Source organism: Leptidea sinapis, chromosome 9 (assembly GCF_905404315.1).
Source record: "Leptidea sinapis chromosome 9, ilLepSina1.1, whole genome shotgun sequence".
NCBI lineage: Eukaryota > Metazoa > Arthropoda > Insecta > Lepidoptera > Pieridae > Leptidea > Leptidea sinapis.
The window spans coordinates 1484396-1556484 of record NC_066273.1 but is presented as its reverse complement, the minus strand read 5'-3'; the positions used below and the strand labels follow the sequence as shown (position 1 = coordinate 1556484).

The 72089-nt window shown below is 36.5% G+C and overlaps 2 protein-coding genes across 2 annotated transcripts in view; one reads left to right on the top strand and one right to left on the bottom strand.

Moving 5' to 3' along the window:
• The first annotated feature begins 12686 nt into the window (after window positions 1–12686).
• Window positions 12687–64116, top strand: LOC126966072 (maternal protein pumilio). Its single transcript, XM_050809948.1, has 9 exons — window positions 12687–12943; window positions 47510–47981; window positions 50952–51297; window positions 54304–54404; window positions 56289–56463; window positions 57035–57203; window positions 58384–58542; window positions 59513–59913; window positions 62930–64116. Exons 1-9 carry the CDS (start codon window positions 12740–12742, stop codon window positions 63156–63158), a joined length of 2256 nt encoding a protein of 751 aa, XP_050665905.1. The 5' UTR covers window positions 12687–12739; the 3' UTR covers window positions 63159–64116.
• Window positions 64117–70574: 6458 nt separating this feature from the next.
• Window positions 70575–72089, bottom strand: part of LOC126965854 (pre-mRNA 3'-end-processing factor FIP1) — a 19789-nt gene continuing 18274 nt past the window's right edge. The window contains exon 9 of the mRNA XM_050809617.1: window positions 70575–70781. Within this exon, the coding sequence (XP_050665574.1) occupies window positions 70640–70781 (142 nt within the window). The 3' untranslated portion in view covers window positions 70575–70639. The remainder of the gene's footprint in view (window positions 70782–72089) is intronic.

Here is a 72089-nt window from a genome sequence, read left to right as displayed (position 1 = left end):
CATGTAGTTATGCACACAAAGCTAATTCACATTTAAAGTAATTGAAAGCTTTTAAAAATATTAATAAATAACTGTAATACAAATATTTATTCAATTTATTTCGCAAATAGTACAAAGTCATTTTGAGAACTTGCAAATAATGGCCTGTTCTGGCGAATCAGACAAAAATAGACATGCTCTTTTAATGTAATCAAGAAAACATACGCGTGCGTAGTTTAACTGTTAGGAAAAAAAACAAGTATCTCTTGTCCATTGATTCTATGTTCGCTGTAACACTGTTCATGTGTAGCTCCGACCGCTTTTCTGTATACCTTACGCTCCATTGACTTATTGTGAGTGGTGATTGACTCTTGGACTGTTACATAGCTGCGCACCTATCTAGATGATAGAATTTGTATATGCCTTAGTAACCGTAATGATTAAAAGGTGGAGGAAATAGCACAAAGATCACGTTACTGTTATTTATTTATTGAATGGGTTATTTATCCGCAGCTTCCCGTAGGACCTCTCATTTGACCGTTGTAGTCATAAATATATCTCGATAAAATAATAAACTAATAAGCCGTTGCGAGTACCTATTTAATTCTTGCTATTAAGGTCGATTATAACTTATTTTGTTATAAATAGTTATGTTTGAAACCGGCGAGAGATTTGTAGGCAGTAGTGCGAACCGCAGCTGAAGGTTGAATCCCGCGGGCCTGCCTGCTTGTAATTGAGAGCTCCAACGGGCCGATAATTGAAGCAGCCAGCGCTACGTCGGCCCGAGGCCCCGCGCCGCTAAATCATGCCCGTTACTCTCCATTACTTCTTAATACCAAATTGACTTGCGAGGATTTTTCCACTTTCGCGCTGATTCCCGCCTGACTAGCTTAATACCTAACTCACGTTAGTTGGGTTTTTAACTGATCTATATATAATTTTTTCTATTTATCACTTTTTCCTGGTTCTTCACATGTACAAGTATTACAGCAAGAGTTACTTGGGAGTGCAAAATAGTTAAAATATAAATGCAAATTTTAGAAAATTTAATATGTCGTCGCGCGAGCGTGCGTAGTATCATCATCTTGTGATGGCTGAAGAGCACGATCGCTGTTATAGCGCCGCGGCTTTGTTCATTTATGAGAAGAAGTGACGAGACGAAAAAAACGTTCACCTGATGCTAAATGATACGCCCAGTACGGCATTTCTGTTAAATAACTGCAACTGCAGTGGCACGCTTGTCATTTGAGTCTTGCACGTGCACTTGCAGTGCAGTGCTAGTTGACGTATTCCACTAATCTTCACTGCACTGCTACTCCACGCTCCACTAATAAAGCTGCTACAATTAATGCCAAGAATAATGAGAAAGCGTATATAAAAACTTTTTTTAACACACATTTTGGTGATAATTGCTATTGCGCTATGTGGGGATGTTTATATTTCTTACATTGCGTCTAAGATATACGTAATCTTAAAACATCTTTATCTACTTAAAATATGTACCTATTTAAAACAATTTAAAATGTGGTTATTCCATTGTGATACAGGTTTTGAAAATATTACTTGATAATATTTAAGATTTAATATTAGTTTTATATTTCATTATTTACTTTTAAAATTGGTTCTAATTCATTAAAATTAGCGTATTATCTATCAGTATATCAATAATCCAAACATTTGAATTAATTAAATCTTCCCAAAATTACAGTGCAAAAGTTGATTAAGATCTACTATTCAAAGATAACTGCTGTCATTATAGTTCAAATGTCAAAATAATTTACAGTATACGATTATTGTGTAGTAAGTGTGCAGTTGTGGTTCAGTTTTATTAGCGGAATAGCTATTCCTCCACTTTAGCGTTCCTGCAAAATAGGCCTGCTTAGTGGAATACTGATATATTCAGTTGCAGTTTTTTAGTGGAATAGCTCTGCTGCTCATAACAATTCCCCGGCTTTCACGATTATTGAAAATTCTGAGCGGCTTCGCAAATGCGCTTGTCATTTTGAGACTATTTCAGTAGCTGCGGTACCCTTCAAACCGTAACACAATAATGTTTGCGCATTACTATCTCATGACGGAAAAAGTTTCCCACTAAGCTGGCATCTGTTAAGGAGCCACTCCACTGATATAAATCTGCATAACTGCATCATACTTACTTCAATGGTGAAATTTACATGTTGCATACCCCAAATTCAATTATATTCCATGCCTGCCAGGAAAAAATGATTTATTTAATTATTTTTCTACTAGCTACTATTGACCGACATTAATAATTCGGTTTTAAAATATTCAAGCTCAATTTATTTGTCACCAATAGTTACCGCAGTGCACGTCTATGATGACTATGAGGCATTCGATCGCTCCGACCAGAACATTCTAAATTGCCCAAACCATTTGTTATTTATTTATTAAAAAGCATTGTCAATATAGTGTTACCGATCTTACAACTTTTGAATGACTGGAATGATGTAGAAATACGATCCAGTCCTGCCTTGACTGTATTAACTCGCTGGATTACTAGACTGGAGCTAATATCATGTTTTCATTACTTCTTCTTAATATTAATCCGAAATTTTAAATTGAATCTATTCGGTAGTTTTTGCGTTTTGTACGGACATTCATAGACACACAGATAAGTAGACAAGTAAAGCTTTTTAAGATTTCATTAAATGTGTAGTTTTAAGTAGGTTATAATATAGACTCTATATATAGAATTGAAGCACACAGAGTAAGTTTACCCGAATTTTGATACACAAATTTCACTTGAACCAGTTTACCGGAATTCTCGTAACTAATTTCAATTAATTCCATTGCACCTACCGTAATCTCGCTGACAGCCTTAAGTCTAAGACTTAGGTCTCATCAGTCTCCGTTTGCACGTCAACAAATCCGCCTCTGCTTCACATCTCGTACCTACTACAAGTGTCAGTCGAACAAACAGCATTTCATTCCGAAGCCATTTGTTACATTTTTAGCGGAGATATTTTGATCGGAGCTTTAAAGTTGTTACCGACGATCCATACTCCGACTTAAAACCCATAAACGATGGGTGTTGAAGTCAACGTGTAGGTAATACACGTTATTTTCTGCATATTGTATGTTGTGAATCAGTGAAATTCATCACATTCTTGTTACACTAGAAACTTTTTGCCTCGCACGGCCACTTGGTGTAACCATCTGCCGACATGTAGTCCCGACCCGATACGACATAAGGATCTTTAAGTCGCACACTCCGATCTAAATTTCAGCAACGCATCGCTTAGACTACTAGTATTGCTGATTTCTTGGGAGGTTTTTTTTTTCACTTTCCATCACACTGTTTGACATTGATGTATTTGCTCGTGATAGAAAAAAGTATTAAAGGTTGGAAGCTAAATTAAATTTATTGGACTAAAAATTAATTCTATAACTGAATTTTTTGTTTAGATTTATGGAAAAAAATTATTCCATATGTGGTAGCTTGTTATTGGCCTTAAGTAAATAAACTACTTAAGAGTATTGTACTGAATCTATAGTAACATAATAATGATTGAAAGATTTTATGTTTTTCAAATATAAAATGGTTTGGTTATAAATAAATTAAATGGAAAATAATTTACATAATATGCAGATTATTATTAACAAAATGTTAAAAGTACCTATCGCTTGTCAAATATTTTACAAAATGTTATGTTTATTATTGTAACACGAATGCCGTCGAACTGGTTGTAGACGTCACAAAAGCTATAACGTTCCACAACTTGAAGAGCTTTTTATAAATGTTTGGTTTATCGCGATTTACACACTATATAGCTCGACAGAGGCGTCTATTGTGCGGGGAGACATGCAAGGTTTTTTAACCAGCTTGTATCTTTTAAAGAAAAAGGTGTACGATGAACGATCGCGTGACGAGGGCTATTCCTTTATAGCTTCAGTTAATACCTTGATTAGGCTAAAACATTCACTTTTAGTATTCCGCACTCATGTAGATACCCCACTGATTAATTGTGTCATTTGAGTACGTTTATCACCACTGGTTTGGTTTTTTTTATTATACCATATTTACATACCTTTATCTTTAATTGGTTTAATAAATCAACATTCTTAAGAAGTTTTGATGTTCCAATCTCAATCTAAAGGTTTCTAGCTATTGTAAGCGTTACACTAGTTCAAGATACCTTGGTTACCGCTTCAAGAGTTTATCTTGAATAAGAAATATATACAAAAAAGTTTTATTTTCTTAGACTGTTTTGTCTATATGTTTTGAGTTTATAGAGCAAATGAAAGTTTTAAACTCGGTATATGCGTACCGAATACAATGTTTGTTGATTAGGATTATGTCGTGCTTATAGAGGCAGGTAGAAAGAGTGACGTCACTGCAGAACGTTACCGTAGTAGAGGCATGTAGATCGCAAAACTAGATTGCATGTTATCAGATAGGGTACGGGTTCTTCGCTAGCGTTTAATACTGATGTCGGACTGAGCACGCGATGTTGACGGCAGATCACCCGGCCCCAGCCAGCGTGGTAATTACCGAGGGCCGTGCGGAGCGGCGACGTCGCCGAACACTGACGAATAAATACACCTTCCTAATTACATAGCACACGTAGTCCTGAGCTGAGCTCGGTACTAGAATAAACTGATAATTATAAGTATAACTTACGTATATATGAACCGTCGAAATATTTGACAATCGTTTCATGTAGCGGCCATGTCAATGAAAATAAACAATAGCAGATTAGGAATATATTTACCACATCAAATACAAAGGAAAGCATTTCAGTTGTTCATATAGAATACGTTTTAATGGGTTAAAACAAGGTCGTGTTAAAAATTTTATATCTATCAATTCACATATGATGTAACGCACGTTTTAAAAACCTATTTTTGAACTCTATTAAACCCTTTCAAATTTATTTATTTGTGTGTTACTCGCGTTAATCATTCAGTTAGGAGTCTCTATGGGTCAGCGACCGGCACCGTATATTATAACTAAGCAAAATTGTAGCAATAGTCTCGCTATCATTTCCAACCGTGCGAGGTTACAAACAGTTAAGAAAAATAATAATTTATGTGCATAATTAAAAGGCAAGTGAGAAATGAAAACCAAAATTGACGAGAAACTCGTTTCTTTTGTCCATTAGTTGAAGTGTTGATGTTGCGACATGGAATTGGAAGAGGTTTGTTTAATGGTTTGTGGAGGAGGCAGAGAGGGGTGGCTTCTCCCGCGAAGCCCGTAATTTGATTGGGGCAGAATGGACTGCGAGGCCGCGGCCGGTAAGAATCGCGTCTCGTTCGAGTTGCACTAATTGCCTCGCGCAATATAGAAAACAATGACAAAACTTGGAGCCGTTTCGGTCGTAGCGTTGTTCGACCCCGACCGTTTTTATTTAAAATTCGTTTACCCGACTCGCAGATTGTTATCCAGCCCGAGAGTTCGCTACTACTTCGTACGGCTATAAAACATGGATAAACTTAATTATAAATCCTATTTAAGTGAAGTCTTTCGTCAATTATGAGCTTCTCTGATTATTTTTGTTCTATATAATGTTGTTGAGTTCAAATTTATTTCTTCTCTTTAAATAATAACAAAATTAATTTATTTTCATGCGTATTTTTAGTGGAATAATCCAATGACACCATTAAAGCTTACGCTAAACTGTAACAAAATACTTGTTCTTAATTAAATTCCTATGACACATGAATCCCTCTATTACGGCCGTTCCCAATATACTATCTACAGGTAGAGATAAATTACTATCTTCTACGGTCAGTAATTAGCTGTCAATAATCTGAAGCTGAAATAATAATCCCAATATACCCCATAAGTCATTCTTATCGCCTTATATTGGGGCGCGTGAATTGCATTTTACATACAAACTTCTATCGCTGGTAAGCTATACATCCTCCCATTCACAGACAGCGTGTACGGATAAGGTGAGTTACTGTCGAAAAGTTTATTGGGACAGAAAAGTCAACGATACTTACGATTTTTATCTCAAGTAAGAGATATTGGGAACGGCCGTAAGTAACCAGCATGAAAGCTAACGTATCGAGTGTTGTATTGTTGTGAAATAGACAGTTTAATCATTTCGGTGTTTGTGTGTGAGGGTAGTGTAGAGCTGTGCCGGCGACAAGCTCGCCAGGGTAATTGATAGTGACATGTGATGGACGCCCACCAAGTGTATATTGCACTCGGGACTAGTGGATATCTGTGTATATATAACATAACATACATATATTGAAAATATGTTAGTTTTGATGCTTTTATGTCTATAAAAAGAAGATGATATATGTAAACGATGAGATGTGTGTAGTATGGATTTTTATAGTTCATTTTTCAGACGTGACATCAATCAGTCATTAAAATATAACTTGTTTGAATAGTAGTGAACAATGAAACAACGTGTAAAAAGTTAGTTCAAGTCTTTGTTAAAAGTTACAATAATAATATTGATCACTTCATTCGCCAATTACATTTTAGTTAAGTCAAAATACATTTCAGTCAAAACAAGTACAGCAGTGTGTCCAACCCAAAAATAAGTTAGTTTATATACAGTAGTTCATTGTTAATATGGCAAACTAAACTAACATAACCTTTTCAGCTTCTCGAGAAACCTGTACAAACCGCAAAAGTTTAAAGGCCTTGCCTAATAAAGCAAACGATTTTGGGGTCTCCCTTTGTTTACCTTCTTGTTTTACTAAGGTGATTTGATGATTATGACTAATTCCGCTAAGTTTTGTTGACCGGGCTCTCCGTGTTGCCGTTCAATTCAGCACTTTGTTAATTATTACTAACTGGTATTTAAATTTATTACATTTTGCGAATTGAGTAATCTTCAGCTTGCTACTAAATTTTTTAATAATTGTTGCAATACGGAATATACAATAGGAGCGGAGATGATGAGTGAAAATGCATTTTTACCACGGCTAGTTCTATTAATATAGAACGGATAGTGAAACTAGGTTTCTCTCGAGAAAGCTAATCTCTCATAGTCATCGCTGTGACAAACACTTTTACAGTTTTATTTATTTCTATTTACAATTGTAAATTGTTTATGAAGATGAAAGATACGAAGCTACCTAGGGTCGTTACAGTGGCTACACATAAAGTTGTAATAACCGTCATATATGAGAGGACGAGCCACGACACACGTACGTTATTGCTAAGAGGTATCGATTGGCACTCTAAGGTGTGCGAGTGCGAGGCGAAACACGTTTTTATTGGAGTGTTGCTCCAAACACGTCTCCGAGCAGCGAGCGACGATGTGACGTTCTCCCGTGGGACACTAGCCACACTTCCCAATCGAGATATTTATAGCCGCTCCAGAAGACGCCCGTTACCTCGTGTTACGTTTTATGTGAGCCCTTATTACGGTCCTCGCTCCACATCGACGCACTGCTAAGCTACTCCTCCAGGCTTTCCCGCTCGAATACGACTCCTCGTATTGAAACAGCCGCCAATGTGAATTTTAGCAACGGAGTTCCTCTGGCGATGGTCACCAGTGGCTCGCAAAAACGCCACATGGAAGATATTCTTTGCGGCAGTCGTAAATTGGTCTTGTCCCCAGGGGGACCCGCATAGGATCCGCTACAGATACACTAAAACCCGAACATTGTAGATGGCTCGGTCGGCGCGGCAACTAGTATTGGGAGCGTGCATTTTATAAACAACTACATAACACAATGCTACGTATTATTTTATAAGCATTTGTTAGTGACTAAAACTTATACAAAGTAATTAGTAATATTAATATTTCAAAAGCCAAGCTCAAATCGTCATCATGAGCGCTCACTCGGAATAGTAAAGTCTACGATTCAGTGTAATCTAATCACATCAGTAGTATAAACGGATTTGGTATTCTGTATTGTATCGCTAATAGGCTCGCTTGCAGACTTTCTTACACTGTGTGTTTCGGCTGCGCGTCCTAATGGCCGCGGAAAAGCCTCTTTTGTTACGCTTGCTATTTGTTATATCTCACCGAGCTTTTGCGAGATACCTTCTTTTGACGCGCGTAATTGTTGTTTCAAATCGCCGGTTTTGTTATGTTCAATATGCTTTGTCACATTAATCTGCTTAAAGCATTCATTATAAATTCAGCCCTATTGATAGATTAACGAAGATTTATCGCACCAGCTTAAACCTGAACAAGCAAAACACACCTCTCTAGGTAACATTTAAAATTATATTCAACGAAAACTTACACAGAATAGTTTTAAAATTGTATTTATTCCGAAAGTAACGGTAAGTGAAGGCATAATAATGAGTGCAATAAATGTTGTGGAGTAAGAAGCCGCGTGGAACATCGTCGGTCGTCGCGGATACGCTCTGATGATTCCACCGGGCGGGCCGTTCAACTCGCAATACTTTACTCATTTCTGCTTCCTGTGTGTTATATCGTGGTGCTGTGATATAAGAAGACGAATAATTAGTAACCAATTGATTGAATTGCTAGTTTATGTAACTTATAATGTTAAGCGACCAATTCTAGGAAATCTTACACATCTACACTTCATGTACCTCACGATTTTGATGAAATATTTGAGGGTGAAAAAGTTATCTAGCTAACTTTTCATCTCTAAGGAAAAGCATTTAAATTTTCTATTGTTTTCACGTTCGTCGTCTTCAGGTATGGAATGTTCAGCAAATCGTAATGATCTTTCAGCATAACCACTAATTAAAAGGTCTATCTAGCAGAGCTCGCCTGGTGTTAATAATATTGCATAAATTATCATATTTCTATCTACATATGTAGTGTATATTATTTTAATATATTGAAAATGTAGAAATGAAACTGGTTCTACTGCTAAGGTAGGAAATTATTGAGGGTCAAGTTGCTAAAAATTTTTAATGTCGGGAGGTCGTTTCGCTAGATATTGATATCAGTTATTTTGTTCAGAAACACGACGGTGTATTGCGGCTCGAGATCCGGTACGATAGATACGTAGAACTAATGATACAATCCGTAGCACAGTTTACTTTGTGTCAATTTTAGCGTAAGGGGCTACTCGGGAACCGTCAACGACTTGGTTCCTCGTTATTGTCTCCCTGCCTGCCTCACCTGACACTAAACTAACGCGCTGCTTGTCGTCACTAATGATCCCGCGGACGTGTCGGGTGACGTGTCCGTGAGATGCCGAGTGCCGACACAGACGTTTTGTTACTTATGTGTTCATTGTGGCTCAGAATTAGCGAAGCCTAGGTTCATTTCCTTCATTGTCTTAAAAGTGGATGAATTCGTGATTTTTTCCATTGTTGCTTAAAATATGCACATGATGTAAATAGACTTTTTTACTTTGCGCCGCGCCATTCATCTAGATTCATTGTTCTTCGAAATTGCTCCATGCCGGGCGCAGAGCACACTATGGCTTTTGCCTCTATTATTATTGTACAGCTAACCGAACGGGCTTTGCCAATCTCTGGAAGTATTTTTTTTTTCAGTTTTCTATCCCCTGCCTATTCATATCAATAGTTAGCAATACATTTCTTATGTTATCTGAACTTCGCATAACCTTGTTGACCTTACTTTTCACAAATGAATATTTCCGACACTACCCAGGCATTATTGTTATAAATCTTAGATTCAAGTCTTATCACACATCGTCTATACGATCATATAATAATTAAGCCTTTGTAATTTAGATGAAAAAAGCAATCATTCAATTAGCTATTGACAATCACATCAAACGGACTAATAGATATTGTTAACATTCCTTTAACTCTGGTGTTTTATTAATCTATTAAAGTGCTCGAACATAAGTTAATCCATTTATCTGTACCGCAAATAACTAGATTGGCAATAAAATGTTGGTTTGTCAGAGGCCGGTACTGTTTGCCCGCTGTCGGTCGCGGTGGTGCGAGCTGACTGTAAAAGGTTTGCGACTCCCTCGCGGCCAGCACTTGTTTTTATCTCGTTATTTACTTTTAATTTGGCAGCCGGCTGCCTGATGCGCTAGCCGCCCAATGCGCTGAATAATTAACCCGGCGCTCAACCCATGGATGTAATATGAATCTTATTTGAAGTCCTCACACGTTGATACCATAATACGTATTATTATACTAGCCCGGAATTTTAATGTTTTTCCCATAACATAATAAAGACTAATTAGTCCGCAAAACTTAAAAACTCATTTATTTTCTGTAACGCTCTTGACTCAATCTCATGAAAATAAAAACATTTCCATTTCGTGTATGTAACAGAAGACACCAGAATTTTTACGTGTAGCAATTTTGAAACTTATAGGATTCAACAAATTCTTGAAAATTAGTTGAATATTGCAATTTGCAATTGATGAATTTAATATTATTAGACGATAATTATTGTTGTTATCTAATTTGTGTTAAACTCTGCAGTAATAATAATAATACCTGTTGACACTTGTTGTACTACCAAAGTTAATGTGGCATTAACACACAAATCAGGCGCAATTGTATCGAATACTGCTCCGTCGATTTAACAAAGTATTTGAAGAAATTAATTATTTATCATTTGCTAATTTAAATGTCTACCAATGTAAATAATTAAGTAAATACGTGCGAGGAAAGGTAGTTTGATCCGGAGTTGTTTAGTATTCTTGTGAAAATACAGACGTAGAGTAAGATTTGTTTGTTAGGAAGTCGTTTCAATTTGTTGTTTTGTAGTAGAGTAGGAAGACGTTGACATTGTTCTTTAATGAGAAAAAGTGACAAGACGAGCAGGACGCCATCTGGTGGTAAGTGATACACCCTGTCGCTTACAATGCAGTACCGCTTTGGATTCTTGATTCAACCCAAGATTCAGACCGGCATCGTAATTGTGTTCGTAACTTTTAGATGATGTTAATCCCCTAAACACGTGGTCGGATTTGGTACTTCCCGTACTGGGTACGGTTCGGAAGGTAATAATAATAATCTTGTGCGACGGACAATGCGGTATAATATCATCGAATATAGTATCATTATCGTTTAGGTAGTCGTATTAGGTTCATTATTAGTCCAGTAATTTCACAAGCTTCGTATGGCGCCCTTGAAACCTAAACACAACACAAACAGTGCTTGCATATTACAGATTTACTACTACTACGGCTACTCATCCTGCACTTTTATTTTTCACTTATAATTATTCGCTTTAAAAATTAGCATCTGTCAAATCTGAAAGCTCACCAATGACGTTTCGGTACGTGCTAATTAGGTTTGGTTTTAATAAAAAGACGACTTTATAACGATACATGATTCTATTTATTATGATTGGTTATGTAAGAGAACATAAACATAACAGGTTAAGGCATCTTCAAAGTAGTTAATTTATGTAGTATAAGGCCAACTACTATTGTACTACTACTACTACGACTATTATGTGCGTGCCACTTCTGAATCAAGTCGTCACAGTTATAATACAATTTTTTTAACACTCCTACAGTAACAAGTTGAAATATCGGTAAACTAATTCTAGAAAGATCTAAGTATGAGGTGATGTTGTATCCTTAGATCATTTATATGCCCAGATAGACTAGACAGCTGTGAATACGTCGAATAAAAATGAGGTTGACTGTTAACCTCTATTTTGAGCAATGCATGCACACTAAAGGTGTCACAAATCGCGAGTGTAAGACGTAGCTTGTCACGCACACTAAAGTATTAAGCCTACCTTGTTTTTATTGGCATCTACATGTCTAGGAGCAGGAAACTATCTAGACGTATAAATTATCTAAGGTTTTAATCTTCTGCGGTACAATAAATAAAAACCACGAATCTGATCCAACTAAAGCAAAATAATAAAGTATGCTTAAAAACTTTTTGTTGTAGGTGTTTTATATACGACTTTGATTGAAAAATAGAACTCATGCCGCATAACACCCCGTGAATCTGCCCGTCCGGGGCTTGCGTGTTCCGAAACATTACGTCGGTGACTTGAAAACTTGTGGGGGATGGCTTATTGTCTCGCCTCGCCGCTCACAACTATAATACGTTTTAAGCCGAATTCATTTTCACTATAATAATCTTTCAATTATTATGTTTAGTCGACATGAACCTATTACTGACGACAAACACTGTTACTTATAAGGCTCTTATCAACGCGATGATGACGGTATGAAAAGTTGGTACAAAGTCAGGTGCAGAGAGTCAATATTATAAATTAAACGTTTTCAAAGCGATCACTTGATATTGTTTTACGGATCTTTGTATTGTTTTTTGCTTTCCATATTGTTATTACTTTTATCTCAAGTTTGGTCTGTTCTTGTCCTATGTCTCTCAAGGGAGTATTGACAAAAATTGGATTTAACTTGGCACGCAAACTTTTTGTTGGATGTGATTTTGCTTCATTTTTGTTGTCCTAAAAAATCTTACTCTTCGTTTGGATCATATGATAGGTGATGCTTAGGTCGTCAAAGTGTGGAGAATTTGAATAGAATGGTCGAAAATGGACAAACAGCATAAGAAGCAATGAAGTGTATTATATTATCAGGATCAACGAGGCTTATTTTGTTGTTAATGTAGTCGAAGAGAAGGTAAATACATTGAAAGCGTGTTTCAGTCGGACGTCGGATCGGAATAGTTGAACTTGATTAGTTGGATGGTCTCGTTTGTGGTCGTGAAAGTGGGACGAAAGTGGTTACCGGCTCGAGTGGATGCAGGTCCGCCGCTGCGGCCGCTCGTCGTGTTGTGTCGTGTTGTGTTGTGTTGTGTGTGCGGTGAGAGGAGCGGGGCGGCGCGGGCCAGGTGCGCGGCGCCAGTCTCGCGGGCGGAGTGGCGCGCGCCAGACATGAGCAGTGGCAAGTGACACAGTGAGTGACTCGCAACATGGTGGTGCTGGAAGGAGGCGGCGCTCTGTTGGAGCCCGCGCTGGCCCTCGACGGCGCCGCGGCGGCCTGCCTCGAGCGAGCCTACGCTCAGTCCGACGTGTCCCTCAAGCTGCTGCCCAAGAGGTACATCAACCTGCACCAGTGGCTGTCGCCGGTCACCACCTCGGTCGCCGCCGCCGGGAAAGATCTCAAATTACAAATTGTAAGTTGTCATGAAGTGGTGCAACAGTGCAAAGTGATCACGATTTGTGTAGAATGTCGTCGAAAGCAGTTAAATTGTTACGGCATTCCAGTCACGAAAATTATGTATTGGTAAACAAAAAAAAAATATACAAAGCGAAAACAAATTCGTCCGATACTATATATTTTATAGTTATAGCGGAATAACTTGTTTCATGGAGAAACTAGTATTATAAGGTGTAACTTTATAAACTTAAAGGTCGAAACAAAGTTTGTATCAATGCCATATAAACACTTGCCGTGACAGTTACGATGTGATGATCTGTTTCTCCGTTTTAACCTTAACTTTGGAATTAATCAACTGTTATTTGTTAATTGAGTTTCAAAAACTTCTTCCAATTATACAATTTAAATAACGTTTTCAATGTAGGTAATAGGTACAAGCGTAACGAACGAATTATCATCTAACTCGAAATTAGTATTTTATACAATCGATATTTTTGATTTAATTTTTAGGCCATGTGCAGATTGTCTTAATTCTTTAATTGGACAGAGTTTGAGATGCTGAATAACAGAATTTGAAAAATTTCAAGAGAATGTCGCATATTCAAGTGTTTTGCCTCTGAAATAAAAATACTAAAAGATTATTAACTTGGTCTTACTTGTAATGTCTAATAAAATATTTTTTATGTAATTTAACTAAAAATCTTAATTGGTGCAATTTTAAATTTTGGGTAGAGAAGAAACAAGTCCTCTTCAGACAATTGTGTGTGACAGACATTAGGCGATCAAATCATATTGATAATGTTTCATTAACTAGATAGCAATCAATCTAGTCTTGGGCTGTGTGATATGCCCAGTATTTGTTAGTTAAATCAGCGTGAACGCTTTCTAAAAGGCCGACAACGCTCCTATTATTCCTCTGGTGGTGCAGGACAATGTGGTGGTGTTGATGACATCTGGTGACCAGTCAGCTCGTATGTCGCCCTCTTCCATTAATATTTAAATTACGATAACAATCGTTATAAATCTAAAGTAATATTATAAAAAATGGAAACAATTGTTTTTGTATGTAATAATTGTAATGTTTTCACACAAAAACTAATGTACCGATTTTAAAAATTCTTTTACCATTAGAAAGCTGCATCTTCACTGAGTGACATAGGTTATATTATATTTCCATTTCCAATAATATAACCAAGCTGTTAAAGAATTAATCATAAAACATCTGTGATCGCGTGCGCTGCGGAAACTATTGATGATAGAACAAAAGTATTATAGAACGTATCAATTTCTACAAACAAGTCCGCGATTACTATCAAGTTGTTCAAGTACTCCAGTTATGCCACTATAGATAACTACTTTTTTAGTTTTTAAAAGATGTTAAAAGTGCCAACAATAATCAAACTATATTATTCATACGTCTGTGTTAATACAGACGTTCTCAAATGATATTTTTTATTAAAGACCGTTTCAACGTTTTTATTAGAAATCCCTAATTTTTTTTGAGATGCAGCTTTGTAATGGTAAAATAATTTTTAAATTATTGACCCCGGGCATATCATTCAAAAGATATAATTACGTAAAGAATTTAAAAATGCCGATCTAAAAAATAGTAAAATGAAATAAAACTTATCTTATGTTAACAGACATAAATCTATAGTCCGACTTTGTAGACTTTCCAATACCACGAGATCGGATCCACGCTTATGAAATCGCAGGGCTTTGCTAGTATTAAATAAAATAAAATAAACCACCTATAATAAATTTAATATAAGCATCAGTTCTGACTTCAAAAAATCTAAATAATTATGAACTCGTAATCAAATACAGCATTAAATAAGAAAGTAGGCGGAGAGCAGCCTTGGCGCATGGTATGGACCGTCCACCATCCCATGTATCGCACAGCCCGATCTTGCCTCTATACAGACCGCGCTCCTGAAAACGACCAAAATGAAAAGATTCACCTCACAGTTCACAAACAGACTCACCTAGGGCTTTTGATACCCCGTTCCGTCGAAAAGTTACATTATACAGATTAAGTTCGCCTTTTGTGTTTCGTTTCCAGACGAATTTTCCATACAAGTTGGTTTATTTTGACGAGCTAAATTTTGTGCATGATACATTCATATCAAACACTCACATTATTGTGAATGAAGAAAGTTATAGAAGACATTTTTATGGATCATTTATAATATGAAATACATTGGATTAATTTAAAACAATGTTTTTTGATCTGACAAAAGTTGCCCATCAGATTTTCGGATTGTCTAAGAGACAACACATACATAATATTGAGCATGTTTGATCTTGAAGGTTATAAACTGTGACCCGAGTTCAACTAATTGAATATATTGGACTTTAACAAAATCGGTGATACAATAAAACATTGGTGACAAGAAGTTTTTTTTAATTATTGAAACTTTTAAATTACATTGTTTCAAATAATATTGGTGGAATATAATTGTGATGGAATGTTTGATAGGTACCGTAGATTCTGTCGTATGAATTGCAAAGTGTCTTTTTCTTTTGGATGGTTATGTCTAAATTTTTTCAGTAAATACTAAGTAAAAATATTGTATATATCTATGAAATTATTGACAAAAAGTGAGGTTTGGAAAAAATTAAAACTAATGATATTTACTAAATAAAACATGAGTCGATCGTTGAAACGGTAATATAACGCCAGTAAAATGCAATCTATTACACGCATTTACTTTTCTGTGTTAACTTTATTATTGGAACAACTTAAAACGTGACCCGGCCATTATCATTCATTTTATATTCACTTATGTTTTTGTGTATCCATGTAACAAAAAAAATTATGCTTAAATCTATTCCTATCGTTAAAAATGCCAGGAGACAATTAGTGTCAGAAAAGGGTCCGATAAAAATAAAACTATGGGAAAGACTTGCCCAATGTTACAGATTAAATAAAACTATATGGACGTTTCGTTATCGTATTGCTATAACATTAGTTAAATATTAGTATCAAAATTATACAATATAGCACTAAAATGAGCAGTGTTGTAGTATAAATCGCACCCAGCTATATAAACGCAGCCCTCATTTATGTTATGCTCCTTTTGTTATGCGCCGTCGACTCTACCTTGTTTGAAAAATTGTGAGCGTACCCGGCTTTGTGGATGCGCCTTTCTGCAAGCACACTTATTTATCAACTTAGCCAGTGTAGCATTTTATTTTATCAACCGCAGGCTCACGTCATATGGCTTCAACTTCCAATTTTTAAACTATATTTGTCTTAGCTTTGTGTTTGTTGACACGCAGTCGTGTCATGTTGCGTTGTCCGTGACCAATTAACATATCACAAAGCATTATGTAGTAGGTACACATCAAAATACAAATGGAGGAAGAAAGGTGAGGTGGAACATACGAGCTGTAGAATACATTAGCTGCCACTAACAGTGTTGGCGTCGGTCCGGCGTAATATATTTCTCCGGCGGTCATTTTCGACAATTAACCACATAAAATAAGTGAAATTATGCATGCGGTCGACGACGACGTATATCACGTCCAGTTACGGGGCACGATACCTACTCCTACCCTGTACGTACCCACCTCTATATTCATTATTCAAAGAAATGTTTCGCTCGGCCATGCCGCCGGAAGTGCTGCCTCTGTTCGTGTGATTGATGGTGAACTCTTTGCTTTTTATTGTTTTCATTTTGCGCCATTTGCGCACTTCTTCCATTCTTATAATATCTATTCACCTACCTGCTTCTTTTTAATATATTTTTACCATTCTATAATGTATGCCAGTTGCTAAGTCATTATAATTTAATGTATATTTAAAGCCTAAATGCTTTTCCCGAGTAAGCCTTCGCTTTTAGCGGATCTCTCAAACCGTCGGGATTCATTTTCTCTTGCAATTTCCTACAATTTCCGGGCAGCGTTTGGTACACTGACGTGTTGAAAAATCATTTACTCAATGCGCTAAGCTACACCCAGGGCAATACAGCACCTTCCAACGAGTCGGTGCTTGTATATGAATAACTAATTACACTCTCAGGAAGGATTTTTCAACTCTGTGTTTACTTGACAGATGAGTTAAATTCCCGGGTGATAACTTAAATTGCAATGTCAAGCGCGAGATCAATGTCCCGTCAGTATCGTGTAAACTGAAAGCAATGCGTACCCAGTCATATAATATTCACAGTGCATACTCACGCATTGCACGCACTAATGCACGTTGCCATCGATCATCACCAGACAATGACTAAACAATTTCTTCCGATCTGCAATCATACTCCAAATCGCCACTTTATTTTGTCCTTGCGAATATTATTATAAATGCGAATGTGGGTTTGCATGTAACGCTTTCACGCTTTAACTGCTTGACCGATCATTATAAAGTTTTACACTCGTCAAGAAAATAAATAGGGTACATACTATTATTCCAAAGTTACATGCTACCGATGGAGTGCGGTATTAAGGTCGAGTCCACATTATAATGAATGAAGGCGATAGAAAGCTATCCGCATAATTGTATTCGTAAAGGTACATCTACCGAAGGAGTTTGATACTAATTAACGGGCAAAAGCAAGTAACGTAACATAAAGGTAGATCCATATTATGTATTGGTCAATTCCAACGCAGAGCTCGGAATACTAAGTGTTAAAATATTTTTTTATATATTTTTTAAAAACCTCTGTGTCTGAAGGCCAAGGTTTTGAACCAGTGTGTGTTGCCAGTGATGACATACTGAACGCAGACGTGGTCGCTAACTATGGGCTTTATGAGCCGTTAGGGCAGTAAAGTCCTTGAATAGCGACCACGTACCGGAAGACGGAGAGTTACTAGACCCCCACACAAGATGGACCGACGATCTGGTCTTCCTCGTCCAACGTATTCTTAATCGCCAGAATAGGTTGGATGAGGTAGCGATAATTTTAGCTAGTCTTTTATCAGATTTCGAATTTTATCGTAACATTCTGATAAATTTGTTAGAATTACACTATTGTTCTAGTAAAGTGCTTTCGCTCGCTAAAAAGCAAATAAAAGGTTAATTTCTGGTATATCTCCATCTAGCTGAAGTCATATCTTGTACTCCTCAGCAGGCCCGCTAGCGAACTGTGTAATATGGTTTCTGGTCCACGGGTATAGCTATTTACTCTTCTGTTTAGCCGGGTTTACCGGTTACACTCGTAACTTCAAGACAAGCTGAACATGCATAAAGATGTAGATACTCCGTGAAATTGAGGTTTTCGAGCTTTTAAGCTGCACAATCCGAACTATGTATCGCTATACTCGCTAAAATACAGTTATCGAGCTACTTAAATTTTACCTTTGAGTCAGGAAGCATTGACTGCAATCGTCCTCAAATAACTGAATTATTTTGCGAACTTTTTTTTTTCAATCGTTTTTGAGATCAAAAGTTGATTTTTTTTACAACACCACGGCGAATAAAATTTAAAAAAAACAAAACCTGGTAATAAATATCAAGTACCTAAGTTGTTTTTGAAATGCAGATTAATCTATTTACTTTGTTTATACACTTCGACACGTTTGTGTCAGTTTACGTAGCTTGTAATAATCTTGTAACTATAAACATAATATGCTTAGTAAAATCCGTCATGTGTTTGTTGGTCAAATGTTTGTTTGTTGTTTCAAGGGATCTTGGGTATCATGGTCAGTTAACTTGATGTTACTACACTTGTTATCCTCATAAGCAACTTTAAGATATGCCAGTATTTCCGCACCTCTATTCATTGGACAGTAGACCGAGTCACCGAGTGAGCACGTTACATTTACCTTGAGGAGAGTGATTCAGCAGACAGCGCGCTCACCGGTGCCGCGGCCGGCGACGATTCAAGAATAGAGCGATCTATTTAGAAGTTATCTGCGTTTGTTTGTCGTGCTCCGTGCCCCGTGCCAGCTATATGTGTCATTGTTAACTAATATAAGTAACACCCTCTGCCAGCGATTACGACATTCAATATGCGAACACCCCACAAGGACAGCTCGATGCATTATTATATTAAACTGACGTCATACCATTCGGAATGTCTCTCTTTATTACCCAAATTCTTTAAATAAGGGTCGGACTTGTAGGTCTAATGTACTGGAAGGTTACGAGCATATTGATTCACGACGCCTTAAAGCAGTAAATTTGTGTCTTTTTTTATTGCCGAGTCTTCTATTTAGCCTGTATAAGAGAAGGGCCTCCGGTATACTCGAAGCGCCGTCTCTCTCTCTACTATAATTTACCGGGCTTGTTTGATTTAATTAGCAATTTATATGCTTTTATAATTACGGTGTTGAGCAGTGGGCTGACAATAATAATGGACATTTTAAATATTAAGTGAGGTTGTTCGCGTTGATAAATACTTTATTAATTAATACGTAACGTTGTGACGTTGCCACGACCGATCACCGGGGACATTACAACTGGAGAGTAACGTAAACATCACAATGTAAAACACAACACGACGTTTAGCCAAGCTAATTAATTGCCGACAGTCGAGATTGTTGTGGCCACAGCAATCCACAGTCTGCTGAGCTCAGCTTTCGCGGAGAGACCTCTAAGGTAGGCATGCAGCTTGCTAGGGTTGCCAAAGCACGCCTTATTCTACATTCATTATTTTGCTATTATAAAAATCATTGCTTCGTATTCCTACCAACTACTTTGTGCCAGTCTCGTTACGTTATAATGATTTAATGTTAAGGATTTGTGCATCAGAAATTAAGAAGGCAGAAATTGTTTTCATAATTAAAATCGGTAGAAGTTCTATCGTCATGAACGATCATAACTCACCTAATGAATACGTAATTGATCAATAAATACATAAAAAAATAAACTAATAGGAGCTAAACGCCTCTCCAAGAATTAAGTGCAAATATCAATGGGCAGGCGTTATTCATTTAATATGAGATGAACAGTTTTCCCACTTGCCCTTTCTAATAAAAAATAAATAATTGTAAAATTGATCAACCCTGGTGCTCGGGGCTCGTTACGGAAGTAATGAATACGAAGCTTGCAACAATCACTGTAGAAGTCGTTAGTTGTTCCTCGGTTGTATCCGCATCGCGACCGCCCGCCAACTCCCGTTACTTATTTGTTGTTAAACGATACGAATCGAAACGGTACATTAATTAGACATTGATCGTCTATTGCCCCTTATCCACACAAGTTTGCCTCCCGACTAGACGAAACCTTTTGCTCACTTACTACATCAGCATGAAACTACATGACATACGACTTGTACACGGAGCGTGAGTGTGCATACTTTGATCCTTATTACAGTTAACTTATTGCATACAGGCAAGTGAATACGTGGACCGGCCACGTGTATAAGACAGATACCTATTATGATAAATTGATTGTTGCTGGACCAGAGAGCGGGACTGTGACAGAATTAATGTTTTAATAAAATATAATTTGGATGTTCGACTTTACCGAGACATTCACCTAGTATTCGATGTGATTTAATTATAATTAGAATGTAGGGGCATAGATTTGTTCACGGGTTTATGTGAGGGTCGTGTGATGGAAGCTGGGACTGGAGGAGACGTGTCTCTTGATTTAATTAAGAGACGCTTTAACCCGCACCGTGTCTGACGCCGCACACGATAGCGGGGTTAATTTCCAACGGTCTCATTTACTACAAGATTTATTTCAATATTAAACCCATCAAGAAAGCCTTTCTCGTATCACATTTTCACCTGTTTAATTTGTCGTATGCGTACCATACTCTTTTGTAGAGTTGTATTTCCTCAAAGAAATCTGACGTTAGTGATTGCGCAACTTAGACAAAATGTGTTCTCGTTTTTCACTTGTAGCTCAGCTGGTTAACGCGATAGCTTTGAAATCATACAATATTATATGAAACTCCTTTGGGTGTTGTTGTAAAACAAACTCGAGTAATGTGTTATTGTAATATTTTGGTAGTATTATGTTGTTCTGTGTGAGATTCAGGGTATAGTTTTCTTGTCATTATGTATACAATATAATAATACTCTCTGTATATATTACATATATCAATATTAATATATGAGAGTTCTAAACTATTTATAATTGACTGTCAAATGTAGGTTGAGGATATTAAATTGCTAATCATATGCCTTACTATAATTTTAACTTTTAAATGCAATAATATACATTACTAGCTGACCAGGCAAACGTTGTTTTGCCATATAAAGTATAATTCACGCGATAGTTTTATAAGTAATAAAATATTGCCTATATTATAGCCTGTACATCATTTTGTTCTATTGTCAATAGTTTTTGCATCGCACGCAAAAATAGGTTTTCGATTTTACACCTTGTGTTACAAAATAGCAATTTTATTACGGATCCCTAATTTTGAAACATAGCCTATAGCCTTCCTCGATAAATGGACTACCCAACACTGAAAGAATCATTCAAATCGGACCAGTAGTACCAGAGATTAGCGCGTTCAAACAAACAAACAAACAGCTTTATAATATTAGTATAGATGAATGACCTTAAGTAAATAGACTAAGCGGTGGAAAAAGAAGTTCTTCTTTCTTAACAAATTACTTTTTTTTTGTAGTTTCTCTAATTATGTGTATGTATGAGTGTATATGTACTTATTGAATGTACTGATGTTTTGAATTGTCAGAAACATCAACCGTTATAGAGATTTGTTGTTTTTAAAGTGATAACCCTCACTTCTAGGATTAATACACAAATAATATTTGAAAATTTTATTTGTTATAGAGATTGATTGAAATAAATACCTTGTTTTGCTCATACTCAATTGTAGCTTAATTATTTTAGTAGAAGTCAAGACAGTACTTGTGGCATTTCTGCCTCGGACGATCAATGCTCACTGTAGGTCCGTCTAGACTCTAGAATCTCCCTTATTTGATATTTTGCTCAAATTATTATTTATGAAATATACCTTATAAAAGTTTGTTCTATTTATATCCTATTTGAATAAAAGTTTTCCAAGACCGAAGAAAATAGAATAATTAGGAAGAAAATTTACGAATTTTGTGTGCCGGCATAATGGGCTACTCTTGTCGGCCGTCATCGCGCGTCTCTCGTCTCGCGTCGTTTGGAAGTTTGTTATTAATTCATTGTTGCTCAGCTCGACTTTGGCGCGGATCTAACTTGTGCAAATATCTTCATGTCTACGTAACGCTACTCTGTATGTTTCTCCTCCGGCCGTCCAGATATTTCTAACAAAATTAAAAAATATTGTTGACAAGAAATAGGATCTGTATTTACATGTGAGAGCTCGAAGTCGCGTTATTTTACTGGAAGAATAAGTAAATAAGGTTTATTGATTGCATCGGTTGGTATCCTTTATTTTTTGTTGCGTTTTATTCTATCAAAAACTAGCTATCAATGATGATATAAATGTCTAGAGATTATTAGGTGGTCGTTATTAGTGTGTTCCAATAGAACCAAATTCACGTGGCTTTTATAATTATTATGAGGCGTCACAATCGGCAATCACACGTGGCCAAAAAGCGTCCACGCGTGCTTGATTGTGACATTGTGTGATAAAAGGCAGCTTCGGATAGCCGCGGCCACGAGCACCTGCGGCGCCGCATTTGTGATGCAAATTGTTGCGCCGCACCGGAGACCCGACGCGTTCACGCCTTGCCTGCTTTGCCCGACATAATTGTCGGGAAAAATATTCATTCCTCTGCATTTACGTCGCCGCGGAACACCTCTACAGAGAGATGACTGTAATTTGATAAAACTCGAACGTTTTATCTTTATTGTGTCGAGTTTCACCACAAACTAAGCGTGATTTCTTATACCGAGTAAGTCTACACCACCTAGCTTCGGTTCCGCCCATTGTTGTGACAGTCAGCTTTGAGACCGTGTGAGAAGTTCGACTCTGAGAGCGCACGTAAACGTTATCATATTTCAAACGATTTCGTAAAACAAATATAAGAAAGACGGCAAGAAGCGTGCGGTGAAACTGATTCAGAGCGTGGGTATTAGAAACGCTCCGATTACCACGCTATCGAGTCAAAGAACTGCATTTGAGTTCGATTGGCCTTTGTGATACTTTTTGCGTTGTTTTATTGATTTTCAATGTAATTAGAATGGCAAAGTAGAAAGTGTGAAGCTCTGCTTGCAACACTAACGGGAGTAACAGGTTGACGAGCCTACTAATGCTTATCGTGGCAACAGATAGTGGGCTCATTTAAGGGACTTTTGCTTCTACAGCGACTAGTTAATCAGGTGAAGGTTGTGGAATCAGTAGTAGATGTGCTGCTTGGACGGGTTGACCGCGATCCGCTAACGGTACCGCGATCGGTACCCACTCAGAAGTATTTCTCCGGCGTGTGGCACACTTCGTGCGTACATTCACCTCTTTAGTTTCGGTCTCAAAATCCACAAAACTTTCTCTTAAACCGCTCATTTGTGAAATTTTAAATACAATTTAATTAAAAGGAAGATAAAATATAAAATTTGGGCAGTTTACATCTTAAGTTACAGTAAAAATATTAAAATGAGACTAAAGCGCCGTTAGATAGAGAGGTCGATGTACTGGAATCCACAGTTAAGTAAAAGCTAACAGTGTATAAAACTACTGTTAGTCAGAGTCAACTTATTGCATGAGTTGCAATATCTAATAAAATAAGATGTTTTTACTGATGTTTTTTGTGTAATTCTCAACAAGATTTACTTGTTCATTTAAATGATTCTATATTATTGTCAGCGATATTATGAATAGAGAGTTCATCGTCCTGTTGTGAAGTTAGAAACAATAAAGTTACGACCTACCCTGATCCTTTAAAAAGCCATCACTAAGTTGGTTAGACGAGTGTAAATATAGTGTTAATATTATACATTCGAGCATTGAATGGTGCCATTTGAATACTGGTATTAGATAGAGATTTCATCAATGTTCAACAAATTGTTAATGTAACGTTATAATAACCACAGTATCAGATAAACTGCGGATGAAAGTTGAAACGTCTTCCTATCCTTTACCATTGCTTAGTTCATAATTAAATTCCTGTTTGCTTGTTTCTTTCGTCCATTATAAAGGTTTAACCGTGTATTTAATTTATTTCATCGCCAACATTCAACCAACAGTTAATGCAATCGCTGTATCAAAGTTCCTCTCCCGTTCAATATTCGTGTCTTCTTTGTGTATATTATCTCCTTTATTTTTGTTATGTTTTTCATAGTAATCGTAAAAGTTATTTGTGTATATTATAAGAATACCGTTTTATGCTGTAATGAACGCGATATAGATTTTTAGTAAATGTAATGTTAATAGTATGTGTTGCCAATGTCCAACTAGGATATAGGATAGTTTATATTTTTAATCGACTTCAAAAAAGAAGGAGGTTCTCAATTCGTCGGTATTTATATTTATTACCTGAGAGCTTTCGACTGGGTAAACTGATTTTTATAATTCTTTTTTTTTTATTTGAAAGCTAGTGCTTCCCGTGTTGGTCCCATTTCTTCAAATTTGGGCCAGATCTGATAATGGCATCCATGAGACAACCATAAAAGTCTTAAATTTACTATAAGCATGTGCGCGAGAAATGTACGAATAACCCAATATCGCGCCCACCAAGATCGATTTTTTATACTTAAAAGGTAGTTTGGTGAGAGTTTGATTACGGGATCCATGACAAAGTAACGGAACTCTTAAATTCTTAGGAGCAAATTAACGATACTTGGCCGAATCTTTTTTATGCTATCCGGATATTTGAATCACCTACCGTAACGTTTTTTTTTTTGTTAATAAGGGACGAGACGAGTAGGACGTTCACCTCATGGTTACCGCTCAGGATTCTTGAAAAACCCAAAAATTCTTAGCGCCAATACAATTGCGCTCGTCACCATTAGACAATAGATGTTAAGTCCTATTTGCCCAGTATTTTCACTAGCTACAGCGCCTCGCAGTCCGAAACACAATAATTTACGGCAAAAATAGGCGCCGATGTGGTACACATATTCTAGCCGGAATCCTGCGCAAAGGAGCCTCCCATTGGTAATTGATAATTTTTTTAAATTCTTAATTATTATTAAAGTAATAACTTATTTGAGTGACACTGTTTTCACATTCGTATATGTAATCCTCGTTCGGGTTACACTATGTGAACTCGACTAGTCTTAGCAAGGTAAATTATCAGAGTAATTTATACAAAATTATAATTATTGTAAATGTTATTACTTTATGAATATAATACGAAAGAAATAGTTTTATAAGTATCTATTATGAAACTCGCCTTAATTAGGTTTTCACTTCTGACGCATGGTGTTAAGTATTTTTGTTTTCATTAAGTTTTTATTAATGTGTTGAATTTGAGAGGAAATGTGTCAGTTACTCTCAATAATATCTAACAAGTAGGTAGTGAACGACAGTGGCTGAAAATTCTGGGAGGGCAACTTGTGGGTAGGCTTACAATAAAGTTCTGTTTGACGAGTCGATGCTGATATTGATTTCTTAATTATTAACAGGCATATTTCACTTTGCGTAGGAACAGGAATTCAATGATGAAATCATATGTAGCCGGTTGTCAATCGTTCACCGCGACCGTCGTGCTACTTTTGCCATTGGGTACAAATTATATATTTGTTTACTTATTAGGATCTAAAGACCGCTAAAACATGGAGAAGCATATAAAGTTTAAATAAACTAAAAAAAATATAAGACCTAGGTACCTAATTAGGCAAAGTATGTAGGTAATTTTGTACTCTGTAGTTTAGGCTTTATCAGATCCTCGTTTGGTTCTTTATCTTACTGCCTTTAATCTAACAATGTTACCTACATTAAACAACTATGTAATTAGTGTGAAAATGGTCCCTGACTGCCTTGTTTGCTCGAGTAGGTTCCCAAGAAATAGGTAAGGTACGAGTAGATCGTAGTGTAGTGAGCTGGTTTTTATTTAAAATGAATGTTAATTAGCAAGTGTAGTATAAGTATAGCAGTAGGTAGGTCCTTATAAGGTAACTAAGTGAAACTTCTGTAATATTCCTCTTTATTCTGTGTTTTTATAAAGGAAAAGGTGACATGCACAAAAAGCAACATAATGTACATTTTTGATAGTGGCGGGGCAGTTAGTAAGTTACTTAATAAAATGTAAAAATGAACATTGTATTGTATTTATTGTAAAAATAAATCCGCGAAAATAGTAAGCCATTTAATATTATCAATTCTGTTCATATTTAATTTGTGGTGTTACAATATTATGTGTGTGCAAGTGAATATGAAGGAGCCGAGCTCGATGTATTACGGACCCAGTTAACAGGAAATTGAAGCGAGAGAAGTTGTGAGCCCGAGGCCTCGTGTGCCACTTCATTACACCACCTTGTTACCATCTCGTTACCGTAAACGACTCATCATCCTCACACATCGCCGCCTCCACACTCACAGTACACCAATTATTTACGAAAGTTTAGTTTTTGTAAACGGATCTAGGCGTTGTTCGGAAGTGAGCAACACTACCGCTGCGAAATTAATATTTTTCAGCACGTTATCCGTTTCCTAATAGGTTGAAATTAATGTGTATGTGTATGAATTATTGGCTCCACAAATAACATTAATATACCGATGCAGAGCGTAGAGCCCGCTCTCTCGCGTGCGTATGATTACTTCACCCGTATCGCTGCCCTAATATATTCATATTATCACCACCTTTCTATTCTTTATGAATTTTCTTTTTATGTTCTTAAATATGAACGTTACTAATGCGAGATGGCGTTGTTTACAAATTCATTCAACGGGTTTTTCCTAGATTATAGATATAAAATTTAAAGAAAATTGTAATATAACAAATATTTGCTTTTCGCAATAATTGCCACTTACAACAACATATTTTTGATTTATTTTAGTGTATGGTTAAATTAGCTACATCTGTATACATAAAGATTTCGTGTCACATTGTTTGTCCGCGAAAAACTCCCTAAACTACTGAACCAATTTTAATAAAATTTTGCATAATGCTAGCTGTTTGATCCAACTTGAGAGATTATTTTTTATTTCGAATCGTGACACTTAATATTTTTAAATTTCTAATTTTATTTTTGTAAGAATAATTTTGAGATGAACTTTTGACGCACAGTTTGACAATGAAGCTGTAACATTACCTATTTCATTAAAAGAACGTGGAGGAATGAAATAAAAATTGCAATTTGTTATGATTGAATATCTAAAAAATTTGTTGTTAAGAAAAAAATATTTTAATGGAATATGAAATTTTGTATGTTATGCATTTGTTTAGGTGAAGTGAAGCGTGCCGGTCACCAGCTAGTATTTAATAAATCGGAAATTTGTGGCAGACCATATTTTCTGTATTACATTCCATTGCTTTTGTTATTGTGTACCTACTTATAAACAATTTGTTTAATTATTTTTCTACTATACGCGTCTACAACTAAATTGCATGATGGTCGAAATCATATTTTTTATTTCGCAGGGCACATGTTTTTCTCTCTGCTTTGCATTACGTTTCGTCATTTGATCGTTCCAGTTAGCAACTTGCATACAGATAGCCGCAAATAACTGTATGCGCGCTTGGCCGTATTGTAAACTGATGTATTAACAACCATTAACATTCTAAACATTTACTGCAGGCTGAGAAAACAGTTACCCGAACGTACTACGAAAGTTTATAAATGCACACTGTGCTCAAACTATTGCATTATTATATTTTTTCTTATTACACTATCAACTACACACTTATACAGTGAAGGGCTTATATCGGACAGCTCGCTTGATCTGCATAAGCCGTGCGCTGCTCCACCGAATCTCCAAATATAACGGCACGCGGTATTATGCCTCCTTACTATTCTGTGTTGTCTTTGACAGAAGCCACTTAAATCTCAACGGACTGTTGTCTATCCCGCGTAATGTCTGTGAGGATTACCGTTACGAATGTCATCGTAACATTGTAACAATACCCAGTGTATATTTAGTGTGAGAGCGAGGGTGCGACATGCGAGTGAAGGTGCGGCTATGAAGTCGTCGACGCGCTGATGCCGCGGTGGTTTACGACGGAGCAGGGTGCGCCACCCCGGCTAATTTAGATAAAAGCATCGTCCGGCCGCACCCGCAACCACTGGCTCTACTCGCTTGCTTCCTTGGCGTCTACACTCTATTTTTATTTGTTGTTTTTACGGCCGGATTAATAATTCCATCTATCAATTATTTGAAATATCATGAAACAATCGTAATTTTTTACGTAAATAATTATTTTCCAAAAAATCTTTAATGAGGGCATAAAAAGCATTTATTTTCTCAATATTGATACATTTAGAATTGTTTTTGATGTCAATAACACCGCTTGGGAAACAAATGGCGCTCGGAGAGAGAAGAAACTGCCAAGAAACTTTTCCCTCATTCTTTTTTGCGCTCTTTTTAAGAAAATACTTTTACAATATTGTACTGTCATTGTTATTCGAACGAAATAATCATAATTAAGTCCCAGACTGTCCGATCACTTATATATTCAGCTGTGGAGTAGTAGGATTTACGATTCAGACATTTTTTTAATAAAACTTAAATTTATTTATAGATAATGCCTGAACAGTGACTTTATTAAAAAGGTGTATACAAGTAGTAGGGATTCGCCGGTTCTGGCTCACAGTAGTAGGGATTCGCCGGTTCTGGCTCCTCGATTCTGGCTCACTTGCTCGTGATGCCTACAAAAAAAAAAAAAAAAGAAGTTTGGTGTCAAACTGGGGGTTTTGATGTATTTCCGAGCGATTGCGCTGATCCGTTTTTCGATATCTCTTATAGTTTCAAAGTTAGCATTTTAAATTAAACAGATCCATAATCATTAATAATCACTGGTCATTTAGCTAATGATTGGTGAGCGACTCAATGTCTAAATTTCCATGAACGTGATACAGGTAATTTACTAATTACCTCTATCACATTCGTTACTACGATTAAAAAGACAGTTTCTGTATTTATTATTTATTTTTAAAACATGATTTAAATAAAGTATATAATAAAACATCATTGCAGATTGTATCATTTTCAAAATATTTGATGAAATCATTCAAACTCTTCTTATTAAACTTAAAGTATAGATACATTATGCAGTACTCGCCACACACTGCGGTATATTCATTCTGTACTCTTGCAGTATTGTAGTTATACATTCTGCAATTCCTTTGTAAAAACATCAGCTGGAATCCCTGAGGTGGACGACCATATGAATCGAAGTATTGTCCAATACCCTGCTCATCAATGTGTATTGCAACCCAGTGAGTGCCTGGCTTATTATCACTATCTAAATTGCTGACAATATAACAGGGCGTTACAACATATATCGGCAATCGGTTTGCCGCATAAACATTATTTTTAATACTGGGATCGATTTTGTTCAAATAATTCTGTATCTCGATTGTATTCATATTAGTTGAGAACAGGGTCTTGTCAGTTGCGAGGATTGAATAGTTATGTGGATCATAATAACATAAGCACTCAATAAATAAGGCTTTAATGTATCTTATTCATGTATTTAAAACTTATATGGTTACAATAAAACAAAATATCATTACAAGCGATTCAAATATAAATCTATGAACATTTGATGAAATTATATTTTCATCAATAATTTTAATTAAAATAATTATAATATAAAAGCTGATTGAAAACGAACTTTGTACCTACATACTTACGTAGTCATTAGTACAATCTGGAAATGTTGACTCCATTAAACTATCAATAATTGAACTTATCATTTAAGTGCCATTATGTTTCACCACAATATTTAAAAACCAGTACTAATCATAAACAAATTTACTTTTACGATATTTTAGTATAAAATGCTAGAACTGTTCAGAAAAATAATCATTGAAGTGGCGTATTCAGTCAAATTATTATATATTTTGTGTGTTGTGTAATTGTTGAGTGATTTGCTGCAATGGAGGTAAGTTTTATCTATTATTCACTTTGAAATTAAAAAGTAATATCATTTGTTATATTAAGATATGTATGTATAATACTATTCTAAAGCAGTCTTATTGTTGTTGTAGAATGCATTCACCCCAACAATGGAAGAAACTACATATAAAACATTTTACTATCCATTATCTGAAGATAGTCAGGATTCATTAAAAGTTCCTCAACTTAAATCCTTGAAGAGGGCCAGCTCAAATGAAAATATAGATGCATTATTCGAAGTGAAAAAAACAAAACAAAAGAAAATATCATCATCAATATCCAGAGCACATGAGAATGGAAGTATTTACATTACAACTAATGCAGATGACGGAAGAAATGCATCACATTTGGTGAAAATAGAAATCTATGATCTCAATAAAATAAAAAACACGCCTGCACAAGAACAATGGAAATACGCTGATTATAGATTAAAATATTATACAATCGACAATAATGAAAGTTATAAGGACATAGAAAAGATTTTATACAATGTTACGAAGAAAATTTTAGAAACAGAAAATTATAAGAAATATAATTTTAACAATAAGTAGGTAGCTATGAAGAAATACATAAATATTAGTTCAGTTTAGTTATTAGTTTATTTATTCTCTTATACAAATAATATTATTATATTCTCATCATTTGGAAAATTAAACATAACGATATGGAACTCTGCTTTGTATGTAATGAGGTTGAAAAAATGATCAAGTGAGTTATTTTCTTTGTAAATTATTTAGTATTATATTATTGATGAAATGTGGCTAATATCATTCACTTATGTTGTAGTCAACCTGTTCTACAAAGTGGAGGAGGTTTTAAGAGAAGAAGTGCAGTATTACAAGGCAGTGAAGACAATGATACAAGTACAAAGAGAGGACGACAAGGGGAACCATCCACATCATCGGGGCTCACCAGTGTGATAGATGAAATGGTGAACTGTTCTTTATGTCAAATCTTAATACGGAAAAGATATTATGCAAATCATCTTAGAAGTAACCTCCATAAGAATAACGTAATGCAATTACATAGTACTTTAAAAAATGTCACAGTACACGAATCGGCTTTTGGTAATAGAATTATCTCATATAAAATTAAGAGTAAATCCAACCAATTACAAACATTCGAAACACCAGAAATGTTTTTGAATTCTATTAAAAATGAAATTATTTCACTATTTGAGGAATCTGTTCGATTGCTTACAATTTTTAAAGTTAATTTTATTCTGCACGCTAATTTTGTTCAAGAAACAAAAAATATTTCTAATGAATTTGAATTTCAAACATGTAGTTATACTATAATGCAGGGTGAGGATTTAAATTTTTTCTTTTCGTCCTTATGTGATATGTTGATGACTAAAATTAGCACATTTGAGAAAAAAGATAGTGGTTGGAGTCTTAAGAAAATAAATGCATTAGACATGAATATAAACAAATTCAATCCATTACGTGGAAAATCATATATTGAATTACCTAAAGAAATCAAATTAAAAAAAAAGTGTTATAAATGTACAAAACTCGGATGATTTATGCTTTAAATGGGCTTTGCTTTCTGCATTATATCCAGTTACTAAGAACTCTCAGAGAGTTTCATCTTACAGTAAATATTCAAATAAATTAAATTTTGACGGAGTTACGTTTCCTGTTAAAATGACAGATATACAGAAAGTAGAAAGGTTAAATAATTTAAGTGTAAATGTTTTTGGTCTTGAATACAATTGTAAAAAGAAAGTACATGAATTAGTTGGTCCATTGTATTTAACAAAATCACGGAAAATTGTTCATATCAATTTATTATTTATTTCGCACGGAACAATTAATCATTTTTGCTACATTAAAAACCTATCGCGTTTAGTAAGTGGTCAAATTTCAAACCATGAACATGCAATCTACATCTGTGACGGTTGTCTTTTACACTTCTCAACAAATGATAAGTTATCAGCTCATCAATTGAATGATTGTTGTCATATTAAAGTGGAATTGCCTAATACAGAAAAAACTTTAAAAGATTGGTTTGAACAACCAATTTCAAACAATGTCTTAAAATTTGATAAATTTAATAAGATGTTACAAATACCCTTTGTTATATACGCGGATTTTGAAGCTTTCCTTAATCCAATTCAGACATGCTTTAACGATCCATCAAAACCTTATACAACTAATGTTCACAAACACGAAGTTTATAGTTTTGGGTACTATATTAAATGTTCATATGATGATAGTTTATCAAAATATGAAACATATAGTGGTCCTCATTGTACTCATGTCTTTATGAATCAGTTGTATAAAGATTTAGAAGTGATTTGCACAAAAAATTATTTTGTCATAAGTCCAAAACCTTTGACTTCCAATGATAATGAAATTATTTCACAATGTAAAGACTGCTTTATATGTCAATCTAATTTAAATGGTGAATGTGCATTATACTTTGACTCGCATACAGGAAATTTTAGAGGAGTTGCACACGAAGTATGTAAGACAAAGTTTAGAATCCCCTATCACATTCCAGTTTTTTTACACAATCTTAGTCAATATGACTCTCATTTTATTGTTCATGCATTAAATTCTATTGAAGGGGAAATTGATATTATTCCACAAACGAAAGAAAAGTACATTTCTTTCACAAAAACGATAAAATTAAATAATCATAAAATTCAATTGAGATTCGTTGATTCGTTTAAATTTTTACCTTGTAGTTTAGACAAACTTGTTCAAAATTTGAAGGAAGAACAATTTCAAACATTAAAATATAATTTTCCAAATAATAATGATTTTTTACGTCTTAGAAAAAAAGGAATTTATCCATATGAATTTATGTCATCACATGATTCCTTAAAACTTTCAGCACTACCTAGTCGCGATAAATTTTACAATACATTAACCGACACACATATTTCCGATGAAGATTATGAACATGCCAAGGATGTTTGGCAACACTTTCATTGTCAAAATATGTCAGATTATTCTGATTTATATCTTAAAACCGATGTTTTACTTTTAACAGATGTGTTTGAAAATTTCCGAGCCTTATGTTTGCAAACATATGGTCTAGATCCAGCTCATTATTATACAGCACCTGGGTTAAGTTGGGATGCTATGTTAAAATGCACAAAAATTAAATTAGAATTACTTCAAGACTTTGAACAAATAGCTTTTATTAGATCGGGCATTCGAGGAGGTGTATCTCAATGTAGCAATCGTTATGCCAAAGCTAATAACAAATATATGCGAGAATATGATAAAGACACACCAAACTCATTTTTAACTTATCTTGATGCTAATAACCTTTACGGATGGGCCATGTCTCAATTCCTTCCTACAGGAGGTTTTGAGTGGGTAGATGTCACAACTAATTTTGATGTCCCTGATGATTATGAATATGGTTTTATTTTGGAAGTAGATCTAGAATATCCTATTGAACTGCATGATTTACATTCTGACCTACCCTTATGTCCCGAGAATATATGTATTGGTAATACAAAAGACATAAAATTAGTTCCAAACCTTCGTAATAAAATTAAATATGTGATTCACTACAGAAATTTAAAGCAATGTCTGACAATGGGTTTAAAATTACAAAAAATTCATAGAATTTTAAAATTCAAACAATGCGCATGGTTACAATATTATATAGATTTAAATACAAGCATGCGTAAACTAGCCACATCTGATTTCGAAAAAGATTTTTATAAATTAATGAATAACTCAGTGTTTGGAAAAACAATGGAAAATATCGAAAAAAGAGTAAATGTAAAATTATTGAGTCATTGGGAAAATCAGGGTAAAATTCTAGGCGCACAAGATTTAATTGCTAAGCCAGAATTCCATAGTTTATCTATTTTTAATGAAAATTTGGTTGCAGTTCAATTACGAAAGACGAAATTGTTCCATAATAAACCTATTTATTTGGGATTTTGTATATTGGATATTTCTAAAACTCTAATGTACGACTTTCACTATAACTATATGTTTAAAAAGTTTCAAAACAAATTAAAATTATTGTACACAGATACTGATAGTTTAATATATCAAATTTTTACAGATGATTTTTACAGAGATATAAAACCTGATTTACATTTGCGTTTCGATACCTCGGACTATACAGAAAAAAATATATTTGGCTATCCAAAACTCAATAAAAAGAAGTTAGGCTACTTTAAAGATGAAAACAATGGTAACATATTTAATGAATTTGTAGGACTTAGATCTAAAATGTATGCATTAGATGTTGAGGGAAAATTCACAGCTAAAGCTAAGGGGGTTAATAAAAGTGTTACTAAGAATATGAAAATGGAAAATTATAAGACTTGCTTATTTGAAAATAAGAACGAATATTGTTCAATGCTTAGATTTAAGTCAATAAAGCATAATATTTTTACTCAAAGAATAAATAAATCTAGTCTGTCATTTAATGATACCAAACGGTACATTTTACCAAATAATATTGATACCTTAGCTTGGGGTCATCATAAAATAGAATAAATATTATATTAAATTTTAAGAATAAATTATTATAGTTTTAAAAAACCAAATGAGAGATTATTGTATTTAGATGTATAAGTTGCGGAGTAAAACATGATGTACTGTATATTGTTTCAATTATAGATTTTTCTGTTTAAATAAATGGTGGTTTAATAACAGATTGTTTCATTACTATACTAAACCTTAACACACATAGACGTAGTAGATAATGCATCATTTCAATCATCCATTCACTGCAATAGTTGCTGGTCCAAGTGGATGTGGAAAATCAGTTTTCGTAAATAATTTTATAAAATTTTTGAATGATATCTGTGATGCAAATTTTACCTGCACTCTGCAATGATCACCTGGTGCTTTGATGAAATGCAGCCTTTATATAATCTCAACCACATTAATTATCTTCAAGGTTTACCTGATTTATCTATGTTTGACGGAAAAAATCCTCAACTTGTAATAATTGATGACCTGATGAGGGAATCAGATGGTCGTATTGTTGATATATTCACGAAAGGAAGTCATCATAGAAACTTAAGTGTGTTTTATTTATCTCAAAATTTGTTTCATCAAGGTAAAGGACAAAGAGATATATCACTCAACTCAAGTTATATAATATATTTCAAAAATCCTCGAGATAAAACCCAAATTCGATACTTATCTCGTCAAGTATTCCCTGAAAATCCGAAATATTTGGAAGATTCTTACAGAGATGCTACCAATGAAGCTCATGGTTATTTAATGATTGATTTGAAACAAGAAACAAATGAATTGTGTCGCGTTAAGACAAAGATATTTCCATCCGATGGATATTGCACTGTTTATGTACCCACAAAAGGGTTTAAATATGGTAAGAATCAAGAAATTTCGATCATTTATAAATGATGCATAGACGTTTAAAGACGCATAAAGATTTGTTAATTGCTCTACATAAACTGAAGCCAAAATATCAAAAAGCTTTATTAAAATCATGTAACAAAACAGAAATAAATTACATTTGTGAATGTATTCATAACGTACTGCGGGGTAACGTTGAATTGGCCGAGAAAGAAAAATCTAAATTAAAGAAATATAAAAATATTCTTCGAAAATTGGTAAGAAAAGGTACGAATAAAATTAGAAAAAATATAATTGTACAAAAAGGAGGTTCATTTCTACCGATAATATTGGGTTCTATTCTAAGTGGGTTGATTAATTCATTTATTTAAGAAAATGGATAATGCTAAAAAAATGTTACTTATTGAACCATCATTATTGGAGAAGTTAAAACAACACAAAGAAAATGATACGCCAAGATCTCGATTAGATACTGATATGCAAAATATCTTAAGCAGTGACATAGAAGATCGAAAGAAATGTATTTTATATTTGCAAACCCTTCAAAGATATCTAAACTTCGTCAAAGAGGATCGACAACCATACCACATACCACTTATAAATGATAATGATTCATATATTGGTTTTAATCAAGGTCATAATGAAATCGATACTGATTATATAAATCATGATGTGAATAAAATAAATGTAGTTCCTTCTCAAACATCAGTGGAGGTTAACAAAAATATTGGGGAAATATACACGAGCTCTGAAATACTGAAACTAATACCGAAAACATATGCTAAAAAAGGTGAACTTTTACTAAATTTGATTTCCTTGAATAAAAATAAAATAAGCTGGGATGAATCTGGTACCGTGATTATAGATAATGAAAAAATACCTGGGAGTAATATTGTGGACTTGGTGAGTGATACCTTGAGAGCTCTTCAGAAAAGTGAACCTATAGGTTGGGAAAAATTCGCAACAACTTTGAAGGAAATAAAAGTACCACTCACTTATATCGGGAACCCAAAGCGAGTGGATTTTATAAACCATTTGCAATTAAAAGAGGTTGAATCTAAATCAGTACCTGACGAAGAATTTTCTACACCAACAAGTAATAAGTACACAGGGAAACTAAAAAAAAGATCGGACTGGGAAAAATGGACCCCATATTAGAAATAAATAAAATTTATTATGATGCATCACATCCTGCTGGCTACAGCACTATTGATAAATTGTCAAAAGCAATGAAGGGTAAAATGGACAGAAATAGTGTCTTAAAGTGGTTACAATCACAAGAAACATATACATTACATAAACCTGTTCAAAGAAAATTTTCTCGTAACAGATATATTTTGTCTAATATTAATGAGTTATGGCAGGCCGATTTAAGTGATATGAGATCTTATTCTGAATATAATGATGGTTTCAAATACATACTTTGTGTTATTGATGTCTTTAGTAAATATGCGTATGTTCGAGCAATGAAAAAGAAAAACTCTGAAACAGTTAAGGAATGCTTTGAAAGTATTTTTGCTGAAGCTAATACTACACCTACACATATACAGTCTGACAAAGGAACTGAATTTGTTTCCAAATATGTACAAAAATATTTTAAATTAAAAAACATAAATTATTATACAACCAATAATCTAGATATTAAAGCAAGTATTGTCGAAAGATTTCAGAGAACTCTTAAAACGAAAATGTGGCGCTATTTTACACACAAAAATACTCATAAATACATTGATGTTTTACAAGATCTAGTGCATTCATATAATCATAGTTTTCATTCTAGTATAAAAATGTGTCCATGTGATGTTAATAATACAAATATAATGAGTGTATGGCAAAATTTATATGATAGAGAAAGTAAGATAAAAACATCAATTAGTATGGTGAATCCAAGAATTCACGTTGGAGATTATGTTAGAATAACAAAACATAAACATATTTTCCAAAAAGGATATGAATCAAATTGGAGTGACGAAATATTCATCGTATCTACCATAATACACCGATCTCCGTTTGTAGTATTTACTTTAAAGGATTTAGAAGGCGAAGAGATAGTTGGTACTTTTTATGAAAAAGAGTTACAAAAAATCATATTCGACCCCACTACTAAATACAAAATAGATAAAATAATACGCTCTCGATATACCGGTAACAGAAAAGAATTGTTGGTGAAGTGGAGAGGTTATCCAAATAAATTTAATAGCTGGATATTAGCTTCTACTTTGAAAAAAATATGAATAAAGATAGTTTTTATTTAACTTTACTAAGCAATAGTTCTATGGATTATTTTCCTGATAATACAACAACATTATTTTCTACGAAACTGCCAAAACCAACAATACTAGAAGGTGAATGGAGGGTTGGAGTAGTAGAATTTCAGTACCCATGCACTATGTTCACCGTTCAAGAACATGAAAACATTATTTATATAACAAAGTTGATGCAAGTACCCAATGAAAGTAAACCGTCATATGTTTATTACAAGACACATATTCCAGCCACAAATTACGATAACATAAATCATATTTTGATGGCACTGAATAACACTCGAGAAAAAATTAAATTTAAGTGCGATGAGGTTTCAAGGATTGTAGTTGCTACGATAACGGATGAATCCATAAAATCTGTAACTCTATCACCTAAATTATGTCTTCAACTAGGGTTCGAACCAAACAGGAACCTCGTTGAAAAAAATTTTGGAAAGTGTCCAGCTAATTTGCATTTGGGTTTACCGTCTCAATTATTTGTTTATTGTGACATAGTGGAGCCTCAAATCGTTGGAGATGTTATGACACCCCTTTTACGAATAATACCATTGGATCCCTCAAAATACATATATGGAGCGTACAAAATGCACGTTTTCTCTCCTCCCCATTACCTACCTGTGATGCGTAGAGAATTTGATACAATTGAAATAGATATAAGAACAAGCACCGGTCAAAAGATACCATTCCAATTTGGAACAGTGTGCATTAAACTCCACTTTCAAAAATTATAATGTACGGCAAACGTGATAATATTTCATGTCCATATGAACACTATTATACTCACCAGGCCGGATCAGGTATCGGAGTTATTTATAAAGGAGCACCGTATCAAAGAGGTCATGGAATCGGAAGTTTTCTTGGGGGGCTGTTTAGATCTATTTTACCACTACTGTCTAGTGGTGTTCGAACTATTGGTAAAGAAGCATTAAGTACCGGTGTAGGTATATTATCAGATATGGTTAATGCACGCCCCATGGAAGATTCAATAAAAACTCGTCTAAAAGAAGTCAGCTCAAATTTGAAACGAAAAGCTGATGCCAAAATAGATAATATCAACATGTTTGGATCTGGGTATATAACAAAACGAAAACGTCGTTCTGCGATCATTCCATCATTGACTGCGAAAGCGAAAGCTATTAAAAAATTAAAATTGAATCAAAAACAAATCAAAGATATATTTACTGATTAAATATGTCATTTTTACATAGTCAGTCTTGTGAATGCATTAAGTCCGAATTGGATTTATTTGCATTACCATCAACTCAAACTAGCATTGAAAGTGGACTATGGATTCATTATAAGCCCATTTCATCACTTGCTGTTGATGGACCAATAGAATTTCAAGTACCTGGGGCAGGTGATGACTATGTGGATTTATCCCATACTTTACTCCATATAAAAGCTAAAGTTTTGAATCAAGATTATACAAAACTGACAGTACCGACAGTTGTGGCCCCAGTTAATAATTGGTTACATACACTTTTCAGTCAACTTGATGTATATTTAAATCAAAAACTTGTATCGCCACCGAATAATACATATGCATATCGAGCTTATATTGAAACTCTATTGAATTATGCACCTGCTGCAAAAGAATCTCATCTCACTTGTGGTCTATGGTATGAAGATACAGCTGGAAAAATGGATGCAACTGATGAACAAAATAAAGGATTTATTAAAAGACAAGAATTGGCTAGTGAAAGCAAAGAAATAGAAATGATAGGACATTTACATGGAGATTTATTCAACCAAGAAAAATTTTTGATTAATGGCGTTGACATGTGCGTAAAGTTAGTTCGTTCTAGAGATAATTTCAATCTCATGGCTTCATCAACTGACCATAAATTTAAAGTGTCTATTACAGATGCAACTCTTATTATTCGAAGAGCACGAATCAACCCAACTGTGCTACTTGCACATCAAAAAGTTTTATCATCTACCACAGCAAAATATCCAATCACGCGAGCAGAAGTCAAAGTTTTAACTATACCATCAGGCATTCAGGGGAAAACCCTTGATAACATATTCCTTGGCCAAATACCCAAAAGGTGTATAGTCGGTTTTGTGAATAATGCATCCTTTAATGGTAGTCTCACAAAAAACCCATTCAATTTCGAAAATTATGATATTAATACATTTTGTTTATACATAGATGGACAACAGATACCTTCAAAAGCCTTACAGCCATCGTTTGACAATAATATTTTTACTACGGTCTATCATACGTTATTCTCAGGAACAGGTATACATTTCCTAAATGAAGGCAATGGAGTATCAAGAGAGCAATATGCCAAAGGGTTTTGCTTGCTAGCCTTCGACTTAACACCCGATTTATCAGCAAATTCTTCAAGTCATTGGAATCTTATAAAACATGGTAGTGTAAGATTAGAAGTTCGTTTTGAATCAGCTCTTACACAAACAATTAACTGTATTGTTTATGCGGAATTCGATAATGTTATTGAAATTGATAAAAATCGTAATATTTCTGTAGATTACAGCAGTTAGAATATAATAATTAATGTTTGAATCGTTTGTATCCTTGTGTATTTTTTATGTTGATTAAATACTAGATTACCTTATAAATTTATATAATAAAAATATGTATATAAAATGATATTTTGTTTTATTATGGTGAAACATAATGGCACTTAAATGATAAGTTCAATTATTGATAGTTTAATGGAGTCAACATTTCCAGATTGTACTAATGACTACGTAAGTATGTAGGTACAAAGTTCGTTTTCAATCAGCTTTTATATTATAATTATTTTAATTAAAATTATTGATGAAAATATAATTTCATCAAATGTTCATAGATTTATATTTGAATCGCTTGTAATGATATTTTGTTTTATTGTAACCATATAAGTTTTAAATACATGAATAAGATACATTAAAGCCTTATTTATTGAGTGCTTATGTTATTATGATCCACATAACTATTCAATCCTCGCAACTGACAAGACCCTGTTCTCAACTAATATGAATACAATCGAGATACAGAATTATTTGAACAAAATCGATCCCAGTATTAAAAATAATGTTTATGCGGCAAACCGATTGCCGATATATGTTGTAACGCCCTGTTATATTGTCAGCAATTTAGATAGTGATAATAAGCCAGGCACTCACTGGGTTGCAATACACATTGATGAGCAGGGTATTGGACAATACTTCGATTCATATGGTCGTCCACCTCAGGGATTCCAGCTGATGTTTTTACAAAGGAATTGCAGAATGTATAACTACAATACTGCAAGAGTACAGAATGAATATACCGCAGTGTGTGGCGAGTACTGCATAATGTATCTATACTTTAAGTTTAATAAGAAGAGTTTGAATGATTTCATCAAATATTTTGAAAATGATACAATCTGCAATGATGTTTTATTATATACTTTATTTAAATCATGTTTTAAAAATAAATAATAAATACAGAAACTGTCTTTTTAATCGTAGTAACGAATGTGATAGAGGTAATTAGTAAATTACCTGTATCACGTTCATGGAAATTTAGACATTGAGTCGCTCACCAATCATTAGCTAAATGACCAGTGATTATTAATGATTATGGATCTGTTTAATTTAAAATGCTAACTTTGAAACTATAAGAGATATCGAAAAACGGATCAGCGCAATCGCTCGGAAATACATCAAAACCCCCAGTTTGACACCAAACTTCTTTTTTTTTTTTTTTTGTAGGCATCACGAGCAAGTGAGCCAGAATCGAGGAGCCAGAACCGGCGAATCCCTACTACTGTGAGCCAGAACCGGCGAATCCCTACTACTTATACATTAATTAACCCTTAAAACTACTATATATATGTTATACGTGTAACAAAATGTATGTAATGTCAAAAAATGTTTTTTTTTAATTTTGTCGGTATGTTTGTTGATGTGCGCACGTTTGTCTCAGAATCAGTTAAATCGTTTTGGATGCTGTTTTCGACTAAGTTTGATTTAATTAGAGATCCGCAGAAGTATTTATCTTATTTTCATAGTTTGTACTTGTGTTTGTATCACTTTAACGCAACTACTATTCAAAGTGTAGTCAACTTAAATCAATCACTGTCGATAGTATGTATCTACTACTGTTTATATATTTTACTAGCGATATTTGGTTAACTAAGAATTAGGAATAGTTCACGTTGTCGTTGTTGTAAAATAATACAGTAACTGTCATTCCAATACACCATGTTTAGTTAGTAATTAAACATGGATATTGTGAAGTATTCAATAGTTAGGTATTACATATTATAAAAGTTGTAGATTGTTTTAATTCAGGCAGGGCGTGGACGACGTAGGCGTGGCTACGCTCCGCCCAGCCTGAAACACGCCCTCGACCTTTTCGTGAAGATATACAAGATTTCTAATTTTATAGTTAACAAGAGGTGCGAATAGGGCACAATTACATTACCCAATCGGCGTACTATTTTTTACTCACCTTAGCTAATAGATAATTGTTTAATACTTATTTATAGGAAGCCTGTAGATAGCCATAAGTATGCTCTTCAGTAAGGTATTGGTGTTTCCACATAGCCCCTAGGACCTGGTGAGAAATAAAGGAATGATTGATTTATACTGTCTTGGTATTATAAAAACGACCACAAAGAAGGTCAGGAAATGATATAGCGTCTCTTCAAAAATAATGTGGTCCTAAGTGATTGTATTTAGCGTTTGATAAGATAGGAGACGAGAGTTGGTGCGCTGCCTGCGGGCCACATAAACTTGTTAGAGGCGGCCGTGGCCCGCCAGCCGCCCGGATCCCTCTAATCTCGTTTTGGCTTCCGCTCTGCCGTCAACATCGATTTGATACAAATTAGCTTTTGTCCTCGACTCGATCAACAAATTTCATTTCAGCCATCTAAAATGTTTTCTCCTTGATTCCGTTTCGCGAACAAATACTTTTACAGCGACGCGGGCTTCCTCCGCACGTAGCTGCGCCATCCCAGCGCTACCGTTAAAAGGCTCTTGTTGACGTTACGTTTCATTCGAGAGCACGGCTACGTTGTAATTGATTGCTTTGTCGCGTAATTTGTTTGTCGACGCGACGCCTAGGAAGTGGTGTGGTGTTCTCGCGGGACCTCGGCATCGGGCTCCTACATAATAGATGTGTCCCGCCCGCCTAACATCTAACACCTGCCACCTGCACCTTCCATGTCCGACCACAGACACTTAATTACATCTCTAGTCATGATTCATTGTCGCTCTCCCAATGTGCTTTATTATTTGCAATGTCATTCGTCTACAGAGACCACAAAACTTGCTCTGTATCTTTTCTTTGTGTTGTTTCATTTATTATGTGTTACTCACAAATATTATAAAACAAATAATATCGATTAATTTGAGAGATCCAAAGTAGTAGAGAATATTTAATGATCCAATATTAAAACCAAAGATAAGACATCGTTTCTAGGTTGTTTCAGAAGTCAGAACAATATGTAGGGTGGGGCTCACAACAAACGTCTACAAAGCAGTAAATCGAATGTCCTGCAAGCAAAGCCGCGCACGCCTTCCCACACTAATAACCCTGTAATTGGTATCGAAGCTCGTCGCAGCCGGATTACAGGACGTCTAATTGAATGCGAGACGATCGCGCTGCGGTCAAGACGTCACGTGCCCGCTCCGCAGTGATTACAACGCAACCTGATAAATTAAATTGGCACGTGGCGCCCGCACTCCGCGAGATCAAACGCGACACCTCGGCCGAGTGAGGCTTACGACTTACCCGTCGACGACGCTAGATTACATTCATCCCGTGTCAATTAGCTAATGAAATATAAAATCGACACTCGGAAATGTACAAGATTTGTAATTTACATTACGAGGACGCTCTCTTGCCATCTGCCCGCAAATTAATAAAGTAGAGTGTACATTTCAAAAATTAGCATGAGCTATTAATGGGCCCTCAATTAAAATTGAATAAACGCCACAGTAATTGAGACTTATGGTCTGTTCTGCTTCCTGTAGAAAGATAGGTATGTACTTTCAATACTATTCGAAACATTTGACGTACGGATATTAAACTCACAGAAGAAAAGCATTATTACTCCAAAATTGTTATCGTAGTAATGATTTGTCACTTAATTGTTTTGTCTTATTGCAATAAAAATCAGTTACCAATACGATTACGATTTACTCATTTATGATTGCTATTATGCCAATTTTCAGTATGAATACAAAACTATATTAAATAGTAGAAACTAAGCAGAGCCGCCAAATGAGCGGGAATAAACAGATCGCGGGGTAGACAATATTACGAGCGATAGTTGTGGAATGGTATCTGTTGATAAGTGAAGTGAGCACGTGGGCGCGGACGCGGGCAGGTGCTGGTGCGGTGCGGTGCGAGCTGGAGCCGCGCCAAGCGTTGTCTGCTCAACAGGTACACTGTCGAGTACCGGCTGACATCACGCTCTCAATTAATACTATACTCAACGCACTGATTCACATCTTGTTCCCATTACTACACTAGGTGCATCTGCCAATATCTCTTGTAGTGATGACTCATTACATACTGACACATTTCTATATTACTAAATGTTAGGTTCCGTCACAAGCCATAATAGATGGTGTGATGTAACTGGATGTTATACAGATGGAAAACTGAACAACCCTCAGCAATTAATACATAATTGTATAAGTAGGAAAAAGCATAGGTCATTATCTGATCATATCACCGTACTTATTGTACAGTGATTTAAATTGCAAACGGCTTGAACTCTTCAGAATGTAAGGGGGAAATGCATTTATATTTAAAGAAAAATTAATTGAATTCATGGAGGGTTCGTAAAAGTAACATAAAGAGAAAAATCACTAAACGCTAATCAACCACGGCTAAACTTCATTATATACTTTCCATAAATATTGATTAATCTTCAATTTTTTTATAGGTCTTCCTTCATTATTTATATCATACATGTATTTCTTTTTCAAAGAATTTTTAATCACTTTAATCAAGAAGTATAGTGATCGCCTTCTACAAAGTGGGGAATGTAGCCGTCTGTCATTGTCAAGACACTTGGTTATCAGACGTGAATGTTCGTATACATCGAAGTGTAGTTTCTAATCTGTTTAGAACCAGAAAGGCTGTTAAAGCCGTTAAAGCCAGAATGCGCCAAAATCCTATACGGAAAAAAATATTCCTCATCTAAGAAGCTTTGTGCTTATCGTCAATATACAGGACATGCTCTAAACCAATTCCTACAGTTAAAGAGTGGCTCGATGGAAATCCTTGCTGTTTCGATACGTGGGTGAAAAGTACTAACATATCCTTTCACGGATGAATATATTTACATAATTGAAGAGATCTACAAACAAGCAAAATGACAAAGTATATGCTCATAGCCCCATAGGGGAGCTTCACAAGTGATCGGGAAAATGCAACGTTATCATCATAATCCTGCGTCAGTCATGGCTTAGGGAGTACGTCTTATCAAGGAGTCACAAGGGAGTGAAGACTTAAGCTATAGTATATCTAGAGACTAACCTTTTTATATATGTACCTTGGACTGCACCTGGTCATAACCTGCTCTACCGGACCTCTAGTCCAGAATTAACCCTTGTACTACAAATTATTGTCAGCTTTAGAAGAGTTGATATGCTCTAGTGACACGCACACGCTGACATCTAGTCACTTAAGAAATCTCTAGAAGAAGCAGAGACTAAATTTCCCATGGAAACAGTGCGTAAATCCATAGCTTTGTGGTCAGACATATTAAAAGCTTGCATTAAAGACAAAGGTTCCTAATAGACACCTATAGTTATAGTTCTAATAGATACGTGTCAAGATTACAGAACACAAGGTCAGACTAGGTAGACATCGTAATTAATAAAAAAATTATATTTTTTTTGCTTCAATTAATTAACATTATAATATATGCTAGCGTCACCCAATAAACCTCACGCTTTTTTTTAAATAATAGAGAGCCTATAAATAAATTATGTTGTTTTTATATCTGAATAATCAACATCACTTACGTTATGACCAATGGTGATATATTATATTTGTATTGTCACTCTGTGTTTATTTATCACGTATTTTTTTTCTTCATATTGTAGTGTGTTGTCTGTGGTATTAACATAATAATATAACTCTCTTGTAATCTTTTAATGAGGTTTGTTAATAAATTTATAAGCCTAGAACGCTTCCACTCCGCATTGGATGATGGACTTCCTCGCAACTACTATATTACCACATTATAATAATAGAATAAAACTTGTCGAAATTAGAGATCCGATTTCAAACACGTATACTGGATCTCGTCCACTTACTCTCGTAATTATCGCAAACGACAATTTATTATGATCATTTTCCTCACAAAAATTTATATAAGTTCAATGTTCCTTATGTTGTAATGCAGATATATACGATAGAAGATACGTGTTTCTTCCGGAACTCGACGAGAGAGGCCTGCATGGCGCGTGTTGTACTGTATAATATCTACATACTTAGCGATGCATGCTGCCAACTTATTATTGAGATGCAGAAGAAATACTGTGGGAGATACAAGAGTTCACAGGCTTCGGTTTCGAGCATTAACTGTCGGTCGTTGATCAACTGGTGACTCTATCTAGGAGGTATACCTAGAGCTGGCGGTTATAAATGCTTTCCATGATTTCGGAAAGCAGGGTTGCATTTTGGATCGGATGGATAAGGGCTGACTTCCATGTGTCCGGGACTACGCCCTTTGAAATGTGTGCCGGAATGAACACGTTAGCAGCGGCGTCAACTCTCGAGCATACGATGTGAGCACAAAGAGACATCCGGCCCGCTCGACTTTACGTCCAAAGAAAATCGAGCTTGTCGAACAAGGCGGGACGGTCGGCGGTGTCTTTACATCATCATTAAGAGTCGAGTTTGAGGGAAAAAGAGTGATAGGAGGAGGAGAAGAGTGCAGAAGATTTATATTTTGCCGTATGGGCCAGGTTACCATGTGTGGCGGCAAGGACGGCTGGTTGAAGTTACCAAAGGTAGCTTTCGATAACACCCAGAACTTGTGTGTTTAGAACCTTAATAAATAAGTCACAAAAGTTTGTTGTAGATTGTAAAATGCGGTTTGATTTATATACAGTTTTTGTTTCACATATACTAAAAAAATACTAATCTTCGACTTGACATGGTGACGGCTGTGAAAGTAACGAGCAAGTGATCCTCCTGGCTCACTCAGAACCCTATAGTAATTATAATATTATGTGTGTGGAACTAGTTTACTTAATATCGTTTCTCAGCTTTTAATAATTTCACGATGCTGCAGTGAGTGTACCTTTTTTTATGAAAAAACCTCAACAAAGATAACTCGGTAAGCTTAGTGGAGAGCATATGCGTCGGACAGCAACGGTTATTAACTTTTTAAACGATTGTATTAATTAGCGCGTTTTACGACGATATACCCTGCAGCGTGGCTGCGGTGGATTTAATACAATCTACAGATGCTTCTTTATACTGTTTTTCATTTTACTATTTACAAATTTTAGAAATAATTTGTATCATTTGTGGTGTACATTTACAACAGCTAATAATACTATTATTTTTCCAAAACTGAAGAGGCTTCATTGTTTACCCATAGTGAGTAGGCAATTTCAATTCATAGCTTCGGGCAGTTTATTATTTCACAAAATTTTATCCCCGTGAAAATGATTTAGGCGAAGTCTTCACTGTATTATAATATAATTGCCCATGTTTGTCACGGAGTATCACAGAAATCACTGAAAAGCATCGATCAGAGGTATTATAAGTGTAGCATATAAATGTATTGTAAATAGTAACGAAACGATTAATAATAACATATATATACATATATGATTCAATAGTTTTATGCTTTCGTCTTCGAGAAAATTTCATTGGGATGCCGGCTAGTTGGGTTCCACAGCGACGCCTTTTTCTTCCGTGAAGCAGTAGTGTGCAAGCCTTATTTTGTTTTGCTCGAAACAATTACTGTTTAAATGTTATACTTCAAAGTAATGAGTGCAATTACTTTTTCTAATTAATAAAAAACTAATCGTTAATATATGCCCTTATTGTGGCGGTATGGCCGCGCTAGTATACTAGACCGTGATTTTAATCTCGTCCAGTCTTGGTTAAGTCTTGGCCTTTTATTATAATTGAGTTTATTTACATAGCGATAGCGGTTGATACTATTCTCGTTTGTTGCAGCAATTATTCCGGTCCCAACAAGCGGCGGCGGCGGGCGGGCAGGCGGCGGCTCAGCTCCAGCTGCTGCAACAACAGCAACAGCAACAATTCCAACTGCAGCAACAATTGGCGGCACAGCAAGCGTTCACGCAGGCGCCGTACGTGATCAACCCCGGGCAGGAGGGCGCGCCGTACGTGGGCACGCTGATCGCGGGCGTGCCCCCGTACTACGGCGTGGCGGCGCCGTGGGGCGTGTACCCCGGGCTGGTGACGCAGCAGCAGGCGCAGCAGCCGCGGCGGCCGCTCACGCCGCAGCCGGCCGAGCCGCCGGTGAACGGGCAGGGCCAGTACGTGATCCCGTACTACGACCCCGGCTCGCTGGTGATGGGCGCGCGCAACGGCACGCCGCTGCGGCTCGTGTCGCCGGGCGGCGTGCTGGCGCCGCGCACCTACCCCGCGCCCGCGCAGCCCGCGCAGCACCAGCACCAGGCAGGTACGGTACCCGCGCCCGCGCCACTCTCTAATGTACATACTCCGTTCTACGTAGTTTTGTGTGAATATAAAAAGTAGCTCTTTGACAGTTCTTCCGTCTGTAGCTTATCATTTCGAACCTGTTCACTTTCTCATCAATTAGGTTTATTATATTTGGTCTTGTTAGCCTTTTACCGTAAGCAATATGTATATTTATTGTTCATAGTGTTTTAAGGGGGTGTACATAAAGTGTTCATTGTCAACTTGACAGCCGTAACGATTGGAAATTTTTCATATAAATTTGTTGACTTTCAGTGTTACAAGTACAAGCAATGTTTCCAGATATTGCTAGTATTTGCTACATCTAGCGAACATTGGCCTCATTAAGTAATATAGATCTTTGTAAAGGCTAAAAACAGCGCGGTTCTAGTTAATATTTAAATCTTTAAGTAACTGCTTACGCAGTTCCCTCCGCTGAAGTAATATTCTTAGTCCTGGATGAATTACATTTGGATGCCAGAAAGTAGAATAGAACAAGTCATTATCGAAATTTGTTGCTTTGACACATAAACTTGCCCTGTGCTTACCTGGGGCGTAAAAAAAATAGGGGACTACCAGGCCCAAGGGTACCGTAAGAGGCAACTAAGCTTTTTAGAAGTGGGACAGTCACGCTGCCGTCTTATTACGTCAGCTCAATAGGGCCAGACTCGTCCAGGTTAATTACCACACTCGCACAAAAAACCGGCGTGAAGTAGCGGCCTAGTTAGTGCCGCTATGTTTCACAAAGATTAGTGTCGAGGACTGCATATAACAGCGGTGCTTAAAAATATTTTATCCACCAGCATTCTCGCTCGGGCTGCCCGTCGTATTCTGGGGAAGGCATAAAACCGCGCATGTCCGAATACAAACGAGACAGTAACACCACGCCACCCCACTGCACGCTTGATGTGGACTTGCAACATCAGGGGAATCCACTCCAATTTAAACGCCGTCCAACACCACCTTGAGATGGCGCAACCGGCCTTGTGTTTCCTTACGGAGACGCAGATATCTCGACCTAGCTATAAGTCATTTTTAACGTATCCCGGGTACAAAATTGAGCATAAATCTTTTCCTCATGCATGGGGTATGTGTGTACGTTAGGGAGGATATCTGCTGTCGCCGTCTCGGCAATTTTGGAGGACCTGTCTACTCTCTGGCTCCGCGTGGATTTAGAGGACCGCGTCCACATCTATGCGTGTGTCTACAAGTCCCATAGTGGGAACGCAGAAAGCACCTCATGGGCTGCGTTCAAGCGGCATTTGATAACGTGCTTGCACAGATCACCTCCGCTGAAATCGTAGTCTTGGGTGATTTCAACGGGCACAATGCCGAATGGCTTGGATCATGTACCACAGACTACGCAGGGCGATCTGTACATAATTTTGCATTGGCGTATGGTCTGTCCCAATTGGTTGAGTCGCCAACGCGGCTCCCGGATGTGGATAGCCATATGCCGTCCTTATTAGATCTTCTGCTGACTACACATCCCGATAGTTACCAGGTCTCTCCTCTCGGAACGTCCGTCCATTGCCTGGTCAGGTTTTATAGCAAGCACACATTGGTTCGATGCGTTAGTCAGAGCTGTATCTGACTGCAAAAAACAGGTGTATCAAACCTGCGTTGCGGCACTGGGCTCAAAGGATACGGGACGAACTAAAAAGTTCTAAAGAGGAAATATTACCGTGCCTCCAGATTCTTTAAGCGCCAAATCGTCCGTGTGAAACCGAAGCACTCAGTTCTGGTCGTTGTCGAAAACTGCTCTGGGTAACTTCAACCAGCCGTCCCTGCCGCCGTTGCACATGAGGAATGACACCCTGGCCCATTCTGCAAAAAAGAAAGCCGATCTTCTGTGCGTTCTTTTCGCTTTCAACTCGACTCTTGACGAATAACACCGCCGACCATCCTGCGGTGTCAGAGCTCTAGGCCTGAAGTACAGTTCAGACAGAACATTGTTCGGCGAACTCTGTTTTCGCGTTTACCTCTTTAAAAAAACCATTTGTCGTATCACTGCGAGGCTTTAAGGGAATTATTATTTACTGGGTCTAGAAATATCGAGCGATTGCCAATTCTAAATTGGATGTCAAAGCCAAATTGGCTTCGAAGAAGCTGGGCGTCATAAACAGAGTACGGCAATACTTCAAGTCGGCCCATATTCCAGCGCTGTACAAAGCGCAGGATCGGGCACACATGGAGTATTGTTGTCATCTTTGGTCATTTGACCGCGTGTAACGCAGAGCAGCTCGCACTTATTACGGGGAGTTTTCCGAAGTGATGTTCCATCTGATTCCGGCCGCTGAGTTTCACCTTCGAACGACACGGCAGAAGTTAGGATATCATCCCCACCATCTGGACGTGTGGCGGTCCTCCACAGTGCGGTTTTCATGGAGTTTTATTCCACGTACTACAAAGCTGTGGAATGAGCTTAATTGTGTGGTGTTTCCGGGACGATACGACATGGGTACCTTCAAAAAAAGCGCGTACACCTTCCTTAACGGCCGGCAACGCTCCTGTGATTTCTCTGGTGTTGCAAGAGAATGTGGGCGGCGGTGATCACTTAACATCAGGTGACCTGTACGCTTGTTTGTTCTCCTTTTTTCATAATAAAAAAAAATAAACAGGGCTCTTTATTGCGCTGGTCCAGTTACGTGGTGTCTTGCTATACCATGACATTTGGTAGAAACTGGCTAGGTTGGGCTTTTCTTAACAAGGGGAGTCGTCTAGATTCGGATGTAAATGTTTCAGAACTCAAATATTAACCTTACCATAGCATAAATATAAGTTAGTATTTTTCTGTTGAGTAGTTAGGTCTTTTCGCATTACGTACGTGCTTTTTTTACTACCTTAGATACAAAGCTTAGGCGAGGCTATAACACTCATAACAACGACGTTAGACCACAGAATATTGACGTTACTTGTCAATGATTCTGTTTACGTTAAGACATTTGAAACATATCGGTAGCGATGCTGTGGAGCCGGAGGAAATACTTGCAGGACGTTTTGCGAGTTTGTATGATGCCGGATGGAATTTGTAGCATCAATCGGTCGAGTGACGTAGATATCAGCAGTGTCGCGGCCAGACGGGCTGCGGCACTGGCGCCCCGGCACAGTGAGCAGCGCGGAGTCGCCGTTGTTGCAGGCGGCGCGCGGCGCGACTCGCTGGAGCTGGGCGGCGCCGCGCACGACTACGCGCGCAAGTGGGGGCCGTCGCCGCTGTCGCCGCCGCTGGCCGCCGCGCTGGGGCCCGTGGGGCTGCGGCCCGTGTCGGCCGCGCCCGGCGCCGAGACGGCCAAGTACAGGTACACTGCCCGCCGCGTCGCGTGATCTTGTCCGACTAGTACGACAGTTATTTACGTGGTATTTAAATTTGGTAACGGCAATTAGTTTGTGAAATCTGATTATCTATTTTTCTGTGTATCGGTACGTGCGAGTGAAACGTCTGCGTCGCTTTCATTTGTTCGGTGGCACGATACAAATACTTTTATTTTGCCCAATATTTATTGAGTGTAATTAAAAATGTAAAATAAATAACGTTATATGATACTGATTAGTTATTCATCATATTATTGTACATAATGTAATAATGAAGCACAGTTGTAAAAATATTATTAAGACGATTGCTGATGGCGATGTAATGAAATATACGCTTGCATTTGATTTTAATATGGCTCCTAGAGCTCCATCCTGATTAGTAAATACGCACTGGAATGTTTCATTAATGAGCTTTTCTGAAACTGTATATAATGAATATATAATATTTGTATACTTAATATATTTAAGTTCTATTGTAAATAAAGAATAGCTTAAGTCAAGGATTAGGTCGGACTAACGTTGTTTATACCTTTGTCATGCTCATGGGTATATATCATCCGGGACATGTGACGAAGCACACATAATGTGTCTTATTTGTTTGAGGCCGTTATTACTGTATATATATTAGTAATTATTGATCATTATTTTAATTTTAGATGGTTACCCACTGTAATATATATAAGATGTATATGTATTGTATGGAGGCTCGTGTTATACTTCCTCGTAGTTAAGCACTTGTCCTACCCGGTTACATTATCTCTGGACCAGACGTCGATGACGTCACATCGTCGATTTGTTACGGTGTGTAAAACAAGCATCACTAAGATATTATTATTAATACGATTTACTTTTTCTATAATATTGATTAATCAATGTAAAGCTATTTTGTTGTGGTGCTGATTATTATAATGATAAAAATCAATGAAAGAATCTGGTTTAAATACAAAAAGTATTTTTTTTGCACTATTATTATAGAAATTTAACAACAAAAGTCAAAACCAATGACGTTCTATACATATATAGACAATGCACCTCATACAAAATCAAAGCCGAAATATGGCACATGCCACAAAATAATGACACCATAATAAACTTTGACTGCTATGTCTATACATTTCAGCGTCTACTCCAGTTGTTTAAAATATTAGTGGTCAATGTAAACACTATTTCAGTTTAAGCTGTGTATTTTGAATTTAGAACCCGATTTCGACAGTGACATCAGTGGAGTAGCAGTTAAGTATTTTTTAAACCCAGAAGAAAAAGAGCGTTCCTATATGTTTTACGTTCGTCAGTCTGACCCTATCTTCCGATGAAGATGTATTCAGTTTTTACGTTTTTAATGAAACATTACTTTCATATTATAAATCCGTAATGAGAACCTAACCAAATTCTTACCAAACTATCTTTGAAGTATATCCTTTCCAATAAAAAAAGAATCATCAGAATCGGATGGCGCGATATTGGGTTAATCGTAAATTTATCATCCGCTTTGATATGTATAGCAAAATTCAAGATTTTTATGGTTTCCTCGTGGATGGCATCATCAGATCTGGACCAAATTACAATGGGAAGCACCAGCTTTCAAATAAAAAAAGAATTATCAAAATCGGTTTACCCAGTCGTAGTTTGCAAGAAAGAAGTTTCAGAACCCAGAGTTTTGAGGTAACAAACATAAAAAAAAACGTACCGACGAATTGAGAACGTCCTCCTTTTTTGAAGTCGGTTAAAAAACGAATTATCGAAATCGGTTGGCGCGATATTGAGTTATTCGGAAATTTGTTGCGCACATACTTATAACAAATTTAAGACTTTTATGGTTTTCTTATGGTTGCCATTGTCAGATCTGGAAGAAATCAAGGGACCACACGGGAAGCACCAGCTTTCAAATAAAAAAGGATTCTTAAAATCGGTTCACCCACCCAGTCGAAAGTTCTGAGGTAAAATAACGTAAATTGAGAACCACCTCTTTTTTTGAAGTCGGTAAAGAGAGCGACTCTATTGTTTTCATTTCTGACTGTGTCCTTTCATCTGTACCATTCTGACAAGCGGGTGTTGTTGGGGACTTGTCAATAATTGTACCATATTTAATGAAAAAATATTCGTTTTTATTAAATTACTTTCGCTTCTGCATATCAATCTTATATAAATGAAATAACCTTACCGATGATAAGTCACACCATCTTTTTTCTGAGTCGTTAATGTATTATTTAAGCACTTTTTATAGCACACACTTGTTGATTGACACTAGACTAAGGAGAAGTGTGCTTACATTGTCTTTAAGCACTTTTCCCGTTCCGCTGTCAGAGTGCGAATGATATGTCCATATGTATAGAACGTCATTGGTCAAAACGTTACAATGAAAACTTCAAAAACAAAAGCAGTGACAGCACGAAAATATTACGACTTGTACCTAACGGTAATGAAACTGCAAACCGTACTGACGCAACAGGACAAGCATGAGGGGGTGAAAGGGGAACGGGAGGGGGCTTCACGTTCTATCGAGGTCCAGAGATAAACAACTAGATACGGCAGTCGTAGTCGCAAAGTACGTCACGTTGACGTGCCACATGTTCTGTTAAACTTTGCTAATAATTGATACCAAAATGCCGGGGGTTGTGTAGTAACACTTCGTTAAAATAATAATACAAAAAATAAGAAAGACACAGGGATTACATAATAATAAAATCAGTTAGTATTTTGTATTTTATTAATCTCAATGAATGTAACACAAGCGTATATTTAAGTAACAAAATTTGAAACATGCCATTGAGTGTCAAGATTCCACGCACACAAGCACCTCATAGTTGCCGTAATAAAAAACTGAACCGAAATAAAGTCCTGAGAGTTAGTCCGGTATCTAGTAGGAGCGCAACGGAGGCCTCGGGCTGATGTAATTACAGGCACATGAGACATTCCATCTTGAACGCGGCGTTAAGGACTGATACGTTCCGTCAGTCAGGTGTATAAAGTATTAACGTGTCGGGGTGTTGCAGAGCCGTCAGCAGCCTGGCGCAAGGGCTGACGTCCAACGGCGGCATGTTCGGCTCGTCGTCGTCGCTGCTGAGCAAACTGGGCGCGGTCACCGGCATCACAGGTTGGTCACATACAAACAAACAAACACACATACACAACACACATGATTCATCTCAATACTCACCTGAGATTTTTTTAATTACTATGGATTGATTCCAATTAAACAATTATTAATTATGAACCGTTACAGGTGATAATTAATATTGACTCCGTTTCTCAGAGATATAAAGTGTTTACATTACTGTAGATAATCGGGGAAATCCGTTCCATTATACATAATAATATACACATGTATAGTAATACTATCTGACTCGGCAAACTTATTGCTTTATAAATTAATAAAATTATGCACTTTTTTTTTGTGGTATAACATAAATGATTACGGCCTATTCTCAGACCTACCAAATATAAATTTAAAATTTCGATCAAGCCGTTTCGGAGGAGTATGGCAACGAACACGAGAATTTTGTATATGTAGATTATTGATGTAGGTTTGCTTGTTAGATTTGTTTAATTGTAATAATCTACATTAGGTACTATATAAGACTCTATTCTAGATTATTTGAAATAGCTACTAAATATAAGCAAAGACGATTAAAGTAAATAAAGACTATTGTCCATACAAATTCGCGTGTGTAGTAAAATCAGACTGAAAACTGTAGCCGCTCTCAAATAACAGACATATTGCGACAAACGGACACCCACACGAACATACACATGATCCTATAAGGGTTCCATGTTTTTCCAGTTGGATGTCCGAAAACTTTGAATAGTAGGTACATATTATCCTGGCAGGGTCGCCATGCGATGTTGGAGGTTTGGGTATTGATATGATTATAGTCTGTCTGCGATAATAAGCTCCTTTATTAGTCTATGTAACTACCTATTTATTAGTTGGAGAGATGAGTGTGTGTATAGGTGTATAAAGGTTTTACACAAACTACAATGAAGTAATGTAATATTATGTAGTACCAATACCGGGTATCCATTTAGAAATTTACTGTAAAGTAAAAATTGTGTTGTTTTGGATTCTGTTTATGTGTATTTATACGTCGGATTGAAGTGCAAGTTTGCACACTTATCAAGGACCGACGACATTACAGTAATTTAAATAGCCTGTCCCACTTAAACTAACTTGGTGCGTATGTATGTTTGTTTGTTTGTAAGTAAAGGACTCTGAATGTAATTTTCAAACACTTCAAAACGGATTAATTTGGAATTTTGAACATATGAATTTTCCGATGGCAAAGCAATCATTTTGAAAATGGGACAGCCCTTTTTATTACCAGGATTTGCAGGATTCGTGATTTGTTATATAACTCATTAGTGTCTTTCGCCAATAAGACAAGTCCTTTGATATGTGAACACAAAGAAGTCGATGAATTCGTTGATATTTGCTTTGAATAATAATACTCACACTTGCATGATTTTTACTTTTAGTGCTTTATAATGATTTATTATCTTAGAAATAACCTGCATCCTTGTCTGTCTGGACTGGTAATAAAAGTTGTTAAAATCATCACGCCAAACCTTAATAGCTGTTATCACACAGTAAACCGCGTTTTGAAGGCGATGACATGCGTGTTGCACACAATCAATCTCTTTCATTCAACATAAATTTCATAATGAGTGAATTGCGCGGCAATATCTTGATGTTCACGAGTTTTTATTTTTTATTATTTTTGTTATTTTGTAAATGTTATATATAAAGACATTCCAGGCCAACGAAAGAAAACTCCATCTCTAATGTGTGGTTACTTATTCTTTAGGAACTGAGCTAAATGTTTTAGAAACGTCTTTGCTTCTTAACTTAACTCTTCTTACTTAATAAACACTTCGCCATATAAATACAGATAATCGCAATTTATATTTGACACATTCTATGTTAACAACACTATTATACAAGTTGTATAATTCAGTCACGTAACTGACAATAACCGTTAAGACGTGTCAGAGCTGGTGAGCGGCGCCGTGGGCGTGAGCGCGCTGGTGGGTGAGAAGCCGGCCGCGGGGCGCTCGCGGCTGTTGGAGGACTTCCGCAACAACCGCATCCCCAACCTGCAGCTGCGGGAGCTGGCCAACCACATCGTGGAGTTCTCACAGGACCAGCACGGCTCTAGGTGCGTAACGAACTGAAAACTGTACATTTCATGTTTTTAAACAATATTTGCTGTGTTTTCTATAAGCAATACCCGAAGCCCCAAAAATATTTAAATAGAATTTTTTTCGGTATGTTTGTCCGGTAAAACAAATACAAATAAACAAGCACATATCACGCTACATGCAGGCAAAGTATTTTGCTGCTCTCTAGAAACCACGCGGACAGCACCCCGTGTGTTTAATTTTACTATTATTAATTCTCGACCAATGCTGAAACCAACGCATTCTCACGGATGTAATGGTTTTTGCACATCTTCATTTTTTCTGACAGATACAGCGTATTATTTACATAGATATGTCTTAAGATATCTTAACAGAAGATTTACAGCACAGTAGACACGTGTGTGGCGGTTTACGCAAGGGCGATGCGTTGGCACTCAGTACGCTTCACAAGTTTACTATTGACAACAAACAATAAACAACTATTAAAACAAATTTTTCACATTAAAAAAAATACATTTCCAAATGTAGTGATCGCACGATCAAATAATAACATGTATCTGTAGGCGGTCCTCCTTTTTTTTGTTGCAGGTTTATACAGCAGAAGTTGGAGAGAGCGACGGTCCAGGAGAAACAAATGGTGTTCAATGAGATAATAGGGGCCGCCTACAGTCTGATGACCGACGTGTTTGGAAACTATGTGATACAGAAATTCTTTGAATTTGGAACGCAAGAACAGAAGACGACGTTAGCACAGAAGGTGAGCAATTTGATAATTGAATTATAAATATACATCCATTAATATCATTTGAAGAACTAATGACTTGATTGATTACAAGTTGTCTATCGCTTTACAAGTAATGATAATATCACCTACGAATATTATTTTATAAGAATTTTGATTTGTTAACCAATGTACAGTAGTTGTATATATTTAATATTTGTTTTTACTGCGACAAGTTTATGATTACTGAAGTACTATCTAAACCTTTATTTTTTATATCAACAAAAGAATTTTAGTTAATTTAATAAACATGATTACAATTATTAAAATTACCTAGCTACCATAAGCATTTGTTAGTCATTAAGTATACTTTCATCAATAAGAATAACAATAATGAATAATAAAATACTTTGGTCATTTTCATAATTATGATTTGTTAACGTTTGTGTGTTGCAAAATTCAATAAGCAGTAACAATCAAACTCTCTCCACGTGTAGAGTGCATTATCTAATATTATGTACTTCATTCTATGTTGTCATGACAATTATTTCACGTTATTGTTACATTGTTCTTGGATACTTTAGGTACACTGGCAATTTTGTAATAAAAACGGAAGCTCGTTGACACTTGATGTACTTATTATGTTCGTCCTTGTAAAAATATTATATTTTTTAAAATAAATACAAATGGCAATTACAGAAAAAAAAGGTTTAAACCCTTTTGAAGGTACACATTTTCACATACTGTAATTCTTTTTAAGTAATGAAACTAACAATTGAGTCCACAAAAATTCAGTAGGGTCCACATATTTTAAATACACTTTCCCTGTAAACAGTAAAAATAGCATAGTTGGCGTCGCTTAACCTGACAGTAAGTATACAGCATTTAGTACACATGTTTAGTGTCATCATTATTATTTTAGCCGGAAGACGTCCACTGCTGGACAAAGGCCTCCCTCAAAGATTGCCATGACGATCGATCCTAAGCTGCTCCTATTAGTTATTAATGTAATAACTATTAAACGTGCCGGTTAATAAAGTCAATTCAGGAGCTGGCGTACACTCAATAATAAATACAAAAGCCTTTTATTTCTCGCATTATAAAGAGTAAAATTTGAAACATTTTTCACTCTCCATACGTTGTTGGCAGTATCTGATTGTTTGGTAGCCGTGGGTGATGAGAGCACGTGTAATGTGTCTGTCTGTCGGTTGTGCAGGTGCGCGGGCACGTGCTGGCGCTGGCGCTGCAGATGTACGGGTGCCGCGTGATCCAGAAGGCGCTGGAGTCCATCCCGCCCGAGCAGCAGCAGGAGGTGGTGCGCGAGCTGGACGGACACGTGCTCAAGTGTGTCAAGGACCAGAACGGGAACCATGTGGTGAGTACTGAACATATTTGGAAACGTACCGCCGGTCATACTTCGTCTTAAGTCTAAAATATTTTATCAATTCATTTTGTCAGGAAAAACTGAGATTAAAAGAATTTAACTAATGATGCTTAAAAAAAGTGATAAGAAAGATACAAAGGCAGTTTTTGGCTATGAAAATGTAAAACCCTTAAACAATGACGAATACATCTATTTTCACTGTACAATTGAATACATATAAAAGAAGTTACAAAAGTAATAATAATCTTAAGTGCATTTGAATTTGGTCAGTTTTAAAATCGGTCTAATTTTAGGTAAAAAACTTCTAAGCAATACCAAATTCATATAAAATACTAATAAGTAATATTAATGTCAAATTAATATGTCATATTGTTAATTTAGTTTTATGTCATGTCTGTTAACTTATCATATATTTTTAGCGTATAGTACTGACTTACAGAGAGTAGTATAACTATATAATTAGTCAATAGAGACAGGAAAAACCATCTGAGGAGATATCAACATAACATGAATAATTGTTAAAATAATTTGACTATAAAATTATTATACCTATAATATATGTTTAGCACAAACTTTGAATTTTTTAACAGTTAAATATAATTAATTATAATTTAAACAGCCATTACCATTGTTGTTTTATGAACAAAGTAATAATAATAAAGCCTGTTTATTGTATGTAACCTGTTATGTTGTTTACATTTAAAGCTAAATTATATACTTACAATATAATAACATTGTAAAACAAATTACAATATTGAGGCTCCTGGCTTGGACAGGTCTCCAACAGATCCCAGATTTTTCTTGTTTTTGCTTTCATTGTGAAGTAAAATCCAGCATTTTTTTAATTTCGTCAACCCATAGCTGCTTAGGGCGGTTCTTATAGCTTCTTGCCTCCCGGACCTGGTCATTTGAGAGTTCATCTGCGTGCAAATTCAAGAGAAATTGTTAATTGTGATTCCAGGTACAAAAGTGCATAGAGTGTGTGGAGCCCAACGCGCTGCAGTTCATCATCAACGCGTTCGCGGGCCAAGTGTACGCGCTGTCGACGCACCCGTACGGCTGCCGCGTGATCCAGCGCATCCTGGAGCACTGCACGGCCGAGCAGACGGCGCCCGTGCTGGGCGAGCTGCACGCGCACACGGAGCAGCTCATCCAGGACCAGTACGGCAACTACGTGGTGCAGCACGTGCTGGAGCACGGCGCGCCCGAGCACCGCGCGCGCCTCGTGGCCGGCGTGCGCGGCAAGGTGCTGCAGCTGTCGCAGCACAAGTTCGCGTCCAACGTGGTGGAGAAGTGCGTGTCGCACGCCACGCGCACGGAGCGCGCGCTGCTCATCGACGAGCTGTGCGGCTTCAACGACAAGTACGGCCTGCCAGAATAGATAAAACAATAATAGTTGAGAGCAAGCCGAACTCTAAAACTGACCATAAATCATAATCCAGCGGATTATGATCGGGTCTCGACGACGGCCCGTCTTTCAGCTCTGTTGAAATCCAAAACGTTCGTTTTCCACTAAGACTGCATAGACATAGTAGCTTTATGACCCGGCACCGAGTCTTGCTGGAAGGACCATTCTTGATTATTGAACATTGTTGGTGTTGTTAAGGGGCCTCACTACCTTCTCAAGAATAGTATCTTGATACACTTGTGCCGAGTTTTGATACCTTTTCCACAAAAGTATGGCTCAGCCACTACTCCATAGCTAATACCCCACCAAAACATCACTGAAGTCGGATAGTGCCCACATTGCACTCTGTCGACTAATTGGGAAACTTTCTTAAAGCTTAGCAGAGCATAAATACAGTCACTTTGTTTTGTTAAAATGTTGCTCAATTGTAAAAATTTTCTCATCCGTAAACAAAAATTTTCTGTGACCTTCCTTTTTGTACCACTTCAAGAGTTGTTTCGATTTTACCACCTTTAAAAATAAAGTGTGTGTGTCAACTCCAACACACAACTAGAGTTTACTCCTCAAGAACGATTGTCTTTGAACAGGTACTAAACAAAATCAAGTCCAATGGAGTCGGATACAAACACACATACAGCAGAAGCTAATAAAAACGTATTAATTAAAATAAATTATGGATATTAAAAAAATATAATAATAGGTTAGGTTAAAAATTGTCTATTTGGCGTGAAATGCGATATATTATATTCTCTCCATATTAATTATGTGCATAGCTCATATAAATTTATATGAAATATATTGATAATTTAATATATTATAATAAATACAAAGCACACATGTTTATATATACAATACATGTCACATTAATGTATGAAATGTAACTTACTTAGTACCCACGTGCTTATCAGATTTTCCGGCATTATTATTAACTCCAATATCTTCCATAATTTATAGAATTTTCACTTAACTTTATGAAATAATAATAAATCAATTTCAATAATATAATAAAGTTTCAAAATACAAGAAAAGAAAAATAATGTTTGCTATCCGTATCACTACAAGTAATATAGGGACCGTGCGTCCAAACTGTCACGCCAACTGAAAAGTAAAAGGTGCGCGAGAAATGATCAAAAACGTTACTATCCCATTTAATGAGTAGGTTTTACTCTCCATATTTTTCTCGTACCGGGCGCCTTATATGAAAATTGATTCTTAAGGACGCGTTTTATAAGATATTTTTCGGTAGAGTTTGTGATGAAATGAAACTAAATCTAACTAAAAATTGAAACCAAAATCTAATCAAAACTAAAAATTGCCACAAATAGATTACTTCTTTATCTCCAATTAGCGGGAAATTTTTGCTTCGAAATTTTGATATTTAATATCGTAAAAACGATTATCCGTTACCTCTTCACACAAAATTGACGAAATGGGGCTTCATTCAGGTTAATTTTTCTGCTACTACTGACATAATTTTGTCTCTTAAAAAATACGTAAGGAAAGCAGATATAATATTTTCAAAAACATCGGAAATAAATGAATGAATATGTAATAAATAAGCTCAGAAAAAAATTAAAATGAATCGTCTAAAATTCATAAATTTTTCTCATAAGCATGAGCAATATATTTTTCTCATTAATGTGTGGTATTAAGGGTTGTTTTATTTTCTCACTCCGTACGCACTGCTCAGAAAGATCGCTGTACGAACATGAATACAATACTGTCTGATACTTTACATATTTTGTACGCACTGAGATTTTCTAAAAATTATGTTACTGTATTTTTTTGAAGAATTAGTGATTTATAAGTTCATCTATAAATATCGTACGTCCAAAGCATCGGACAACACATAAAATAGAAATATTTACGTTTCGGCTTTTCACCCACAATATTTACAAAACACATTCCCTTACCAATCTTATTAAAAAATCTCAAAATTTGAAACCAATTGTTTTTTGTCATTCTTAGAAATTATTAGATGTTCTACTTACTCGCGGCCACGCTAAACCTGCACGATACAAAGCTAGTAGGGAAGATGATCTACTTACTCGCGGCCGCGCGCTAAACCTGCATGATACTACGCTAGTAGTGAAGTTGTTTTACTACATAGCGGTACCATCTGCTTCATGCTACATTCGCCCTTTCACACTGTATCTTAATCGGACTCAATCACCCTGCCATCTTCTTGTATAAAAGCGTCCTTCAGTTTCATCCGTAAAAAATTTACCCTCATGCGGGCAAAGAAGTTTCACTTCAAAAATGATCCCATATTCGTTCTCTGCACTCTCGAGAACCTCGAATACGATATCCATATTATTGAAATCATAATTTTGCGCGGCAGCCATCTTGGATTTAGAATTGTATCCCAAATTCGTTTTCTGCACCCTCGAGAATCTCCAACACGATATCCATAATGTTGATATCATAATTTTGCGCGTGCCCATCTTGTATTTCAAAAGTGATCCCAATTTGCTGCTATATTCATTTCTCGATAGTAAATCTTTTTCTTTTGGGCAGGTTCTCTTAGAAATCTTTCCCTTAGTGCTTTGACCACCTTTAAATTATGAACACGTAGTGACGTGGACGGCCAGATCTTTTTCTGTTACAAATAGGAGGTTTCATTGTACCTATTAATAGCCCGGTACATAAACATTTACACTACTAATACCAAGCGGATGGACAGTCTTAAAAATTGCATTTAGCTTCATACCTACTTTGTGTAATGCAATCACAGCGATTCGGTTGTCTTTATCACCCCACTCCATTTTAATATCGCAAAATATTGTACAATGTATTGGCGCCAAAATAAGAAAACCCAATGAACAATTATGTAAAAATGAAAAATACCAAATTCAAATGTAATATTTTGTTTATTTTTAATTGTGACGGTATTTGTGGCCATTAGTTAGTAGTAATTGTGCGTGTTTATACAATTGAAAGTGATTGTTAATATATTTTATACGTTTACAGTGCTCTCCATGTAATGATGAAGGACCAGTACGCGAACTACGTGGTCCAGAAGATGATCGACGTGGCGGAGCCCACACAGCGCAAGGTGCTGATGCACAAGATCCGGCCGCACATCGGGTCGCTGCGCAAGTACACGTACGGCAAGCACATCATCGCCAAGCTCGAGAAGTTCTTCATGAAGGCGCCCGAGCTGGGCCCCATCGGGCCGCCGCCCAGCGCCGCGCTCTAGTGACGCACAGCCCTAGTATTAGACGGGCCCGGGGGCGATGCGACGGCGCGGAATTCCCGCCTATTATAAATTTGTGAATATTTGGATTGTACATTTGTAACTATTAGGTCGCCGCCTGTACATATAGCGGCAGACTGATGTACAGAAGACACGATTACTCTTACTGTTTACTGTAACCATAGTTGTACAGCGTCGACGCCGTCGCCTCACCGCGCCGCACCCAGCTTAGAGAATAAGTGTTCTAGTATTATTTGTTGTTGGTACGAATCTATGTATAAATATTTGAACGTCTCTCATTTTCGTGTAATTTATGATCGGAGAGTGACCTCCGCCACCGTAGCGCGTCACCGTAGCGTACGTCGTGTTGTGTGGGCGAGTCGCTCGGGCCGGACGGTCGCCACTGGACGCTCGTTTGTTTTATCGTATTAACTCGGAGTCGAGCTCTCGTTTGTGTTTGTTGAACGTAACTGCCGGCCACAGTCGTACATAGGTTTATCGAATAGTTGAGCGCCGGCGTGTATAGTTTGTCGATTATGTTTTATGAAATGATATTTTTGTATATTTTTATGTAAGATGTAGTTAAGTTGTTTGTGGCGAGCGTGATGCGTGCTGATCGTGCCGTGCGTGCAGCGTCGACGCGGCCGAGCGGCCACTCATTCCCTCTGTAATTAATTTATATAGGAAGCGTAGTTTCCTATGGCACCTCACATTTTTTACGTCTAGATGTAATGTAATTGAATTGAAAATAAAATGAATGTATATGGCTGTACAAAAAGTAAACAAAATGATTTGTAAAAGTTGTATGATGGAGCAGGAGCGAGCGGGCGCCGCGGCCGTGCCCCAGGGCACGCATGGTGCGCCTCGCCTCTAGGTTGTACTAGATAACATTTATATGATGATCCATCTATTTAGACATTAATTAAATAAAGCATTTCTGTAATAATATTACAAAGTAAAACATGCAGTTTCATTCCAGACCCCCATTATTGCAACAAACAAGTCTTATTCAATAGCCTTTTTATAACTAATTTACAATGATAAATTATAGACTTTAAAACGTTTAAAAGGAAGGTATTAATTATTATAGAATGGCAATTATATCGAGTTTTAATAAAATAATAGCTCCTCTGACTGTACGAGTGGAACATCGCACATCACGTTGCGCCGTGTCAGCGGTTACGCTGGCGCGTACCGTGTTTCCACATTTTTCCCCAGTTCACGTTCGAGCATCGATCGGTTTGCGTGTGCTCAAGACCATTTACCATTATAATCATTTAGACTAAGTTCAATAAACTAATTGTTCTTAAGTCTACTTTAATTTATGATCCAAACATAAATTAATCTGTACGGCAACCAGAACACCGTACACTGACTGTCGGGTTCCTAAATCAAAAAAAAGATCAGTTACAGGTATCGCTAATAGAAGTTCGACATGCTTACATGAAATGACATTTCTGCATTAAAGATTAGACAGAATAAAGGCCCAAGTAAAGAACCTTGAGGCACTCCACTCGGCAATTTAAAGTTGTTCCTTGACTTTTGCTTGTGTTTTATTAAAACAATATCTCTATAAACATGAAGGCATATTTTAAATAAAACCTAGCACTCCAATGCTTGTTATTGCTACAAGTACGAGATGACGACAACTGTCCATACCTATTGCTACAATCAGTGAGACGGCTTCTCTAGTTCATAGGTAGTTTAAAGTAACGTAACTTAAAATAGGGTTGTCTGCAAAAAATTCATTCCCAATAGAGATTTTCCAATTTTAAAAATTTTAATTTCAATGCGTGGGGAAATGAGTGACAGAGAGGTCCGAGATAAGGATACCGTGTCATAATAAAGGACGCAAAGATTTTTTTTTAAATTATTAAAAATATTTTGTCCAGGATTTTTTTGTAACAGCAACCCATTAAATATATATTCTAGCATACTAAATTTATTATAAAATAAATTTTATTCTTTTACCAGCTCGGTAAAGGTCAATTTAGGTTCGGATCTTAGACTATATAGAAATTATAAATAAAACTCACGTACATTAAGTCACTTGCAGGGATTTCACACCCTACCATAAGTTGACTTTCATATTTAAATACAATAAAAACTTATTAAAAATCATGACTGGCTTTTTCTCTTCCTTTATTCGATTTATTTTGAAGATCCTTAAAATATGTAGCGGTATCATGTTCAGGATTATCGCCTCGATATGATATTATTCATGCGTCATGCGCGCTCAGGGGCAGTGGAAAGTCACCGACACCTAACATTTGTGGTAGGTTGCTGTTACATAACAAAGTTGCCGTTTTCACCAGATTAGGTTCAGTTACACAGAAGTTTTTACTTTATTGATAATCAGAAGATATGCGTTATAAAACAATGTATTTTTAATTAATGCACTTGAATTTAAAAGAATTTCTTTACCAAGCTAAAATATGAAAAACCTTATTGTATTTTAATTCCGTAGTTTTATATCACGACTTTGACATGTTGGCAAAAATCGCTCAACTATATTCCATGAGTAATGGACGAACTGAACAAGACGTTCACGTGATGGTTAGTGATCCAAAGTAAATTATAGAAAACTTTTTAGAGAAATAGCTACTTAAGAAGCCCTGTCATTAGATTCATTTTAAATCGTACTCAGTTCGTACCTGCGTTAGATTCATACCAAATTAATAACCTTATGACATAATAAGACAGTATTAATAGCCCAGTAATTTCATTAGCTATGACGCCCATCAAACCGAAAAGAAATACTGGTCGAATATGGTTTTCACCGACGAGACTTGGATCATTGCTAGTCATACTATATCAAAATCGTGGACTGCAGAAGTATATCAAAATTGGTTCTGGGAAATGTTGATGTTACTGGAAGGACCTTCCTGGCAGGGTCGCCATGCGATGTTGGAGGTTCGGGTATTGGAATGATTATAGTCTCTCTACGATAATAAGCTCCTTTATTAGTCTATGCGAATACTTATATACTAGTTGGAGAGATGAGTGTGTGTATAGGTGTATAAAGGTGTTACACACACTACAATTATATTTATTGACTAGCTGTTACCCGCGATATCGTTCGCGAACACACATGACTAAGCACGTAGTACAGTCCATACGTATACATATAAAAAGCTTTGTTTCTTAAAAACTTTAGTACTTAACTTAATATTAAGATCCATTAATGCTTTTTTGTTTGAGTGGAAAGAGTCATAGAATAGTAACAGGTATGGAGATTGTTCTCATCAGATATGAAATATCTATATCTCAATTTGATTCGATAATTCAAAAATCTTTGAAGGGCTAATGGCTGGGTCTTGGGGCGAATAATAACCATTCTGCGTGAAAGGTTGCTGCTTTGTGTGACTTGTCGATCCTGTCATAGCGAACTTTGCTTTTAATGGTATTTAAAAGCGTGATGTTATTTTTTTTATTAATCAAATGTTGATACAACTTAGTTGGGTTGATCTATAATTGTACTCAATAGCTTTTTTGAGGTTCGTAGGTCATTTAACTACCTTTAGAGACTGAGCGTTTGGCGATTAAATAAAACAACTGCTTGACTGTGAGGAATATGTGGAAGATATGATTTATAGTTTTTTTTTTTTTTTTTTTTTGCGCCCAAGCAAGGGAATGGGCTACCCTCCGGGATAACGACGGGAGGGAGGTGGTGAATGCTCATGCATACCAACGCAGCCTAAGTCTGCGTTGGTTATGTGGGACTCACGTGAAACCTAGGTGCCTACCCACTAAACACCACCTGCAGTTGGCTTTGGGCAGGTGCCCTCTAAGCCTACATCGAAGGCGACCTTCTCATGGGGAGAGAGAGGCGCAAGCGGCACTCCCTATGGAGTTTCCGCTGGGATATTGCACAGAGGGTGCTATCTAATTGGGACTAGTCACATCAGAAGGATGATCACAAAATAGAGGTGAGTGCGTCTGATTGTCCCCGGATGCCAAGAGGCGTTCCAGGTCAGACGAGAGTTTGTTAGGGGGATCGGAGAGGGCGTGTCTGGGCCTCCTGACTTGATGACGTGAAGGAGGGGAGGCGGTATAATCCGCTGCCTCCTTAATCAAGGGATTTGGGTGATTGTCTGAGGACTTAAAGAAAGTTTCAGACAAGCACTTAAGGTGTTGTTGGATGGTGGGGAGCTCTAAGTCCCGGTGAAGGTCTGCGTTTCTAACACACCAGTGGGCATTGACAGCCTTACGGCAGAAAATGAATTGAACTGTTTGTAATTTGTCTATAATATTGGGTTTCGCATGAGCGAAAACTGGAGCGGCGTAAGTCAAAACCGGTCGAATGCAAACCTTGAAGAGTGTTCGCTTGTTCCTAAAAGACATTTTACTGTGCCTACCTAACATACTGTTTAGGCGGTACAGATAGAAGCGGGCGGTTCCGGTCACCTTCTTGACGTGAGGCCTGAAGGTGAGTTGGGAGTCGAGGGTTACACCCAAGTACTTGGTTGTGGACCTGAAGGGGATAGGGGAGCCTAGTAGATGAATGGGTCGATCCCGGCAGAAGCGTCTGCGCTTAAAATCAAAACGGACTGCGGAGCTTTTATCCGGGTTGACCTCAATACGCCATTTCCTAAACCAGTCACCTAGCTCATTAACTGAGCGTTGGAGCCTGGAGAGGACTGAAGAAATCTGTTGGGACTGGACGTAGAGAGCGGTATCGTCAGCGAAAAGAGAGAGTTGGACTCCATTTCTAGGGATGGGAATATCGTTGGTATACGATATGTATAGAAGTGGTGAGAGCACTGAGCCCTGTGGTACCCCAGCCGTGAGCAGGCGAGGGGAGGAGAGGACACCTTCGTGTCTGAAACGAAAGGTACGTTTGTGAAGATAAGAAGCTACTATGCGGACTAATCGGGATGGGAGGCCTAGAGCGTGTAGTTTATATATTAGGCCTTCGTGCCAGACTTTGTCAAAAGCCTTGGCGACGTCGAAGAAGACAGCGATTGTCTTCTTACGTTTGGGATAGAACCCGCTGTAGATGTACTCTACAATGCGGTGGACTTGCTGAGGACAAGAGTGTTTAGCACGAAAGCCGAATTGTTGATTGATTTATAGAAAGGTTACACGATATTTATAAAAAAACCTTAAAACTAGTTACCCAATTACAATCGTTACTTAAAAATATTTACAAGTTCAGAAAATACACACCAACACTAAAGCTTACATTTTAACCAATAGTAAAACGTTTCATCAAATAAGAATTGAGAATAATATTATGTGTTCTATCTCGCTCTAAAACTAATGCTATCGCAGTTTGTGTAAACTTGCGTCGAACCTCGATCATACGATGTCAATGAGCATTCCGCACCTACTTTGTCACTCATTGATTAGAATTGCATGAATAGCGATCGACGTCCGAGTCCCGACGCGTCATTCGAGGACGCTCGGCCTTGTTGTGCGGTTTTGTAACGCGGAGCATATGACTGATCACGTGAGTATATATCTGCGGTCGTCGAGAGAAAGTACGATGCTTGAAACTTCACTGAGATGACTACTGGTGATCTGTATGATTCTATGAGTTGATGTACAGCATTATGAAATGGTTCTTATCGGAGCTAATATTACGTTATACAAAATAAAATGTTCTTGTCAGAGCTAATATTACGTTATATAAAATAAAATGTTCTTGTCAGAACGAATCTTTCGGCATACGCTTATTACAGTTATTATGCACGATTACTATTTCTACGATCTATAATGCTACGTTACAAGTTAGATATTAGACATTTGTATTAATTGATATTATTGGTTGTAGGTACAGCTACATACCCATGATTTAACTTAATCAATTAAATCAAATTCGTGTTCTGTCCGTCAAGACCCTTTATCTCAGGAACGCGTTGAAATTGAAACTGCGAAAAAAATAAACTTATACGTTAACGCAACGAAGATACCACTTAAAAAAAGATGACGTTTGCCGCAGCAACGTATACTTCGACACTCTCAAGAAAATCTAAATTTATAGGGTGTAGCTGCTGCCCGCGACGTCACAAGCAGTCCCGATTTCTTATTATTTACTCATGCAAAATGATTTTATTTAGTAGTATTTTCGTATAGCCCAGACATATAGACAGACATCTTTAAAATAACTTTTTGGCTTCCGTGTCGTTTCCGAAAGCAAGTTTTCTTTAAAAAAAATGTAGTCTTTCATTATTACAATTTTATTATTTGTGTCGTTCAGTATAATTTAAATTGTAAATAGTTGATTAAGAAATTATTTCTCAAAAGTTTTTTTTTTTTGGAAAGCCATAACTTCCAAAATTATTTACCAAATTAAGGAATAAAACTTAGAAGTCTTAACACCATTATGACGTTTGCCGCTATTGACGAAAGTGAGATCACTTGGTGTCTATTACAAAAATGCGTTTTTCGTTTTGCAATTGCGTTTGCAACGGTCTTGTTGCGGCGTATGTTAATTTCAAGGGTTGGGAAGGTACCAGAGTGATCGTGTGCTCGGCGTACCTATCACATGAAGCAACAGACCCAACAACAGATTTGTTGAGAGTGGTCGACTATGCACGCCGCAACAACGCCGAACTGATTATCGAGGCCGCGGAACTGCGGAGGCAGTGACGTCACTGAAAGAGGTGAGCAACTTCTTAATTTCTTAGACACTAACTGCTAACTCAAGTACTAAGCTGGGGCAAAAAGCCAACATGCGTTACCAAGAGCAGGAGCAGACTCCACAATTAACCACTGTCAAACACTATATTGTGGAACTACCTTCTAGGGACGACTGGATGAACAACAAAGTCTCGTGGAAGGATGAGAGCCTCTTATGGTACACCGATGTGTCCAAAATGTAAAATGAAGTTGACTGTGGAGTCTATGGAGAACGCCCCAGGTTTAAATCCAGCATAAACCTGGGTAGATTTGCCTACATATTTCAAGCAGAGGTATACGCCATTTTAGAATGCGCGGAAACCAATATCCAAAAACGCTACTTCAAACAAAACATATACATTCACTCTGACAGTCAGGCAGCATTGATGGCTTTAGACGCAGACTTGACGGCGTCATAATTAGTCAAAAATCTGTACCGACTGCCTGAACACATTAGGCACTAAAAATAGAGTGATCCTCAAATGGGGCACAGGGCATGCCGGAATCATAGGCAATGAAAAGGCCGATTAGCTCGCAAGAACTGGGGCTAAAGCTTTTACCGATGAAGATTGAGGCCGATGAAACGCCTCTTCACCACCTCTGCAATTGCGGTCCACTAATGCATAAGCGTAACACGATCCTTGCCGACTATACCCTACTCCCAGATGCTGTTTGCAATACTCGCGTCAAGAAGATACTGCGGTTCGTAAATGCGGTAGGACTAGCCAAATAGCCACCCTCTCTAAATAATAATAATAATTAATATCAAAATTAAATTGTATTAAAAGACACTCACTCTTATAATATTATTTTTATTCAAAATGAATTGTAAGTATATGAACATCTTATTCAGTAATAATCTATTCATCTTTTTCCTTCGGTTCCTTAGACTTGGGCTTAGCACTACGTTCACGGTCGCGCGACCGTTCGCGCGGACGCGGCGACCGTGACCTTGACTTGTGGCGTCGTGACCGCGACCGCGATCTGTCGCGCCGGTACGATCTGGAAACAATTAAAAATTGTAAATTTGTTGTTTATTAAATGAGTATGGAGATACTTATTAAATGATATTTAAATTCAAAATTTTAGGAAAACTTTTAGGTAATTATTTCGGAACGTAGAGACTACGTTACGATAAGTATGCTAAAATTGTTTCGTTATATTTTAAATAATGCTTTTGAGATTGATTTGTCAAAGTGCCGTCGATAAAAGTACAGGTGATTCGTTACTCTGAAGCGAAAATGGAAGTAACTATACAAGAATACACACGAGGTGCGGACTTATACTGCCGCAGAAATATTTAGTGTTCTTGACACTTCTGAACTAGACGAAGGTTAAACACCGATAAAACGAACAATGGGAAAACATGTGACGGTTATTACGAGAGCCGAGAGGAAACTGGGAGAATTAAGCATGTCAGTTCCGAAATCCTGGGGTATTTGACGCTCTCATAATGGAGGACCACGGAGAAATGCGCAACATTTTTAATAAATGGCAACATGATAACAATGTTCAAAGGCCAGTTATGCTTTTCATAGATCATCATAATATTATGTCACATCTTTCTTTCCATTTACGTAAGTTTTGCTCCGATAGTAGCATAATATTGGTCGTTCTTTTTCCTAAGCGCCACATTTACTGCAGTCGTTGGGGGAGGCCTTTGTCCAGCAGTGGGCGTCTTCTGGCTGATGATGATGATGTCAAGAAACATTTTTTTACTATTACGTTTGACGTTTTAGTAATACTTATGTTACACTAATCTATTGCCCTAATTTTGCCGAGGCAGACGCGTACATGCGTTGTTAAGGTAAATGAAATGAAATTTTATTTGCAAGAAACATTGTACTTAAGATGTTAGCATAATATTATTGATAATAAAATATGCTTCGTCAATTGACATGCGAAATATCTCATAAAATTGTCTAATTGTGTTGTACCAACACACAACACTATAAATCTATTTATAAAATTAAAAATTAAAGATATTATAATATAAGACGAAACTAATTTAATAATTCATTTAGTACCTATGTATAATGTCAAAAAATTCATTGTCATAAGGGTATATAATTTTCATATATTATTAACAAATAGACTAATTCATAAAAATAATGCATTTTGTATTGAATAATTTATTTAAACTATTATTTATATTATATTTTTATAGTATATATTATATATGGGTGGTAGTTTTGGACTTTCAAAAGTGATGTCACATCCTATTTTGAATAAAAATATTTGAATTTGATTATAGACATGCTGTAACAATTTCTACTAAAAGATGCAGTTCTACAGAAGGGAATTATGAGT

Coding starts and splice junctions, on each gene's coding strand:
- LOC126966072 (XM_050809948.1), top strand. CDS start 12,740: ATGGTGGTGCTGGAAGGAGGCGGCGCTCTGTTGGAGCCCGCGCTGGCC. Junction 54,405..56,288: donor CGCGGTCACCGGCATCACAG/GTTGGTCACATA, acceptor ATAACCGTTAAG/ACGTGTCAGAGCTGGTGAGC. Junction 58,543..59,512: donor ACCAGAACGGGAACCATGTG/GTGAGTACTGAA, acceptor TTGTGATTCCAG/GTACAAAAGTGCATAGAGTG.